This window comes from Rhinolophus hipposideros (assembly GCF_964194185.1).
Source record: "Rhinolophus hipposideros genome assembly, chromosome: 22".
Classification (NCBI taxonomy): domain Eukaryota; kingdom Metazoa; phylum Chordata; class Mammalia; order Chiroptera; family Rhinolophidae; genus Rhinolophus; species Rhinolophus hipposideros.
The window spans coordinates 28,764,245-28,836,333 of record NC_138068.1 but is presented as its reverse complement, the minus strand read 5'-3'; the positions used below and the strand labels follow the sequence as shown (position 1 = coordinate 28,836,333).

The 72,089-nt window shown below is 36.9% G+C and overlaps 1 protein-coding gene across 1 annotated transcript; it reads left to right on the top strand.

Moving 5' to 3' along the window:
• The first annotated feature begins 29,705 nt into the window (after positions 1-29,705).
• On the top strand, positions 29,706-71,506 carry TMX4 (thioredoxin related transmembrane protein 4). Its single transcript, XM_081034542.1, has 8 exons — positions 29,706-30,088; positions 42,387-42,502; positions 47,697-47,742; positions 49,382-49,510; positions 51,991-52,036; positions 59,839-59,940; positions 65,898-65,961; positions 67,396-71,506. The coding sequence occupies exons 1-8, from the start codon at positions 29,913-29,915 to the stop codon at positions 67,758-67,760; spliced, it is 1,044 nt and encodes a 347-aa protein (XP_080890668.1). The 5' UTR covers positions 29,706-29,912; the 3' UTR covers positions 67,761-71,506.
• Positions 71,507-72,089: the final 583 nt, after the last annotated feature.

The following is a 72,089-nucleotide window of genomic DNA, read 5'->3' as shown; positions in this document are numbered from 1 at the left end:
GATGAATGTTTACCATGAATTGGTTCAGTTCTTATTATCCTGGATGAATAATTTACCAAGATTTCAAAAGAGAAGATTCGAAAAGCACTTTAGGCAAATGGAAGGGTTTATCAGTCAGTGTCCCCTCAGAGGACAGAAACCACATCAGTTTTGTTAACAGTGGAAATTCAATATGAAGAATTGTTAACCCAGCAATGAAGAAATAAAATAAAATAAAATAAAGAGTATCACTAAATTAGCAACTGCAGGAAGCAACTAGCACCCCGAGGGCTAAGGGCACAAAGAGCAAGTACTGGACTAATTGAAATAAGAAATTTAGAGAAGGAACTCTGTGGAGCTGAACCTCAGACCTTTACAGAGAGAGTACTGGCCTGTTGGGATTAGATGAGGGCCACTAGAGGTCTGGCACCCAGACGTCTAAAGAGGAGCATGGTAGATGGTGCTGGCATGTCTGAACTAAGAGGAGGGGTACCATGGAGTAAGAAAAACTTGGGCACATATTAATGTTCACTCCAAAATTCAGCACTGGGTCAGAAATGGCCTGCGCTCTCTTCCTGCTCTCTAATCTTAGAATATAGGAAAATGTAGCCATTGACTAAATATATTCTACACATCCCTCACATAATTGAGTGGTCCTCTTCTGTTATATGGTTAAAAAGTGATGTGGAGTAACTTTTCCAAGTTACACAGGAAGTCACAAAAGCCAAGCAGTTGTGGAATTCACCCTACCTCTCATTTGTAACCACGTGACCCATTTCAGCTTTATCCAGTTGAAGACACTTGAAGAAGTCTAGTTCTTTTTCTTCCCCTTGTGTGTTTGATTACTATGACAGGGAAACTATTAAAACAAGTGTAGAAAAATATGATTCTTTTAGGAGATGTAACAAAGATTCAATTCAGGGTAATAGTTGAGTTTAATACCCTGTTAGAACTGTCAAAATCAATAGTCATTTAATCATATTTTTAAAGAAATAGCATATTGTTGAAGTGACAGTTACTAGTGTAAGTAGAATGGAGGAGAAGATAAAAGCCAAGTGTCTACATTCATTCATTTGACATACGTTTATTAAATTTTTGCTGTTTGTCAGACTACTAAATGGGTGAATGCAAAATTGCTTCTTCAAGGCCAGTGAATCCTGGGATTAAACTTTATTTATAAGACAATGAACAAAAGTGTATATGTTGCTACTTGACGCCTACCTTTATGTTGCATTTATATGTAATATATAACATATTAAATATATATTATTTAAAAATATATTTATATATATATATATATGATACTTATGTGGGGTATTAAAGATTATAAAAGAAATAGACACAAGTCTCTAAAAATTAATAGTGCCTTGAAGTTATCTGAGTAATAATTATATTCGTATAATAAAGAATAACTTAAAATAACTAAATCAAAAGCATGAATGGCAGAGCCCAGAAACGATCCCCCGTCTCCACGAATTAACTGCATAGTTATAAACTCTATCGCCATCTAGTGGCACGAATCTTAAAAACCAGCTAGAACCGTTCAGCAGAATAATTTTAGAACGGCACCTGCTAGGAAGCATTCAGCTTCACTCGTTCTCAGGAACCAAATGCCAAAGAATGCAATTTTCTTTCTTTTTTTCTTGATCAGTATACACTAGAGTGGTAGTGTGGGTGTTAATATATTAGTTATATATTAGTTATTGGGCTATCAAAGAAGGGAGTGGAAGGAAATCATGTCAATGGAATACAAATGTATTTGTGTCTTCACTTGGTAAAAAAACTAAGTTATAATTTTAGGATTTTTTTTGAATTTTTCTTCTCAGCACATGAAGGGTATTTGTTGCTTCAGAAATAATGTTTACAATATTTCTTTTAAAAAAATATGAAAATTACCAATGGTTTTATTTAAACTATTTGAAGATATAGGATTATATTTTCCTTTTAATTTAAACTAAAGTTTAGAGAACATTTTTCCAAGACTTTGTTTTCTTGATTTTGATAGGAATTAGAAGAATTATCATCAGATTCAGTGAATATCATCAACCTCAAAAATAAAGTAAAAATAAACGCTTGTTTTAAAGGTTAGTTTGGCATCATATGAAGAAGACACATCCATTAAGCTTTGGAAGACCCATAACTAACCTCGCGAGAAAGGCCATGTGCATGAGTTAACAAATATGTTTCTACTTGGGTTTCCTAATTTATGTTAAAATTGCAAGCACATGTGTTGATCGTCATAATAAAAAATGATTTTTAAAAATGTTGCTGAGTATAAAAACAGGAGCTGTATAGGATAGAAACTCGTTTTGGCATTGGCTTTAATGATCATCTATCATGTAGACGTCGGACTAAAGGATAGGTTAAATAAGACAGGTTGTATAACTGCAGTGGAGAAAAATGCCAAAGTGTTTGGTTTGCTGTCGCTGGGTACAGAGTTAAAAAAAGCATGCACCTGATTCTTAGGACACTATCATTATTTTATACAAAACCCTTCTCTTATTTTATCTTGCTTTATCATCCTCCTATCACCCATATTTTGCTCTAGATCTCAATCAGTTTCTCACTTATTGTCACCCCAACTCTTCTTAGGATCCTCCCTTTACTGATTCTACTTCTAGCTCTTGGTGTCTAACTACTACACAGTATCCATCATTTTTGTTTCCATCTTTTCCCAGTGGTAGACAACCAGATTTCTTCTTACCTTTGGTACTATAAGTATCCTTATAGTACCATCCTTATAGATAAGCATTCTTACATATGACCCTCATGCAGGAATTTCTCTGGTTTATATTCTCAGGGGTAATTTATAAGGATTTTACAGATACGATTTCATAAAATAAAGATTTATTTCTCTTCTAAGTGCTATACTGTCCAAATTTGTATGGAGTGCATGAGGGCTCCTTTTCCCCACAGCCTTACTAACATTTGATATAATATCACTGGATGTTTTGTTTTGTTTTTGTCTTTTGCCAAAAAGATAGGATCATTATTGCTGCATTCTATTAATCTGATTTCTAGCGTGGTAAGGTATCTCTTCATATCCTTGTTAGCTGTTTTTGTCTCTATTATGAATGCCTTGTTCATATATTTAGACTCTTTTTCTATTGGGTGTCCACTCTTTATGTCCTTGCATATTATTGATATTAATATTTTATAGGTTTTTGGCAGAGCATTTAAGTTCTGCCAAACTTTGTCTATAACTTCCTACATTGAACAGGAACTCTTAATTATGGTATGGTAAATCTACCCATATTTTTACCTAATGGTTTGTGCTTTTATGAGTATTTCTTAAGAAGTCCTTACTCACCCCCGACTCATTGAAGATACAATGTGAGGAAGGGATCCAACCTTATTTCCACATGTTTATCCAGCTTTCCTAACACACCTTCTAGTAAGCAAGTCATCATGTCCCTATTAATTTGAGGTACCCCTCTATCCAATACCAAGTTTCCATATACACAATAAACCATTTTTAAATTTTTTTTTATTAGCTTTCTGTATAGTTCCAGAACTTTGCTCTCATTACTATGTCTTTGAAGCATGTCTTTATTTCTGGTGATATGGGATTTCACTTAGAGTCTAGGTTTCTTTCTCTTGGGACAACTCTTGTCTAGAACAGAGACCCTTTTGAAGCAGCAGACACATGGCTAGTTGGGCATGTTTTCCCTCTTATCTCTTCTTTTTTCAAAATCAACAAAATCGTTTGTGTGTGTAAGTTCTTTCATCATAAATTTAAGAATAAGTTTTAAGTTTCTTAAAATATACTGTGGGGATTTTGATGGGAACTTTTGGAGTAAGTTGGGGGGGATGAACATTTTAAAAATATTAATAAGGCTTCCTTTTTAAAACAGAGATTATCTCTTCATTCAAAATGTACACAACTCACATGAAAGCCATGGAGCATTCTTAGTGCTTATTTTCCTAATAAGTTTTCTATTTATTTTTTGCTAATTTTGGCATCAAACATTTTTTTCAGACATTTATTTATCTAGAAGCCTGCTGCATAATGAGGAACATTGGGCCCACGCACCCCATTGTCTCCACTGATAGTCAACACCAGTGATCGTATACAGAGGGTGCCAAGAAAATGTATACACATTTTAAAAAAGGAAAAAAAAAACTATTAAAATTGTAATACTCAATATATACTAATAACAAAAGATACAAGCCACGTTTGACTTCTGCAATTACAAGAGGTGCTCAAAGTGGTTACTGTCAGCATCCAGACACTACTGCTTGAGCAACATTGACAAAACTGTCCACTTGTATACATTTGTTAGCATCCCCAGTATGTGATGAGGCAATGGTAGGCCAACCCCAGCTGACAAATGATTGCAGAACTTCTTAGTTGATCCACATATGCATGAAAAATAGCTAATACACTTTGTTTATTTCAGGGATTTCTGAGATTTGATGATTTGAAGTTAGCTTTCCAAATTGATTGGCCTTGCTTTGTGACATGTCCCAGATTGAGTTGGAGAATGGGGCCAGCAGGCCTTGATAGTTTGACATATATGTGTGTATATATGTGTATATATATATATATATATATATATATATATATATATATATATATATATATATAAATGAAACTGTTCTTTTATGTTCCAAGTGATGCAGAAGGAAGATAAATTGAATTTCACCTAGAACCCAGAGCTCCTACTCTAGCTGGAAGTCTAGATTAAAACAGAGGCAGCAGATGCAAAGCTTGGAAAGCAAAGCAACCCCTGTGCCATCAATTCCCAATGACCGGGGGACTGGCACTAGCTCTAGAGCCCAGAACTAGAACTTAAGATTACTACTTTCAGGGAGAGAACCAAAATCAGAATGGGTGGTGGCTAACTAATGCTTGGTATTGCAATTGATAATAAAGAAATGGCTTGTCAAATCCTGTGGTCATTTTGTTTCCTCCATATTTTTCAAAAAATTTAAAAAAGGTTCAAATTATATCCTATCTAAGAGAAGGGAACCATCCACAAATTTCACAAATTCTACAACTAAAAGAACCTGAGCAATAAAAGATTGGAATTTTTTATATTTTTCCTATTTTCATAAATGTTATCATTGTGCAAATGAAGTACTTAACTTTACTATTATAAAGTGCCCAGAGTTATATAAACTAAATGTGAATTACTCTTTGTTTAAATTTTCATTGCACTTATCTTTTTCAATTACTTTTCTTTTTTTCATTTACTATGCTTTAGGGTCATTTAAATTTTTTAGAAATATTTTTATTTCTCTCTGCTCCCACTTAATATGTTTCTCTTCTGAAGCTCAACTCTTTCCTTTAGGTGCCATTTGCATTGCTCATCTATATGTTCCTTTTATATTTTCTTTCAAAATTTACCATCTCCCCACTTTTTAGAGATGACATTTTTTTGTCTTTTTTTGAGGGCGATGCTTATTTAGCTTTCCTAAATTTTACTTCTTTTTTATTGACTGCATGAAAGATCCTCTTCATCCAACATTTTAAAATGAGAAGAAAAATTAGATTTAATTTAAAAATACAAAATGAGTTTAGAATCTCTTGCGTGCCAAAATGTAAGAAAATGCAGAGGAGAGATCCAAGATGGCAGAGTAGATATACACTGTGCCTGCTTCCTTCTGTGAACACATTAAAATTACAACTAAATTATAGAGTAATCAACCTGGAGAACCATCTGAAGCCTGGCTAAACCAAAGTTCTATAACTAAGGATATAAAGAAGAAGCCACATCAAGACTAGTAGGAGGGGTGGAGACATGAACTGGGCTAGTCCCAAACTTCACTGTAGCAGTTAAAAATAGGGAGGGATACCTCAGCTGCAGAGGTTCCCCCCCCCCCCAGGAGGAAAAGATCCCAGCCCCACTCCAGGCTCCCCAGCCCAGAGTACTGGTGCTGGGAAGAGGAGACCCCACAATATCTGACTGTGAAAAACAGTGGGGATTTCAACCATTCAGGTGGCATGGAAGGCTGCAGGAAACCCAAACATCCTCTTAAAGGGCCCACACACAGACTCACTTGGCTCCAGCAGAGGGAGAGTGACTCAGAGGGCATCAGAAGTGTATAGGGAATAAGACTGAGATGTGTGGCTTCAAGGCCAGGGCTGAAAGAGAGTTGCCATTTTTCCTGTGTGGGTGGGGTCCTTCTTCTATGCAGCAGAGAGGTGGGTGCCATCTTTAATGTGTTGAACTCACCCCCTACACTTATGGCCAAATCTGAATCTGATTGGTCTGATGAGTTCCAGGGATCCACCCTGCTGACTCACTGGGATCCTACTCCACCCAACTCTGCCAGAGCCAGAGGCACTTTCTCTTGAGCAGCTCTAGTGATTCCCTGAGACCCTGCCTCACCCAACTCACATACCACACAAGGGTTTGTCAATGGCTAAACTTTAAGGGAGCCAGCAAGTGGCAGCAGGCCTTGGGGTGTCCTGGCTTTTTGAGGAGCTACCCCAAGCCCGGTGTGGTGGCAGCCATCTGCAGTTCACAGTGTGGCTACACCCATGTAGCCACCCAGGTTTAGCACAGGCAGCGAAGAACTGCAGATCACTTTGCAGCTCCTACCAGGTAGTCCCTGGCCAGTAACATGCAGCCGGTGACTTGGACTGGCACCGGAGGCCCTCCCAAGAGGCCCCAGAACCAACATACTTTATAAGGGAGCTCCCATAAGATTGTCAGTTGATTTCTCAGCAGAAACTTTGCAGGTCCAAAGGGATTGGCAGGAAATATTCAAATTGATGAAAAACTAGGATCTACAATCAAGACTACTCTACCCAGCAAAGCTATCATTTAAAATTGAAGGACAGACAAAAAGCTTCCCAGTCAAGAAAAACCTAAAGGAGTTCATCACCACCAAATCAGTATTACAAGGAATGTTAGAGGGACTTCTTTAAGACAGAAGCGAAAAAATCAAAATTATGAATAAGAAAATGGCCATAGCTACACATCTATCAACAATTATTTTCAATGTAAACGGATTAAATGCTCCAATCTAAAGATAGAGGAGGACTGGATGGATAAGAAAACAAAACCCTTCTATGTGCTGCCTACAAGAGAGTCGCTTCAGATTGAAACACACACACAGATGAACAGTAAAGAGATGGAAAAATGTATTTCATGAAAATGGGAAAAAAAGAAAGAAAAGCTGTAGTATCCATACTTATACCAGATAAAATAGACTTTAAAACAAAGGCTGAAACAAGAGACGAAGAAGGACCCAGTCATCCCACTTCTGGGTGTTTATCTGAGGAAACCCAAACTGCTACTTTGAGGGGACCTGTGCATCCATATGTTCATTTCATCACTGTTTACAATGGCCAACATGTGGAGGCAGCCTGGGTGTCTACTGATGGATGAATGGATAAGGAGGAGTGGTACATACAATGGAATGCAATGAAATATTGCTCGGCCATGAAAAGGAAGGGGTTCTTGCCATCTGCAGTGGCATGGATGGACCTGGAGGGTATTGTGTTGAGTGCAGTATGTCAGACAAAGACAAATGCAATGTGATTTTGCTTATATGTGGAATCTAAATAACAAAATAAACAAATAAACAAATCAGAAACAAACTCATAGATACAGAAAACATTTTGATGGTTGCCAGATGGGAGGGAGGTTGAGTGGGTGGGTGACAAATGGGATGGGATTAAGAAGTACAAATTTGTTGTTACAAAGTAGTCATGGGGATGTAAAGTAAAGCATAGAGAATATAATCAATAATATGGTAATAACTGTGTACAATGCCAAGTGGGTTGTCAGGGGGATCACTTCCTAAATTATATAAATGTCTAACCACTACGCTATACTGCTGAAATTAATATAAAATAATATTGTATGTCAACTGTAATTGAAAAATTAAAAAAGGAGAAACAGTAAAAGGCAATAAGTGGTGAAAATTTCCAGGTATAAAACAAATAAGTCATGGGGATGTAATGTACAGCATAAGGAATACAGGCAATAAGTTTGTGATAGTGTGATATATTGTCAGATGGTTGCTGGGCTTATCATGGTGATCACTTCTTTAGGTTTACAAATGCTGAACAACTATGGTGTACCCATGAAAATTATATTATATTGTATGTTAGCTATATTTTTAATAAAAATCTTTTAAAAAGGAATAGAGGAAGGAATTATCACTACTCTCCTTTCTAATCTAAAAATAAAAAATAATAAAAAGTAAGAAAATGCTCACAAAAGATGTGGGCATGTCGAAAAGACACAGGCACCAACTTGAAAAGACCCCTAACAGCCAAACTACGAGTAGGTCAATTTCAGCAACCAGACAAATAACAGTATTGGATTATAACCCATAGAATAAAAGAAATATTCATGCATTCATGCTGACAGAACAAATATTTGAATAAATAAGTAAGTGGGAGAGAATGGAAAGCTCTACTTAGAGAAGAATTTGAATTAATAAAAGTAGAAGGAATGAGGGAACAGAAGATCAAGACAAGCCAATCACCAGAGAAATAATTGTTGCAGGCAAGACCCACTGACAAATGCTAAAATTAGTAGGCAAAAGTAAGAGAAGCAGGATTTTTGCATAGTCTCAAAGTGTCTTCCCCAAGATATTAATTAATTATAAAAGGAAAAACTATAACTTTACAGAGAATAACCGTGGCAGACACCACCTTGACAAAATAAACCAAAATAAAAGTCATTGATAATAAGATATATTTTCATCTTGAACGCCCCGATACGGTGCTCTGAGAAGGGCACAGCATCCCTTTGTGGTGTTTTCTTGCCAAAAATGTAGAACCTCAGTCTAATTAAAAGAAAAATATTACATCAACCCAAATCAAGGAATACTGTACCCACCAAAGTCATGAAGAGCAAGGAAAGACTGAGGAACTGCTACAGATTGGAGGAGACCAAGCAAACATGACAGCTAAATGCAGTGTAGAATTTTGAATTAGATCTTGAAACAGAAAAATGCACATTAGTCGAAAAACTAGTGAACTGCAAATAAGGCAGCGTGTTTAATAATGTACCAATGTTCATATACTGGTTTTGATCATTGTAAGATGTTAACATTAGGGGAACCTGGGTGAGGGGTAAATGGGAACTACCTGTATTATTTTTAAATTTTTTTTGTACATCTAAAATTATTTAAAAATAAAAAGTTATATATCTATGTATATGTATGTATTAATCATTAGTTTTCTTGGAGTTACACTCTATGCCAGTGTTAGTTCTTCTTATTTTTATTTACCAATAAAGAAAAGGCACCTTAGTTTTTCATGCACCTTAGGCTGACCTCCACATTATTATTTTAAAAACAACAACAGCAGAAAATACTGAGATTTTCTAAATCTATATTAACTATAAATATGTAGTATGTTTTCTTGACCACACCAGAGAACTAAGAGGGAGGTTATAGTTTAGAGTTTTTACAGCTGCCTTGATGTTCTATCAGTTATTCAGAACTGATTAAAACAATAATAATTAAAAATATTACCCATTTCTCCCTAAGGGGAGAAAATTCGATCCTTTGACCAGTGTGACTTACTCTGTGTTGTTGGTGCTGTTGTGTCAGTGGCAATGTTGGGAGAGGGATAGGACTAAGAAAGTAAAACTGAAGATGAAAAAAGACCTGGGGGGTTGGGGGAAGGGGGAGGATTGGAATTGGTTTTGGAAAATCTTCATCCTATTTGGTAGATCCCTTTAGTTGTGCAAATGTCCCGTGTTAGGTATTCTGGTATCTGCTACTGCACATTGAATATCTCCCTTGCTCTCCACTACTTAAGCACCTCTCACTTAGCATCCCTCTAGGGCAATAGTCCAATTAGGTGACAATTAGATCACTTTTATTGAATACTGTTGTTGTTATAAATGAATCAAGATTTAAGTACCTACATATACACCAGTGGTTCTCAGCCTGCCCAATTTTGCCCCCCCCCCCCCCCCCAGGGAACATTTGACAATGTTTGGAGATGTTTTTGATTGTCAGAACTGGGGAGATGGGACTAGCAGCATCTAGTGAGTAGGGTCCAAGGATACTGCTAAACTTCCTACAATGCATAGGACACCCACCCACAAAAAGAATTATCGGGTCCAAAAATGTCAATAAAATTGAATACAGTAATGACACAGTATTTTAGGAACTAGTTAAGGAAATGTATCAGAGTTTTCTAGTCCTAAAACCAGCTAGGCTTACACACACACACACACACACACACACACACACACACACACAAATCATCACACAGCTCACTTCCCTCTTAACGTGGGTGTGCTAAAGATACACGCTGATTCACTGACTCAGCCTTATTTTATCACAATGGTAATAACAATAAATAACATTTATATACAGCTTTAAACTTTATCAAGATTTTCTCATGTATTACCTACCCCACTTGAACCTTGATTCTGAATGCTATTACAGAGATGTCATTCAAGGGTACAGCCCATTAATCTTTTCTGGTAATGTCCTAATTCATGTATTGAGGGGTCTTAGCAACAATGCATGCTACCACAGAGGGAACAAGGGCACGTAAGTTAATTCTTAGAACCAGCTTTCAAAAACCCATTGTCCCTTGGAGTAAAGAGACATTTTATGACCCTAGATTATGTATCTAGTTAAATTTTTGTCAGTAACCAAGAGAAAATCAAATTGGGTGGTTGCTATAAAGCGACACAATAATGTTCACTCTTTGATTTTTCCATTTTGAGAAAAGTTAAGAAAATAATTAGAACTGCTGTTAAGTAGGAAGCTATTTTCTGTTTGGTTTTTTAAAAGTATGATGTAGCCGTATTTATGAGACTGGAAGAGAAGCTTAAAGGCTTTCCTGATGCCACACTTGCTCCCTATAGTCCAGTGTTTCTCAAATGCGGTACCCAAACCAGCAGCAAGAGTATCACCTGGGAACTTGTTGGAACAAGCAGATGTTCAGGCTCCATCTAAGTCCTACTGAATCAGAAACTGGAGATGAAAGCCAGCAATCTGTGTGTGTGTGTGTGTGTGTGTGTGTGTGTGTGTGTGTGTGTGTGTGTTTACAAGACTTTCAGATAAGTTTAAGGCACGCGAAACTTTGAGTGTCACTGCTGAAGTCTTTTATGAAATTACAGTCAGAGTGAGCCTGTTATAATGTAAGAAAATGATGACATTCCTTTGCTCAAAACCCTGCAATGGTTTTGAGTTAAAAGCTAACTCCTTACAATGGCCTGCAAAGGTACATTTTCAGGTTGTCATCAGCTCAGGTTTCTGACATTACCTTCTCTACTACCTCCCCCCTCACTTATCTATCTCCATGGCTCTGGGTTTTTTGTTTTCCCTTGAGTACACTATATGCTCAGCCATGGTAAATGCTGACTTGTTAAGCTGGAATGTGACACTCTGTGTGTTTTTTGAGGTTTTAACAAGGAAATCAACAATAACAATATAATTTGCTACACATGATGAGAGTAATAAAGTATCAATGAGAATTGGGTTAATGTTTAATAGAAAGTACTGCTTCAGTGGCTTGACAAAATAAGTGCTATTTTTTTCTCACAAAAATCAGAAGGGCTGGTGCTGTGTCTCCATGAAGTTAGCAATACACCAGGTTCCTATTGTCTTTTCATCCAGTCATACGTAGGATGCTGCTTTAATCTTTATAGGTACAGCGTAGTCCTGCATCCCTAGACATTATTCTCACTGCAAGCAAGGAGAAGGGTAGAGGTCAAGGTCTTTCAAGAGCATGAAGTATTGGGTAAAGGATAGATATAGATCAATGGAACAGAATAGAGAACCCAGAAATGGACCCAGACAAATATGGTCGATTGATTTTTGACAAGGGTGCAATGCCAATTTAATAAAGAAATAATTGTTTTGTCTCTTCAACAAACAATCCTGACATAATTTGCTATCCATATGGAATAAAATGGAACTTGACTTATACTTTACACCCTATACAAAAATTAACAATACAATTTTTAGAATAAAACAAGGCAAAAATGTTTCTGTCCTTGTGCTAGGTAAATAGTTCCCAGATCAATACCAAAAGCATAATCTAAGGAAGAAAAAAATTATAAATTTGACTTCATCAAAATTAAAAATTTTCTTTTGTGAAAGAAACTGTGAAGACAATGAAAAGAGAAGCCACAGACTGAGGGAAAAAAAATTTGCTAATTACAATCATCTAGTAAATGATAAATTACAAATCATCTAGTAAATGATTTATGTCCAAAATATGTAAAGAACTCAACAGTAAGGAAACAAAATAACTCAATAAAAAATTGGGCAAAAAGTTGAACAAACACTTCATCAAAGAAGATATATAGATGGCAAATAAGCAAATGAAAAGGCGCTGAACATCATAGGGAAATGTAAATTAGAATGACAATGAGATACCACTACATACCTTTTAGAATGACTAAAATACTAAACAACAGAACAAACAAAAAATCCTACAATTCCAAGTGCTGGTGAGGATTTGGAGCAACTCAAATTCTCGTACATTGATCTTGAGAATGCAAAATGGTACTGTTACTAAGGAAAAGTTTGACAGTTTCCTATAAAGTTAAACACACCTTTACTGTTTGACCCAGGGATCCCATTCAAGTCAAAAGAAAATATTCAAACCTGTATGCTAATGTGTATAGTAGTTTTATTCACTGCCCCAAACGGGAAATAACCCAAATGGTGTTTAATTAGGGAATAGATATAGGAACAGTGGAATATACTCAGTAATGCAAAGGAACAGACAATAATACAGTAACATGAATTAATCTCAAATGCATTTCATTGTGTGAAACAAGTCATACTTAGAAAGCTTCGTACTCTGACTCCATTTAACAGCATTCTGGAGAATACAAAACTATACGGACCAAGAACAAATGAGTAATTACCAGAGGTTAAGGATGGGGGTAGATATGACTACATCATCCTAATTATAAATGAGGAACTTCTATAGGAAAAATAACCAAGTTTCTTCAAAACATAAATAGTATAAAAGAATATTGGGATACAAGAAAGGGAACTGTTACTGATTAAAAGAAACTAGGAGACGTATTAATTAAATGCAATGTGTTGACCTTGTCTGTAATCTAATCATGTCAACAATGAAAAGACATAATCAAGAAATTGGGAAAATTTGAACAGACTATAGGAGATGATGTTAAGCAATTTTGTTCCTTTTTTTCTGTATGATAACAATGTAGGTTTTTTAAAACTGTCCTTATCTGTTAGTGATAAATTCTGAGCTTTTTTTTTAGGTAAAATGGTACTGTACTAAAGGATTTGCTTTACATTTTGTGGCCCCCCCAAAAAAACTATAAATAATGGGTAGGAAGATAGTAACAAAGCAATATTGGCAAAATATTGCTAATTGAAGTTAAAATGATTTTTTCAGTTTTATTGAGCTATAATTGACATACAGCACTGTATAAGTTTAAGGTGTACAGCATAATAATTTGACTTATATATATATTGTGAAACGATTACACCGTAAGTTTAATCAACAGCCATCATCTCATATAGATACCCAAAAGGGGAAAATGTGTTTTATCTTTGTGATAAGAACTTTTACTTTTAGTAACTTCCAGAAAAGATTTTTTTCAGTGTTCAAAGGATAAACATACCTACTATATTCTTAATTTTAATCATATTTCTAGGACATAAATAGGTGTATAGCCATTTGAGGGAACCAGAATTGTTGAATACCTCAATGCATCAGGCATGAAACACGGTTTATTTTATTTAACCATCACACACACATATACACACAGAGTGGGCATATTAGATGCAGCCTTGTTATGCATATCCTCAATTCTCTAGGCACCTCAGCCACTTTGCATGCCATGTCAGCTCTGCTCCAGCCCAGACACACTGCCTGTTGCTGGCAGTCACTTGTCCCATGAATGCTGGAACCTTCCTCACAGCCACCACAAAGCAGCCAGGCCGGTCCAACAAGGAGTCCTGACTCCTCCAAGCATGATGAAATATCACACCAGAGGGCTTGGGATACTGCATCCCAAGAGGCAGCTAAAACAGCCAAAGGAAGCCATTTGGCAGTGTGTGGGGCAGAGTGTATGTGTGGGAGAGTGATGGGGGTGTTAAATTCCATTGACACAAACTTTGACCAGTGCGAAAGAGGACATGTTTGAAGTGTTTGAAGCCCAGCCAGTATATTCCCTCGGTTTACTACCTCTGAAGGACTGGTCTATGCATGTGCCCTGTGAATACATCTGCTGATTACCAGGGCTCTGCATCTCCTTGTGCCTCTCTTAGTTCTTGCTGCTCCAGATTCTCTCTCTCTCTCTCTCTCTCTCTCTCTCTCTCTCTCTCTCTCTCACACACACACACACACACACACACACACACAATCAGTGCTTTCAACCTGGCCTCAGACTCTGTTTTCTCGGGAACTTGGGCTAAAACAGTTGCATTAATATCCTCATTTTATAGATGGGGATAATGTTAGCGAAACTCAGAGAAGCTGAGTAACTTTGAAGGCACATAAATAGCAAGGGGCAGGCCAAATCCTAGGCCTGTAACATACTATATCTGTAGCTGAGGCAAAACAGTTATGCCTTGCTAAAACAGCATAGTGACAATGACAGATTAGTAATGTCTCGAAGCCTAGCTATTACTTCAGAAAGCACAATGAAGTTCAATGGTCAAACTTAAAAATGGAAATGTCATTAATATATTCAGAAAGCACATAAAATCCACTAACATACTTCAAGAGAAAAAAAAAAAAAGCTGTTATTAGGCAGAGCTCCAAAACCAAACACAAGGATCTGTCTGTTCTTAGCCAAAGGATTTTAATCTTGCTACATTCCCTTCCTCACTCCCAATCTTCCCCGTGCCAAATATTCCATTACCAAAATTAAACTGGCAATGTTTAACTATAGCATAGAAGTATTTTCTATGAACGTGGACAAAATAGGAATCCAGAAATATCACATTCTATTGATTATAAAGTGCATGTTTCTAATTTATTATTTTTACTATTTGTATTTATGTGATTATTTTAAAAAAGTAATACATCCACATGGACTAAAAGGATATTCCATTTAAAATCTCCATGATACCCCATTCCCAAGCCATCCAACTTTTCTGAGACACTGCTGGGAGGAAACTGTTATATTAGATGCCTCAGATATACTCGCTTCCTTTACAGGGGTCATGCCCCCAAAGAAAAGGCAAGGGACTTGGCAAACTTTTTCATCTGGACCTCCAGGCAAATAGACTTACTGATATTGGTTTAAGGGGAAGAGGCATTGTCTCTGAGAGGCCCTTGCTAAGGGTAGCCTATAATAAATAGAACCAGAATCTTTGAGGTGGGCTTCCTGGGAGATGTCAAGCAGGCTCTACCATGTAAAACAGAGAAGCTTCATAATTGAATGTGGGAGGCTATTCTGTGACACTCACATAGAGAATGCATCTCTAGATGATGGTGGGGGAGGGAGCCCCATAATGTCACAGCACGATTAGAGCATTTTGATGGTATAAGCCCCATTCTTAATAAAGCTTGATACTGGGAAATATCTCTCTGATTCATGGGAGTCTGTGTTACCTCAAGTTCTAAAGAACTTCCATGCATATAAACAGCTGCATACTTCTATTCTCCTCCCATCGTTTTTCATACCAATGGTAATATATTATACACATTATTCTGGAAGTTGAATTTTTCCTGTTAATTTGAAAATCTTAAAAAGGCAGAGAGTAAAGAAAAAACCAAAAATGGGCAGGGGTTAATTTATAATACCACCAAAATATTTGTTCGTTGTGTCGTTTTTATATTTTCTGCATTAAGCAAGTTTTGGTGGAAAAAATGGGGTAAACACAAGCTGGGTTGAGGGTATGTGTGAAAACAGGTATTTTTGTATATTGCTCATGGGAGTATAAATTCACACAATCTCTGTGAAGGACCATTGGGCCCTAGCTGTCAAAGTTATAAATGCATATCTCCTTTAAGTTAGCAATTCTACTTCTAGGAAACTAGTCTACAGATGTACTTGCATATATGCAGTATACTGTGTACAAGATTATTAATTGCAACACTGTTTAGGAGAGTAAGTTTAAAAATAACCTAAATGCCATCAAGATGAAATTGGTTGTATTGCACATAAATATAGAAGCTGTAAAAAAATGAGGAAGCTTTTTATATACTGATATAACATTATCTACAAACTACGTTAGTTATACCTATACATTACAACATTGTTTTATTAACTGCTAAGAAATTGTTGGTGTACATTTTCAAATGTTTTGTGTGTGTGTGTACATGAACACATGTATTTTTCCAATATGCCATCATACTATTTGTGCTATTTCATAACCTACTTAACTTTTATGTTTTCCAATGTGATCAACATCATCATATTTAAATGAACTTTAAGAACATGAAATTTTTAAATGCTTTAAAATAACACACATACGTAGAAAAGCATACAATCTACAAGTGTACAACTAGATGAGTTGTCACAAAATGAACAAACTCACTTCAGATCCCTGGTTAATCCCCTAGTTAAACCTACATTCTTCTGACTTGTTTATTAATTCAGTCCTCTTTGGAATAAATCCTACTTTAACAAATAGAAGTCTTTTACATGTATTACAAATTTTATATTTTAAAGATTGAAAAATATGATGTCTGACACTTAAGTCTGTGAACTCATTCTAGAAAAACTGCTACATACTCCATTGCTGAATATCACTGTGGTTGCCTTCGAAGTCCTCCCCTTGGGAAGCTGTGCACTGACGCCAGCGCCTAGTCCACCCTTCAAAGCAATTTGGGAACTCTTTCTGAAATGGCCATCAGAGCTGTAATCGTATTACCCTTGATGTCCTGAATGTCATCAAAATGTCTCCCTTTCAATAATTCCTTTATCTTCGGGTAAAGACAGAAGTCACTGGGGGCCAGATCAGGTGAGTAGGGAGGGTGTTCCAATACAGTTATTTGTTTACTGGCTAAAATCTCCATCACAGACAGTGCCATGTAAGCTCGTGCATTGTTGTGATGGAAGAACCATAAATTGTTGGCGAAAAATTCAGGTCATCTAACTTTTTCACACAGCCTTTTCAGCACTTCCAAATAGTAAACTTGGTTAAGTGTCCTGTTAGTACAAATTCACAATGAATAACCCCTCTGATGTCAAAAAAAGGTTAGCCAGCATTGTTGCAACCCAAGTTGGCAAACTTAATTATCAGATCTCGTATTTTCCATTAGTAATATACAGTCAGTTATGACTTTAATTTCTGAAAACAAATCAACTGAAATTTATTTGACAGCACACTTCTTACTAAAACATCAGCTGATCATTCACAAATCGAGCTTATGAAATGTGTCTGATGTGATATATGTGAGGCTGAAACTATTCATATAAACTCACTTGGCTAAAACTGATACAGTCCTCTAATGAATTAAGGCCACAAACAATTTCTGAATATGTTTTATATGGTTGACATACATGCTAGATCCTGCAACTACCAATTTTATTATTTAGTGCACTTTCAACAAGGCATATGTAAAGCATCTTAGAGATGATACTTTGAAAGAAATGATTAAAAAATATATTTATAAAAAACACATTTAAATACTAAGTGATACTTTCAAAACCAGTAAATTTTTGTGAAAATTGTGTTTCTGGGAAACCTAGTATTCCACAGAAATTGATGGGTAACTTCTAGAAAAAAAGAAGTCAAATATAAGAAAAATTTTTCTTAGCAAATCTTTGCAAATGTAAAAGATTCATATGTACATATAATTGTTCTTGTTAGCATGTCATAATTGATCTTTATGAACACTGTGATCTATCAGTAACTATCAGTAAGTCCACAGAGCCCATGGTTTATCAATGACTTTCCAGTTTTCTCTTCATCTTTGAAGTAAAGTTGGCTTTGTGTCCTCCCGTCTTGTTTTTGCTCCCACCCTTGAGTGAGCCAGTAACATTAAGGGCTCTTGTTGAAGAAAGAGAACAGGAGGCCAAAGTATAATAAAGGGGGATATGTTTTTTAGGGGGAGTTGCGTGAGGCAGAGAGATTTGAGAGCAGGTCTGATGTGTGAGGGGTTGGGTGGGAGAAGACATCAAATTTAATTATTTATCTTATTTTATTTTTTAAAGAAGCACTGAGTGGCTTAAGAGCCTCTTTCATAAGACTTGAGAAATACAAGTAGAGTTATTTCAACATTACTTTCCGGTGTAGCCTTGTGTTCTTCCTCCATAACTGAACCATACAGTTTATTCCTCTATACGTATCATGAATTCAACATCTGAGCTTTTACTACATAAGTAGCATTAACTAAGTAATCTATGCCAATTCGATATTTAAATTCAGCACGTATTTGTCATATCATTCAGAATTTGGTGTACGTGAAACACTATACTAAATAAACTCCTTCTTTGGAGCCCGGCTGAAACAAGTATTAAATTAACAAAATATACTCTATTTCACAAATTAAGATGCAAGAAGAGTTCAGTGCTCAAATAAGTTCAAGGAGCACTGATTTAGAGTCCCATTCAATTTCGGCAGATATGTTTCTGAAACAGTAATCAACCAAGAAATCAAGTTTGCTATATTTGAGCATATCTAAGTTTTAGCATATTTAGCATATTTATCCTGACAACCTGAAGACACTATATCCAATTCTTCAGTAGTCTTTCAAATATACTTTACCACTCAATTCTAAAATACAATCCAGGGGAAAAAACTGGCAGTCTCACACAACTTTTTCAGAGAACTCATTGCATAAACTAGAATACTCTTTTTCTCCCTCCTTTACCCTTTTCAAGCATGTCCCCTCCCCACTAAACATTTGTCAGTCTCTATGAGTTTTTGTTTATTTTTTTTTTTGTCGTTTCTTCGTTGCTTTCAGTTTTATATCGCACATATCAGTGAAATCATATGGTTCTCGGCTTTTTCTGACTTCTTTCACTTAGCATAATAATTTCAAGATCCATCCATATTGTGGCAAATGGCACTATTTCATCTTTTCTTATGGCAGCATAGTATGTCATTGTGCATATATATATATATATATACCACATCTTCTTTATCCAATCATCTATTGAAGGGCACTATGGTTGTTTCCATATCCTAGCTACCGTAAATAATACTGCAATGAACATCAGAGTACATACTATATCTTTACGGGGAAATGTTTTCTGATAACTCGCATATTCTTGATATCAAAACACAAAGACAGAAAGAGAAAGAAAGAAAAACTCAGAATCATTCTCACTCGTGGTTATAAAATAGATGCAAAAATTCTAGGCTAAATATTGGTGAACTGAATCCGAAAATTTGTAAAAGGGTGATGAAATTGCTTCCCGCACCTCCCCTCCCCCAGAATGAAAGGTTGCTTTAACATTAGAATTATTAATTAAAGATGTAACTGGAAAATACTTAGAAGATAATTAGGAAAATTAGCTTTGTGGCCTTATACTGGGAAACAATTTCTTAAATAGGACATAAAAATCACTAACAAAAAGGAAAATGTAGGTAAATACATCTCCTTTAAACTTCCAAAAATTTGTTATCAAAATGACACGACAAAATTAGTGAAAAACAAACTACATGTAACTTCTTTAGACAAATGACTATTTCCCAGAATAAAGAACTACAAATCAATAAGAAAATATCAGACAACCTAGAAGAAAAAGAAATGAACAAAAGATCTGAATTGGCCTTTAATTAAAAAGGAACCATTGGCCAATAAACATTTGTGAATGTTCTCAGTTTCGTTAGTGATCAGCTAAATAGAAATTAAAATCTCAATGAGATATCATCACATACTCACCAGATTGATAGAATTAAAAGCTCTGACAATGGCAAATATTGGAGATGTCATTGAAAAGAGACTCTCATACCGCAGGTAGAAATAAAAATTCATACAACCATTTTGGAAAAGAATTTAATACTGTCTAGGAAAGCTGAAAATATGCATACTTTGGGATTTGGTATTCCAATCCTATGCTTAGAATTACTGGTACACATGAGTCCCGAGGTTCATATATAAGATTGGCCATAGCAGCATTGCCTGTGGTGGTCTCAAACTAGAAACAATGGAAACATTGTTTATATAATTATATTATATAATCAAATTACATTAAATAATATAATTAAATCATATTTTGTTCATAAAATGTAATGCAGCAATTTAAAGGAAGAGACCACAGCTACATTCAACAAAATGCATAAACTTCCCTAACATAATGTTGGATGAGAGAAGTAAGATGCAAAAGATTACCTAATGAAGGGAGAAAATTCATGTAAAAATTCTATTCATATGAAATTCAAAACTCATCTCTAGTTTTTGTGATACATGTGTAGATATGAAAACAATAAAAATAGGAAAAGAAAATAATTGCCACGTAAGTTGAGACAGAAGTCACCACCAGAGGGGATTGGGGGGTTGTGATTGGAGAGGGACATGTCAGAGCCTTCAGTGGTGATGCTGATATTCCATTTCTTCACCTGTGTACATTTACACGTATACGAATGTTTGGGCAGTGAAAGGTTTCTATTGACATTTTGGGTCTTTATTGTGGGAAGCTATCCTGTGCGTTGTAGGAGATTTAGTAGCATCTCTGGTCTCTACCCACTAGATGCAAGTAACATCCTCCCAAGTGGCGGCAATCAAAATGTCTCCAGACATTGTCAAATGTCAGCTGGAGGACAAAAATCACTCCCCAATGCTTCATTGAGATACACTTCTATAGTAATTTTCTAATGAAAATCTCTGCTATTAGAAGAATGATTGTTACTTTTTCACAGGAGCCAACATCAATTTCTACTTGAACCTACCACCTTTTAACATAAGTAAAAAATGGTGGGGTGTTTGTATCCTTTCCCCAGAAGGAACATTTTCTATTGCTCATCCTAATTCTGACTTTGAGGTTGCTTCTATTCTCTAGTTCCTTTGTCCTGTGAGAGATGTAGGGGACGGTATTCTTTAGAAGAGGACTTTTTAAACACTTTCAATGATGAAAATGCTTTCTTTTGCATGACATAGAATAGAATCAATGGAGAAAGTCCTTATTCTTTCAAATTAAACGTCAGAAAATACAACGAGCCTAATATTTCTGGCCCTTTAGTATGGGAAAGACAGGTATTTTTAAGTGTTACTTAGATTTATATTCATTTTTATTGGTTAAAAAATGTAGAAGGTGAAAACTTAAAACAGTGCCTGCTTTGTATAACAGATGTTTTAAAGTACATGTTGTCTTTTAAGGGCATTTTGAGAAAAAAACTAATATAATTCATTATGGTTTAGGCAGTGTCATAAATCTGTCATGGGATATAGGAAAAGCGTCATTTAGTTATGTTGGAAAGAGGATTATTGCTATAGCTCAACCACCTGTACTAAATTGAGTCACTTAAAAACTCAAGGGTGTATGTGTGTGTGTGTATGTGTGTGTGTGTGTGTGTGTGTGTGTGTGTACATGCAGCAATAGACGCAAGCAGTACTCAATACCAGTTACAATTACATGTGATATTTCACTTAAAAACATATATGTTCTGGTTATGTTTTAAAAAAAAACTTTAAAAGAAAGTTAATAAATGCCTAAAAGCACATGATCGAATAAAATATAGTATTTTAGCTTCATAAATATGTGAAATATATATGCACACATACCAATATTCATATATTTTCTAAGTATTTTAGAGTTTTTAAAATCCATTTCTTTAGTATTTGGAATAATAAGTAAACGGTAAACATTTTATTAAGTGGTAGTATAGTATTATCAGTGTTTGCAGTGGGGTGCTGCAATCGGCTTACACGAGCTTGTAAGAGTCAATTGATATATTTTCAGAAATTTTACTAGTTGGTGGACAAGTTGGTAGTTTGAAAGCAGCAATGGTGGGAGTACTTAGAGCACAGAAATTGACAAACTCAACAAATCAGGCTTTTGGGCCTCAGAGATGTGGATTGTTGAACACATACCATCATGCTGCTGGTGACTGGTCTAAATGGTGTTACCTAGAATCTACCTTACTATGTTTATAATTTTAAAGTATTATGTTTATATTTTAGTAGTAAATTTAGTACTGACTTATGTGAACTACGGACTTTGGTTTTAGTTATATTTGAGTTATGTTTTCTCTTACAGAATATACCTTAACTGTTTTCCCAGCTTCTACCAGGAACATAAAAATTCCTGACCAAAAAAAAAAAAAAAAATCCTGACAAGAAATTATCCCAAAGTATTTTGTTAGGTAAAATGAAAGATGTTGAATACTTGGACTGTATTATCTAATGTTTTAATGTTTGTATCTAATTTTCATTTCAAAATTTTATATGATGACAAAGGGAGAAGAGCTTGAAATAGGGACAAAGATCATACTTAGAAATATAAAATCAATTGTGTTAAATAAAGAACAGTTTTCTACTTTCCCTGAAATGTGAACAAAACAGAACAAAAGAAAATTTAAATGCATGATTTAAATAGCTTGGGAAATATTTGGTTAAATATCAAAAATATTTATTAAAATGGGATATGTAAAATAAATTCCTATGTAGACACCAAAAACTAATAATCTGGTTAATATGCTTTATTGCCTTGGAGCAGAACAAAAAACTCAGTGGACATCTTTGTTCATTTCCAGTTTCTTCTCTACGATAAAAATAAATCTTGACTGAATGTGTTAAGTAGACAATAGTTCCTGATTTTCCAACCTTTCAATGCCAAAAGACAATGGATATTTGTTCTTTTTTTTTTTAAAGTTGAGAGTTAAACTGAAAAGTTATTATATTTTCATGTTATCATGGCATTTTTTTCTGTCTGGAATTTTCTGTGCTCCTCTTCTTTATCTGTCCTTTTCCTACTTTCATATCAGGGTAGCTCTAAAGTTCAATGTCTTTCATGGTATATTCTCAGCCTTACGATTCTGAAATAATTTAGACCATTCAACACTTAGTATTTTCTTTACATCACTTAACTTTTATTATTTAACACATTATTAATTAGTGCCTTGCTCATTAAAAATAGAGGCTCATTCCTCTCTTGCTCCCACAGCATCCAGCACAAAACCTGTTCACAATATATGCTCCATACAATTTTTTAAATGAAATGAAGACACCAGCAGGTATGTTCCAATATCCAGGGCCTGGTAATTTTTAGAGATCACCAAACATTACTTACAGTTTTTATACTTGCATTCATTAAAGGTTATTTCCCCTTTGTGCACAATTTGCCAGATTGGAGGCAAACAATTGCTATAGAATAAAATTTATGCTTCCCTCTTGTCCAGTTTCCATTTAATCCTACTTTAAAATTGATATATACATTCCAGGTTCTCAAATATCATGTAATCAGAGAGTATAATCAAAATGTACTAGGGGCAAGTAGTTATAGAAGAGGATTTTATACTATTGGGTGACTTGTTCTAATAATGGTTGGTTGAACCTCAAGAAGAATCAGAGGAAATTATCAAATAAAGTGTACAGTATCCTCCCTTACCTGCGGGAGATACGTTCTAAGACCCCCAGTAGATGCCTGAAACTTCAGATGGAAACGAACCCTTTATAAACTATGTTTTTCCTATACATACATACCTGTAATAAAGTTTAATTCATAAATTAAACACAGTAAGAGATTAACAATAACCATAAAAATAGAACAATTATTATATAACAATATATTGTAATAAAAGTTGTATGAATGTAGTCTCTCTTTGTCTCTCTCTCTCTCTCTCTCTCTGTCTCTCTCTCTCTCTCTGTCTCAAAATATCTTATTGCCATTGCTCACCTTTTCACTTAAAGGAGGCACTTTACAGCTTCTCTTTGGCATATCTGGTTTGCCAGCATCATTAATCATGCACTTTGGGACCATTGTTAAGTGAAATAAGGTACTTGAACACAAGCACTTGCAAACCTAGACACTTGATCTGATAATCAAGATGGCTACTAAGTGACTAATGGGGTAGAGGGAGCATACCAAGTGTGAAGACGCTGGATAAAGGGATGATTCACATACCGGGCTGGAAGGGGTGGGACTCTCTAGATTTTATCACTCTACCCAGAACTGCATGCCATTAAAAACCTATAATTTTTTTTTCTGGAATTTTTCATTTTGTATTTTCAAATTGTAGTTGACCTCAGGTAACTGAAACCTCAGAAAGCATAACTGTGGATAAAGGGGAACTGATGTATTAGCAAGTATAAAATATACTTTCTTGATCTGCAGTATGAACAAGCAGCTTTTTATATTCAGCTGCCAGTTGTATTTCTTCTTTTATGGTTATTTAACAATTTTTTTTCTATTTTCCTTTTGGGTTGTATGTCTATTTCTTAGTTATTCGTAGAATAACTACGAATTTGAATTTGGGGTATGTTAAACTTTTGTGTGTTGTGTATATTTCAGGTCATTTTGCCTGGTTTGGCTTTACTTAAAAATTATTTTTATTGTGTGGCAAATTTACCAGAATCTTTTTAATGACCTCAGTGTTTCATTTGTTACTTAGGTAGGCTTTGCCTACCAGATCATTATAAAAGTATTTTTCCCAAAACTCTTCCAAGAACATTTGTTATTTTGTGCTTTTTCATTAGTAGATATGAAATTTATTTTGATGTATAGATTAAGGTGTGTGTGTATATATAATATACAGAAAATGCCAAAAAAATACATACACATTTTAAGAAAAGAAAAAAAACTGTATTAAAATTATGTTGATGGTACCCACATTGAGCACCTCCTGAAATTGCAGAAGTCAAACGTGACTCGTATTCATCTTTCGTTATTGGTATATATTGAGTAGTACAATTTTAAAACAGTTTTTTCCTTCTTAAAATGTGTATACATTTTTGGCACTCTCTCTATATTGTATGTATGTATATATTCTTGATGAAGAGGAAATTGTCCTAACTATTCTGCATTAATGCAATTTCTTTCACTGAGATGAAATGCCATTATGGACATTATTAGTGTACATCAATATTCAGTTCCCGTGGACAACCACCCTTCCTATAAGTTAGGCAGTCTTATGATTAGTTCTGGCCAACGCTGCTTCTAGACTAAGGAAGCCAAACACTCTTTGCAGCATTTTACTTTTCTCTTTCCCTGCTACTCTCATGGAGGTGGCTTCATGTGGAGTTGGCAGAGCTGTAACATTGAAGCAGATGTATTATGAAGATCCTCCCTGGTGTTCAGCTTCCCTACAGAGTCTCTGAGATCAAAGGTGGATTTTGCACTCAGAGAAATGAGCTTTATGAGTCAGACCTCTAATTTTGTGGATTAACAGCAGCATAAGTTTCCCTTATCTTAACTAATATACTCCTTTTAACATATGTAAATATACATATAATTTTGTTTCTTGTGTCTTTACTCTGATCCATTAATCTGTCCATTTCTTACACCAATACCTCTCCATTTTATTGTAACTCAGCAGATTTTACTATCTGCTATTTTAAATCATATTGTCGAATTTTAAATCATATTGTATTAGATTTATAGATTAACTTGGAAAAATTGATATCTCCACCACATAATGTTTTCTAGCTTTTTTTCACACTTGTATGTCTTACTTGTTTCTTTAGCTTTATTAATAGTTTTCGTTGCTCTTGAAAGACATATTTGCCTATATTACATTTTAAAATTAATTCTTACTGGTGTATAGGAAGATAATTGATTTGTGTATATTTCTCTTGTATGCAGCTTTTCCTGAGCTCACTTATTAGTTTGAGAAAAGATTAGTTGATTCTTTTTCACCAAGAGATGGTCCTCGGGTTGTTATTTCTTGCAGGCTTATCAAGGCTCCTTCTGGAGTTGTTTCTAGTCATTAGCCTGGGAAAATTCAGTGCATTTTCATCTTTTATGGTTTCTTCTACCATCTGTTCTAGGAAATGTCCTATTTAAATTCTAATTCTCCCTCCACCTCTTGTTCCTGTAAGGCATTTAGCAAATCTGTTTGTGTAATTAAGTTCCTGTACTATTATTACTCTTTGAACTAATTTTACAGCATTGTGTAGTTTATTTAATATTTCCTTACCAGTTTCACCATGCTCAGTAAGAAAACCATTATTTATTATTTCCATACCTATTACTATGGAATTTGTAATCTGAATAGACTCTCTTAATCTCTCATTGATTATCCTCTTAATATTAAGTCCCAAGTTGCCAATTTTATCAAGATCTTTTTTTGCTACCATGTGCTAAAAGTTTCTACCACTGAAATATATGTTCTATCTTGCTTGGTAAATTGTTTTCTCACATTCATTATTCAATGTGTAAAAAGGGTTCAGGGTACAAAAGAGAGATATCTGATCTTTATGAGTCTGTTTATATAAATCTCACCATATTCTTTTGAGTCTTTTGGGGACAAGTTTAACACAAATCCTGTGGAGTCCCATGACTGTTTAAATACCATGGTGTCAAAGCATGTGGCTACCCAAAGGCTTGAAAAACATTCTTTCCAATATCTTTTGCCCAAACAGGCACCTCACAGGGCAGGCCTACCCACAAAAGGTAAACGGGGAAAGGTAGTTTCCACTCTGCTCTCTGGAAATATCACCCCTTCTAAAACTCTCCACACTGCTCTTGGCTACATCATCAAAGGAAGATAGTGAATTAGTCAGAATAGGGTAAATTATGCTTCAGTGACAAACAATTCCAATTTTTCAGAGTGGCTTTTTGATAGATGAAAGATTTATTTTGCTGCTCTTTGTTAAGGGGCAAAATCTAATTCCTCTTCCCTTTAATAGGAACTGGGCCTTAGTGATTTGTTTGACCAATAGAATATGACAGAAGTGACATTTTCAGATTTCTGAAGTGAGATCTTAAGCACTGTAGCTTCCACCAGGGCCTCTGTGAACCCTCATTCTAGAAAAAAATAAGTATAGCCCCCAAGCTGCCATGCTAAAGAAAGCCCAAGTAGCCACATGGAGAGGCTGCTTGGATAAGAGAGATGTCATATCAGTCTCCAGCTGTTCCAGCCATCCTCTACTAGTTCCAGTCATCCTCTACCAGGTGTTAGACATCTAGTGCAAAGGACGTCAAAGTCTTAGCCCTAGTCTCTAAGTGCCTGCCACCCTATGAAGAAACCCAGGGAAAAACAGCCCAGCTGAGCCCATCAACCCCCAGAACCATGAGACATGATATTGGAGAAATCAGTTATATAACAATAGATAACCTGAATAGGCTTATCACAATAAAAACGTGTTTCTTGTCTATGCAGAGTCCTTTACGAATACGGGGGACCAACCATTCAGGGCAACTATTCTTCATGACCTATCTCAGCAATTTAGCCTTCTCTGATCCTGTAGACTCTTAGATCACGATCCTTTACTAAAAGTTCCACAGCAGGAGAAAGGAACACGGGAGCATCTTGCACCAGTGATTAAATGCTTCCACCTGCAAGTGATACAGAAACATCCCTGGTGCTTGCAGCCCGTTGGACAGAACTTTTACAATGTAGGCTTCACTTCAGAGAGAGTATGGAAGCATACCCATCTGTAGGCTGGGAAATAGAATTGGATATGTACTTACCACATTCATCCTCTCTCTCCTGCTATTGTGTCACCTCATCGGAATGCAAGGAATTCCTTTTCCTAGTAGCAGCCATGTATTTTTGTGTAACCATAACTGCCCCTCAGGGCCACCATTAGAAACTACTTTAGGGACAAAAGTTCTTTCTTTCATTACCAGGTACCAATCATCTTAAAACTGTAATTCTAGTTTTTAAAAATGAAAAGGATTGAGCACTGACCTGGTTACCTATTGCTTCGTAACCCATTACCCCAAATCTGAATGGCTTAAAACAACATTTATTATTTCATAGTTTCTGTTGGTTAGAGGATCCAGTTAAGCTGTTCCCTCGGGCTCTGGGTTACTCTTAAGGCTCAGTCATCTCAACAGCAGGGGAAAAGATCTGCTTCTAGGTCACTGTTGTGGTTGTTCACAAGATTCAGTTCTTCAGAGCTGTAGACTAAGGCCTCAGTTCCTCACATGTTTGGGGAATGGTGGACAGTGAAGTGGGCAAGACTGACGCTGGATTGTGAAGGACTTTGTGTGCCAGGGTCAGTGAATTTGACTTTAATTTAGGAAAAATAGAGAGGCTTAGAAGCATTGTAGTATGTTGTTGCCCCCAAGTAACAATATATAACCTTTATTGAATCACACCATGTGCTAGACATTCTATTTATCTCTTTGAATCTTCATAGCCATCCTATGCAGTGTGTTCTATTATTACGTTCATTTAAACAGAAGCTTGGTGTTAACTAGTTTTAGCCCTAAGTCACACAGGTAGGAAGTGTCAGGCTGAGATGTTAAACATGGTTTGAGAGCAATCACTCTCTGTCCCTCATCTATGCCACCCCATTGCAATTTTTGAACACATATTTTGTGTTTTATATATAGGAAAGGCTTCTGAAATCAGTTTAGTTTGTGCTTCAGATATACTTTTTAATTTTTAGTTTTACAACTTTCCCAACATACAGAAAAGTAGATACAATAGCAAAAATGAATTTATTAATAGCTTCAACACTAATTGTCATTGTGCCATTTTTGTTTTGTCCATCCTCCTTTCACTCCTCCAATGTTATTTCTGGAGTATTTTAAAATTTTTAAAAATTCTAGACATCATATTATTTCAATCATAAATATTTAACTATCTGTAACCAATAAAATTTTAAAAATATATAGTCATAACACAATTATCACACGCAACAAAACTAACAGTAAATCCTTAATATCAGATCCAATTTTTAAGAAGTTTTTTAACCAATCACATTATCATATATAAAAGCTGCACTGAATGATAGAATACCAATTATGAGTCCTTTCTCTTTATAAGCACAATAAAATTTTTTTCCATTGAGTTTATAGGATTACTCTGGATACAATAACAGTATCTCTTAGTAAACTTTATTGCAAGAACATTTTCCAAATTTACAATAGCTTGTAAATTTGAGTTATATTTTGATAAGGGCAGGTTCCACATAGAATTTAGCTACTACTAATTAACACCTAATTCAAGTAAAACCTTGTCTAAAGACAAAATTGAGCTTTCTTTCCTATAAGTGCCCATTGGAGATTAATCTCCTTTCCTGCAATACTCTTAGTTGTATAACTTTGTTTTAAGCCTAGCACAGAAATCACATTTTTTCCCATAATATATTGATCACATTACTCCGTTTTATGCTTTGAACACCAAATACATTCTTATAAAGTACACTTTGAAAAGCTTACCAACCCTCTATTTGTATTTCAGTCATACTCACTAAGGGTGCGGTGGCCTAGAGGTACAGATGCAGCTAATACGTATCTGGAAAGAACTGTGGAATTCATTCAAGGATACTTTCATTTTAGATCAGACAAAACTGTAGCCGAGAGAAGTGAGAGGTGCATTTAACTCCAACCGGCAATATAGTACCCACGTTTATAAAGGTTTTATAAAATTGAAATTATTTTTGTAAAAAAATACAACTGCACAGTCTAGTTTCGCTATCACCTCCAATTTTAGACAGTGATATTTCAATAAACACAGGCAGACGGTACTTGAACTTTCCTCTCCCTTTCAGCAAGAGATGCCCACTACATTCCTCCATTTTTCGTTCAGCAGTGTTTTGCGGTTCACTGTTGTTGATGCTACTATTAAAGAGGGGGTGAGTTTTTAAAACACTCGTGGTTTCTTTATAGAAAACCCACGCGCGTCAACCCTCCTTAGTGGGTACCTAAGCACAGGCGGTCTACGTTCCAACTAAGGCAACAGTAGATCTTCTGTTTATTTTCAGCGTAGGGGTCTGGACGCAAGGGCGCCGTTGCCTAGGCAACCGACACCCCGGGCAACAATCAGTGGAGGCGGAAAGGGGCGTGGCCTTGGCGGGCCGAGGCTCAGAAGAGGCGGTGCCCGCCCGCCGCCGAAAGAAACCAACCTATCTGCGCGGCCTGGGTCGGCGAGGTTAGCCGCCATCCCCTTCCACGACTGGGAAAGGCCCGGGTGGGCCGGCGAGCGAGGCTGCGAGCCCGCTGCTCGCGTCCCCGTGCGCCCTGCGGAGGAGGCTGGCTCCGCGCACCAACATGGCGGGCGGGCTCCGCGGCCCGCTGCTCGCGGCGCTCCTGGCCGCCTGGGTCGCCGCGGCGGCGTCAGAGGCCGCTCCCAAGCAGGCCGTGGTGCCGGAGGAGCAGAGCTTGGTGCTGCCCATGACCGCCTCCAACTGGACGCTGGTGATGGAGGGAGAGTGGATGCTGAAATTGTGAGTGTGACTGCCCGTCCCGCACGCCACGCTGCCCTCGCAGGCGCCGGCCTCCCACGGCCAAGGGGGCCGCTCACGAAGCCGCACTACCGGCTGGGCTCGGTCTCAGGCCCCGGGCCGGTCCTGCCAGCGACCGGCCGCCCCGGGGTCCGGCCCTGTGGGTTGCGCATGCGCGCCGGGCCCCCCGCGGTGACAGCTGAGCCTGTCGTGTCCCCTCCGCTCCCCCGCATTGCTCGCCCTCTGCTTTCGGGAAAAGTTTTACGGCCGACGTGGGTGAGCAGTTGACCAGAGGGAGGAGGCGGAACGGAGAACATCTGCAGGGAAATTGCGTGCTTTTGATGTAGGTGCATAGCTAGAGGAGAAAGGGCCGTCATTCAGTGACGTTTGGGTGCCACACAAACCCTTAGCGTGGGGCAGGGATGCATTTGTTGAATGAATGATTGCAGCACGGCCGTCGGCAGAAGGGCGCGTAGACAGTATGCTCGTCATCGTTTTGAAGACCCTGAAACGTCACTGTGAAAAATACAACACATATGGGCGACTCACGTGTTCAAACGCGGTGTCAAATAAATGGTGATGGCGTTTTTAGAAGTAGGACTTTCTGGGTGGATGTCCAACCTTAATTGTGCTGAGGCGGTAAGGAAAAGAAGGTTAGGAAATTGCCCCCTTGAACAAGAAAGGGGTACATCGTGGACCGTGCCTTTCCTTGAAGGAGATGGGAAAGGACGGTTTTGAGTTAGGGGCAGGCAAGAGATTGGATATCCTAGATTCAAATTAACTTCTGGTGTAAGAGACTGTTAGCCTGAGAACTGCTATCTTAAGGTCAGGGTTAACGGCCCCTGGCTTGAAACACAACCTGACTGTAAATTCCAAGATGTGGGCAGTGACAGCGAGGAGACAAGCGGCCCTGTAGCTTATCTTATACTCTTTGAAGCTGTGTAAATCCTGTAGTTTATCATATACTCCTTAAAGCTGTGTAAGTCCTGTAGTTAATTGCTGTGTGCCTTTACGTCCTGCAGTATATCACATACTCCTTAAAGCTGTGTAAGTCCTGTAGTTTAATTACTCTGTGCCTTGAAGATGCTATATAAACCCTGGGTTTTTAGTGTTTGGGGTCCTTGTTGAAACCCGCTGTGTCGGGCAGATACTCGGACCCCAGCTAGCTGGAAATAAACCTCGCTGTGTGACTTGCATTATCGTGTGACTTCTGTTCACTTGAGGAGGGGTTGACTCCGGACCCTAACATTGGGAAGACGTGACCATTTGAAAGATTTGAAGTATCAGCGGGCGGATGTCTGGATAGGCTTGAGAGATCGTCATGGTGGGCTTGCAGCGGAAAGGAAGAATGGAGAGGTGGTCGCTGACACCAAATCTCCTTCGCCTGTGGTTTCAGCAATATACATACTTGATCAGTACTATTTGATAATTAATTTTTCGTCGATGATACAGACACTCACAGAATGGGATCGTTCCTTTCTATGTCCAAGACCACATTTTGGACGTTTCAGTTTAGATTGTAAGCAGGTCCTTGTGGAGCACCCCATGCGAGATCAGGGGCAAAAGTCGTGTCACTTAGCAGATTACATTGTTGGAAGAACGTAATGCACATTACCTGTTGAAACATGCATTTGCCTTTTGGTCACAAAGAAGGAAATACGTTAAACCTTGAAGTAAATGCCTTTGGTATTACAATAAATCAATGAAATTATTAAAGAGGTCTGTAGACATGAAGCACTTATTAAAATAGACTACTTTGGATGGAGGTGAGGAGATCATTTTTCACTTAAGAGAGAAACTTTTAAAGTAAATGGAGCTTTATTCTGCACTGCCATGTTTATAATACTTAGAGTTTTAGAGAGGCTGCATTTTGTCAGCACTACAGAAAGTTTTTTATTTAGTAAGTGCTTACAAAATGGAGTTTTTCTAGTTGTCACTTTTTAAATTAAAACTGAGTTTGTGTATGTACATGATGAAAGTCAAAGCAGAAAGGCCTCAACTCCTTTATAGTTCCTTTTGGAATAACTATATATAGATGTATTTTTTAAGTTAAAGAACTAAGAACACTAAAGATGAGTTAAGTGTAAGCCAAGTTAAGCTTATAAATGAGCAACAATCAACAACTCCTATATTTGGCCGTGTTGAGTGTTGACATTTCACATTTTACTTCATTTTACCTGTACAAGCCTAGGTATAGTAATCAGTTGCTGTAAGCTTGTCATATGTCCTTTGTATAGAGGAATATGTTTGGGCTGTGATGCATGATGAGACTTGAAACCCAGAAGTAAGCTGTGTAGATAGTGTGATCATTTTAGTGTAAGTTCTGTTTTGATCCAGTACACTTCAGAATATGATGCAAGGCTTGAAAGGAAAGAGGATTTACATCGCTGCATCCAACTTTCTGCATATACCAGAACTTAGGTGCTCGTGCTGAAGAAGTATTGTGGCTCTCCTCTATTTGTGATACTCCCTCTCTTCCCTTTGACAAAATCTAACACATTAAAAAATATAAAATTCATTATATTCTCACACCACGATAGGCCTACTATAAATTTCTAAGAAGTCAAACAAGCAGCCAATAAGTTATCAGATTTTTTTCCCTGATGTATATAACAGAAAAAAACAAAATGTGTTAATACTAGCTCCCAGGTTAACACTTTGTTCAGGCTAACTGTTCATAATAAATGGAGATTGTTAGGGATCCAGATTGTTAGATGATGTATTTAACTTTTTAAAGAAGTAAGTAAAGGCTTTCTGGTAGTATCAAAAATTTGACATTACTTTGAATGACAGTTATTTATTCATTTGCTTATATGCTGCCTCTTTTCTGGGAATTTTTTATATCCTGCGTTATACAAAGCTCCTATAATGTAATTCCTGGTTATACTGGTATCACTAATTTATTTTTAAGGACCTAGCAATGTTTGTCTGCTCTGAGACATGAAAACTACTATTGTAAAATTGAATTACTTTATTTTTTTGTCTTTCAGTCAATTTTGCAGGGGATCCTTGCAAATTTCAGTTTTTAGAAAAGCACTTCTTTGCTAAGGATAAATAACAGTTAAAAATATATTCTGAAACCTTTTTTAAGATCTTAAAAATTATTCCATTACTACATATTTACATTTTCTTTAATTCAACGGAGTTATTGTATATTCTGTTTTTTATCTTCCTGTTTGCCTTCATATATTGTTTTATAATTTTTACCCCTATTTCTGCCATTTCGCTATAATTGGCTTGCTGTGCTTTTTTCATCTTTAACCTCTGATGAAAAGTTTGCTCTTTTTCAGGGTTAGGAAAGATTATTTAATCTTTAAAATGCCTTCTAATGTTTTCTTTTCTCTATTTCCATTGTTCCATAGTATACTTCATTTAGTTGCTTTGTAACTTTTTGCTATTTTAAACTCTTGCTTGGTTTCCATTCTATCAGTTTTTGAGAATACTACTTTTGTTCTTTTGAAACACAAAAGTATGGAATATAATACATTCAGTATACTGTTCTGGTACCTTTTTCCCCCTAAAAGAAATATGAAGATATCCAAATAGCTTAATTTGGACCTCCTACCTTTAAATTGATATCCAGAGGAAAAGAATGTCTTTGGGTTAAATTACTTCTGTAAAGTATATAGATTTTTATAAAGTACTATTCTTTGTGACTTTGTTCTTGGGATAATCATGTTTCAAAATTGAAATTAGTCGCCTGGTGATGGAGGAAAACCTCATTTATTTCCCTGAGATCTCTAGGTTTTCATATTGTTTTCTGGTATCCCAATATCTAGAGAGAACATGTTCAACATCATTGCCTTAATTTACCAGTGTCAAATAGTTAGAATTTCTTGCATTTTAACAGATTATCTTGATTTGTTGATTGAATGTTTGAGAAAGCCATTAACTGCTTGTTGAGTGTCAGGTTCAGGTTTGGGGACCCAGGAAGATGAAGATGAATGAGCTATATTCCTTGATTTCAGGGGATTCACTGTCTACTGTGCTCTGAAGAATTAAATATTATATGTAGCGTTCATTTATTCAGCAGCTAGTTACTGAATGCTTCTTGTCTGTCAGGCAATGAGCTGTGGTTCTCACCAGGTCACTATGGGCATTTTGGGTTGGACGGTTTTTTGATATGTGGAGATGACACACACATTACAATACAGAACCTTTGGAGTACCTGGCTGTTAATTACATTTTAGTAATCATGTGACATCAAAAAAATTTAACAACCTCCATCCCTTATGCACATTTCCAGATGCTTCTGGTTGAAAACCACTGCCGTAGATACTGTCATGGGTATTCAAAACCTGCAAAAGAGGAGCTCATAAGCCAACTAAAAGTATTTGATTTCAGGTTGTTCCTACAAAGGGTATTCATCCATATCACCTCCATCAGCATCAATATCAATGGTCGTCGTCATCATCATTTCAGTCACAGTAAACAGTTACATTGCTTCCATCACATATTCTGAATGCCGTGTTATTTGATCATCCCAGCAGTCTAGGAATAGGGAGATGACCTTTGGACAGGCGCAGAATTCTCATTCTCATTCATTAGGAGAGATGAAAACTTGAAAAGATTAAAGCTTTCACTAAGGCTGGATACTTCCTAAATTGTAGGCAAAGCAGAACTAGAATGTAGGCCTGAGGTTTGCATTTCCTGATTCAAGCCAGAGAGAGTAGCTGAATTGTGGGGAGGCCTGAAGGAAGGTACAGAATCTGGTTGATTCAGGCTTAGGCTGTCAGCTAGCCAGCACCCTGGCCCAATAAGGAGAGGTCTTTACCCTGTGGGATTCAGAGGCCTATCCTTGGTTTTAGCATTTCTCTAGTTTCTGCAAGTGGAGAACATTATTGCAATATGCTCACTCCTAACACTCCTTAGCACTCAAACAGGTGCTCTGCCTTCCCAACTCCCCCAAGGTATTGCCTTCTTTGTATCTAGCATGGTCCATATCACTGTGCCTTCTTTGTATCTAGCCTAGTCCATATTACAACTTCTAATTATAAATTAATTTATGTGTTTTTTTTACTAGGCTTTTGTCTGACTCCTCCTCTAGACGATAAGCTTTTAAGGAAAGGAACTAAGGTTTTCTTCTTTCTGTTTCTTCCGAGTCTTAATAACTATCAAGTACTAGATATTCAATAAATACTTTTTGACTAGGTGAATGGGTGAATAACTGCTAAGGTCTGGCTGCCTGCTGCTTGAAAAAGTTAAAAATCGAGAGACATGGTTGGTGGAAAGAAAGGCAGGTTTATTCCGAATGCTGGCATTCTGGGAGGGTGGCGGACCCCTGTCCAAAGACCACCTCCCCTTCCTAGACGGCTCAGAAGGTTTTATAGGTAAACAAGAAGAACAAAGGAAAGGGGGAGTAGGTCAGGCAGATCCCAGGGCTGACATCCTTCCTGGGATCTGGTCTGTTTTAAGATATCTCCGGACTATGGACTGGGACTCAGCCATGTGGCCTGGGGCTTTACGTGTATTATGATGTCTGGGTACCTGGGGATTAAGACATTGCCCTTTCCAGGTTAGGATTTTGTTAATTAAGTGGATTAATGAGCTATGTATAGCCTTGAGAAAGGGAACAAAACAATTCTTTAGTTAATCAGTTAGGGGAGAAACAGAAATAGCTGAATATCAGGGCAGCTCTAACTGCAAACTAGCTAGGTTTAATTACAGGTGGACTACATAGGGGGCTGTGCTGTGAGTCAAACTGCAAACTAGCTAAGTCTAATTATGATTTACTGAATTTCACCCTTACAATAATATACTTTCATTGTTACTTGTAATTAAGAGCTTTCTCAAGTATGTCGCTGAAGGAAACATCTGTATATATTTTCTTAGGAATTAAGGATAATCACTCTCTAGATCATCTACCATTGTTCATTGATGTAATAAACATTTACTGCGAGGCTCTGACCTAGATACAAGCAATGCACCAGTCAGCACCTTCATGGAGTGTTCATTCTAGTAAAAGTAGTGAATTCCATTTTCTTTAGCAAGTGTTATGGTTTTAGTAGAGCCGTCAATTTTTATTTTTCCTTTACATCTTATGATAATTTTCCTAGGAATGATATTCTAAAGAAATATATCTGAGCGTAAGACTTTCAACTCTTGGATCATTCAAAAGCTCTCCAAAAAAAAGAATAGCACTTGATGTAGTAAAGGTTTAATTGTTGCCATTTTGATTTAGTTTCATTTATTAAGTCATAAAAAGATGAACCTAGTACAGGTATATCTCTTTCATCTTCATTCTCAAGATTCTTCTGAGCATTTTGGTCAAACTAAGTTCTGAGTGAAAATTGACTGTCTTTGTCATTGCTCTCTCATCTCTGCAAGGATAGGAAAAGAAAATGTGCTGGGAAACACTGGTAAAATTCAAGCCGCGGCAGAAGAAAAATTGTCTATTACTGGGGAATAAAAATGTATTTTTAGTCAAATTTTATTTATAGGAAATATATTTAAGTAACTCCTTCCCTGAAGTGTTTAGTACACTTAATGAAATCTCTTGCCAAATAGAGAAAATACAATTAAAGAATCAAGGACCTTTAACCATCTTTCATACAGCAGAATTTAAGTGTAATTTGTGTGAAGACAAACAGAAGCATGTTGTTGAATTTTGTTTCCCAGAAATAGTGAAAAACAGTGGACTAATATCCACGTTAGTGTGACTTAACAGTGTTTTTGCTATCTGGAATGTTTCAAATGTTTTTTATGAAGTTTACTAATTTTATGTACCACTGACATCTGCAAAAAGTTTGAATAGGAAAGATACTGTCTTACAGTTTCCATGACTATGAAGGTACTAATTCTTCTTGGAGGCTTTTAAATTGAATAATTTATATGTAAAAGACGAAGTCAGACAAGTCAGTTCTTTATAGTTTTTAGAAGACTGCCACTGTGAACTAGTTTTAACTAATATAAATGAAGCTTGTACTCAGTCCTTTCTGGTGAGTTTTATTCATGCATATGTACATAAATAAATTACATTTATATATACATATGTATACATACACAGAAAGAGACAGACAAAGAAGAGCATAGAAGTCACATGACTTTCCTTCTTTGTATTCATTTGGTCCCCGGAGGTATTTTATAATAGGTTCTAAATTACTGCCTAAATGACTGTCCTTTAAATACAAAAGAATACTAATAATGTAAAAAAAGCTGCAACAACAAAAGGGCACCAGTTTCCACACCTGAGACTTGGAGCTGGCTTATCTCTACCACTAAAAGAATACACTAAGTGAATGAACGATCCAACACAATAAGCTCTGATGAACCCTCAGAAAGAATGGCATTAACTGTACTACAGACCAGTGGGTAGCAGCTAGAAAATAGAATATCTAAAATTACCTCAATGGCCTTTGTATATCTAAGGGTCAATGTCACAAAAAACCCAATTTATATAATAGCCTGTCTGGAGATTAGCGACTGTTTTTTTTTTTTTTTTTTTTAATGATGAAATTTGTAAGATTTAATAATTACTGAGGTAGCAAATGTGCCCATGAATTACATGTAAAAACAGGCCTAGGGAAACAAAGCAAAGAGGATCTAGAGTTCATTACATTATACTTCAAGATTTCTTCTTTATTTCTGTCAATTTCTTTTTTATTCCTTCTCTTTGTCTTCTTCTCACTCTTCTTCCTCTCGCTCTCTGTCCCCCTTACCTCTCCCCATCCCCTTTTTCTCTCTCTCCCACTCTCCCCTCCCCCTCCCTTTCCCTCTCTGTTGATCTTAGTTCTTACTTTCCTTGGAGATTTTTAATCACATAAATACCTCCATCTGGGTTTTTGTTATGTGTGGTTTTAGGTGACCTTTAGCAAGTCTTTCTAAATCTGCCTTGTCTGACAGCGACTTTGTAAGGTTCAGATGAGCTAATGTGTCATAAGTGTCTTGGAAATGTTAAAGGGAAAAACCACAGGCCCAAAATGGTGTTACTACTGCTAAAAGCCCTGATACCAAACTTGAATTCAATACTAGCTCTAATTGCAGTTTCATACTCTCCCAGAAACATTATCTTAACCAGTCTGGAATTTTCTGGTCAAGCACCAGAAGGTAATTTTTTCATGCACCTACTCCTTACCCCCAGAGAAGATGTAATCTGTATGATACAAAGCCTTCCAATTCTCTTCCCTCAAAGAAAAGATGTCCTGGTTTAAAAACAATCCTTTCTTTTCTTAATAGCTCCTTTGCCCCACCTTTCTTTCTATGAAAACTTTTCCATTTCATACAACCCCTTAAAGCTCTGGTCTAGTTGGTAGGTGGAATGCTCCCCAATTCATGAATCACTTAATAAACCAAATTAGACCTTCAGATTTACTCGGTTGATTTTTTTTTTTTTAACATAAACCAAGTAGTACATTACAAATATAATTTGTTTTAATGATTGTTCTTGATATGTGTCTCCTTTACATGTATCATCTGATCACCCGGTAACCTTCTAAGGTAGCTTCTGTTTACTCCATTTTACAATTGAGGAAGCTGAGGCATGGAGCAATTATTAACCTGCCCAAAGTCACATGGTTAATTTGGGGTTGGTTTTACTGAATCTTCCTGTAGAACTCTTGTCCAGTATACTGAAATGCCTTTGTAGAGTACTGAATGATAAAGTGTTGCTTTTTCTCCCCTAAAGTTTGCCAACTGCTTTCCCCAGTCTTCATACTATTTGGAAATACAGAAAATAACTTTTCTCAAATGAAAAAAATAATTGTCTTTATACTTCGTTCATTTATTTAGCGAACATTTATTGCTTACTATATACCAGGAATATACTTTGCCCTGGAAATGTAGAGATAGAATGTTTAAAAAAATCCAAAGATTTAGGACCATGATATTGGACCATGATCTCTGGTCCATGTCTCTGGGATCTCAGGGATTGGACAATGATCTGTAATGGGAAGATTACTGACCTTGTGCGATGATCTTGGAATTGACTATACTAGGCTTTTCTAGACATGGAGTTAGAGAGGATGAACAACTGTGCTTACCAAGTCTGGCTGTTTCTGGGGCCTAGCAGGAGAGAGAAATGCACACCTTGCTTTGGGCAGCCCTTTCTCTTCTGAGCTCGGCCCAGTCTCAGCACTTTTCCTGAAATAAAGGTATCTTTCCCCCTAGCCTTGACTTTTTAACACTTTAACCCCTTTTTAGAATGTCAAAGATCAAAATCTTGCCCAATTATCCTTTTGTTGTTGTTCTGCAACAAAGCTGGTTTGTGTACATCATTACATTGAGTTTTGAATGGCTCTTACACAGTACATGCTTCTTCTACTCAATTCAGGATAAAAGCTTTGTCAGTGATGATCTGACAGCACCTTGGAGCCTAACTCTTACTACAGAGTTTGATCTATTGTTTAGCACTTTCCCCTTTGTTTCTATTCCTAAGGCGTTTTTTCTACTGTGTGTGTGTGTGTGTGTGTGTGTGTGTGTGAGATTTCTTTTCCAGGCATTCTTTCCTACTTCCATTTCTCTCCAGCCCCTTTCCTCTTGTAATGTAGAAATAATAGATGCTGAATTTTGTAAAAATAATTCTGGAGTGGAAAAAATAGAGAATAAATTGGGGAAATTGACAGTTTACAGTCCTGAGTCTGCCCAGTTAGAACTTGGTTGTATTTTTCCTTTTAAGCAAGTCTTTGAAAAAAACTATTTATTACGAAATTTTTCAAACATCCACAAAACATATAAGGAGTAGTATAGTGAACCCCCCATCATCCATCATCCAGGTTCAATGCTTACCAATATATTGCCAGTCTTGGTTCGCCTACAGAGGGTGCCAAAAACATGTATACACATTTTAAGAAAGGAAAACATAAAATTGTGATACTCAATGTATACCGATAACAAAAGATGAATAATACAAGTCACATTTGACTTCTGCAATTGCAGGAGGTGCTCAAAGTGGTTACCATCAACGTTCAGACACTTCCGGTTACAGTGAACTACTGCTTAAGCAATGCTGACCAAAGTGTCCACTTGTATACATTTTTGTGGTACCCTCTGCTCTCTACTCCATGGTGGCATAATTTACTTATGAAAACATTTTCACCCATTGTGCATAAACAATTCAGTGATACCAAATCTTTTTTTTAAATATCTATTGCATTTATTTTCTCCATATTTTGACTTGAGTTAAAGATTTTTTAAGTATAATTTAAGAAGATTTAAAATATATAAAGTCTAGTTAGTGATATCATGAAATATTATTCAAACTGCCTAAGGATTTTTTTCTCCCCTGGAGTATCCTGTTCTATGATGTGAGCATTGATTAATTTCTTTTATTTACTGCTTTTTTGTTCTGAGTATCATTAAGAAAAACAAAATATCTCTCCAGTTGTACTACTATGTTTTTGTGACATTATTCTGTAAATGTTAATTTTCCTTTTAATTGTGTCCTATGTTAGTATTTTAATATGGATTTCCAACAAATGTTTTATTTCTTCCATAATAATTTGTATGAAGCATAGCCCTACTAGCTCGTTAAGTCTTCATAAGGAATATCTGATCTCAATTTCTTCTAATTTCAAGTGATATCTTCCTTTCCATATTAGTTTCTTCGAGCTACTGCAAATTACCACAAACTTTGTAGCTTAAAACAACAGAAATTTATTCTGTCATAATTCTGGCAACCAAAAATCCAAAGTCAGCATGTTGGCATCAATGGTTCCCTCTGGAGTCTCTATGAGAGTATCCATTCCCTGCCTCTTCTGGCTTCTCATGGGTCTTGGCAATCCTTCGCATTCCTTGGTTTGTAACTGCCTAACACCAATCTCTGTTTCCATCTTTATATGGCCTCTCCCTGTGCCTCTGTGTCAAATCTCCGTCTTTTTTTTCTTATAAGAATACCAGTCACTGGATTTAGGGCGTAACCTAAATTCAGGGTGATCTCATCCCAAGATCCGTAATTTAATGACTATATGTGTAAGGACCCTTATTCCAAACACGGTCACATTCACAGGTACTGAGATTTGGGACTTGGATGTATCTTTTAAGAGAATGCTGTGCGATCCACTATACTTTCTAAACAGCAAACTTCTCTGGATTTCTATTTTACCATTTACAGATGAAATCCTGGACCACTTCAGAGCTTTAAGTCTGAATATTTATGTTATTTTCCAGGACTATGGGAGGGCAGAATGAGGCCACTAGCATATTGCCAGGAGGCCGGCCCAGCCATCCAGTTCTTTTTCTCTTCCATCTTATCCTTCCCTGATCCATTATTTACAGAGCTGCCAGGTGATTTCTCAAACATGTAAATCTGATCATAATGCTCTTACCTCTTTAGGGTTTACCATGGAACTTCAAATAAAATCGTTATTCCTTATACAATTTTAAAGGGCTGTAGATGTCGTCACTCTCGTCTCTCAGTACCCTGAGGCTTCACATACACTGATCTCTCTGCTTAGACTAGAACATTCTTCGACCCCTCTCTGGTTATCACTTGTACTTTAGCGCTTAGCATAGATGCCTTTTTCTCTGTGGGCCCTTCTGAGCTCATCCAACTCCTGACCGTCTGCAGAGCACTCCACACTCTCAGTCACGGGCATTTGCCACCTGGAGTGTAGTCATTCCTGTACTTACCAATGTTCATGTCTGGATTGTATCCATAAGGAGAAGGAGGTGCCATGTCTGCCTCGTTCACAGTAATAACCTCAGCTTCTAGCATGGTGCTCCATTCATGTTTATTTAATGAAAAAATAAATGTAAAAACCAGGGTTCTGGTTGAAGACTTGTTCTTTCTAACTCCTGTTGAAAAAAGTGTTTGGTAGAGCTGGTTGAGTCCATAGCTTCTACTTTCTTCCTTGGACTAGTTCAGAACTGCCAGAAATGACTCACATTGTCATGGACTCACTAGCAACAGATCTTCTGTCTGCTCATCAGAGCTCTAACTTTGATGGATCTGAAACTGGTTTGGCTTGTTTGAGGGACACCCTTGTGAAAATTGCTGTCTTTCAGTGGGACAGTCAAAATAGTGTTCTCCCTCAAAAATCAAAAAGCAACCTAGAAAATGACAAAATTTGGGTTGATGGTAAGAATGACTCTGAAATAAAATATTTTGTATATTACAAGAGTTTATGAAAATCTTAAACTTTGGCTAATTTTTTTCCCCCAGGGAATTAATATTCATGTATTACATTCTAGTATGGCGGGGGGGGGGGGATGCTTCTGTTTTTCCTATATCAAGTGACTGTGTTAAAGCTTGCTTTTGTGATTCCCTTTAGTTAAGGATTTACTTTTTTAGTTTAAATATTCTATTTATTTTGTTTCACCGGCATTTTTCATTTGTCTATATTGATTAGCTATTCTTCTTTTATAGTTATGCCCCTTGGTGTCCATCCTGCCAGCAGACTGATTCAGAATGGGAGACATTTGCAAAGAATGGTGAAATACTTCATGTCAGTGTGGGGAAGGTAGATGTCATTCAAGAACCAGGTACTGTAAATGTTGAACATTAAATACAAAAGTTTGTTCCTTTTTATTTTGAATTTTTTCAAGCATATAAAAAAGTTGAAGATTAGGATATTGATACCCATGAATTGACCACGTAGAATCAACAGATAACATTTTGGCCTATCTGGGTCTCATATGTGTATATGTATTTATATTTTTATTACTTTTTTTGCTCAGTCATTTGAAAATAAGTTGCAGACATGATACTTTACGCTTTAATACTTCAGCATATTAAAATCTCCCTAATTATTTCCCACGTCTTTTTATAGTTTTTTGAACCAGGATCTAATCAAGGTTCACCATTTGCATTTGGTTGTTATGTGTCTTAATCACCCTCAATTTAGAATAGTCCTCCGTTTTTTTCACGACACTGATATTCTGAAGAGAGCAGGCCAGAGATTTGGCTAGGTGTTTCCTTATTGTGACATTTAATTTATTTTTTCTTCATTGTCTATAAACTTGAAGCTCAGCCTAGAGGCATGATTCGGGTTAGACGTTTATGGCAAGACTAATAGGTGATGCTGTGACTTTACATTTTCTCCCATCAGAAGACACATACTGTCACTATGAGTGATGTTGAGCTTGAGCACTTGATTAACGTGATGACACTAAACATCAGTTATGAAGAAAAGATCCCACTTTGTGATTAGCAAGTAATCTGTGGGGCTTTAAGATATATGATATTACCTGAATCGAATATTTCATTGTGGTTTCCAGAATGATGAATTTCTAATTCTGTTGCTCCATCTACATATAATAGCTGTTGCTAATGTGATTTTTTAAGAGAAAGAGGGGGATAGAGGAATCTTTTAAATTCTGAAAAGATATATACAATTTGTATTTGTAGTTGAAAAATAATTGTAATACATAAATTGAGAAGAAAAATTGAGCTTTTATGACTCAAATCTCAAATTTGACTATTTTCAAACTTTATTTTTCCTATCTATATTCTATTTGTGTCCATTTTATTCCTTTACAAGGAAAAAAAGAAGGTAGATATGGCAATGTAGCTATTACCTTTCTGTAATAAATGAATTAAAAAAAGACAAAGTACTGAATTACCAATTATTTGGGCAACAAAATTGATGGTGTCTATTAAGATCAATGTGTTGCCAAACCCATGGAGAGGGATTTCTATTAAAAGCAATTAGTCTTCATGCCTCTACCTTTTTTAAGCATTTGAATCAAAGCCACTTCTTCCCATTAGCTGTTTAGAGATGGAAAATTCTAGTTACTAATTCATTGGTTTGGCTTTTATAGTGAGTTATTCTTTTTAGAGGTCAAGTGATTGCAATTACATTTTTGCTGCAAACTTGTTTTCATCTTTTAGTGGCTTGAGTCCAATGAAATCAGGTGTAAGTAAGCCTTGTTAATTAGCGGGCACCAGACATATTTTATGAGTTTCTTGGAAATGCAGATGACCTATTCACATTTTGGCCATTTCGGCCATGAATTCACAACATAATTTGGATTAACAGAATTAAACAGCTTTGTGATGGATTCACAAACCTAAAGTCTAATTGGATATAGTCTTCCCATCTAAAATGTAAATTTATGGTTATTTTTCCATTGTGAATGGATTAGCTTTTTTGATAATGAAGTAAGAGAGAAGTTGATTATGATAAAATATTTTTAAAAAAATTCATGATTGACTTATACCATTTACTTAAAAATAAACTATACAGTGTATATTTGAAATATTTATCAAAGAAGGAAAAAAGGTCTCTGGTCTAGTATTCTATAAGAATAGTCAAGAAACAAAGTCCAAAAAGGAAAAGTGATTAATTATTTTATGTATTAGACCAATTTTTTTAAAGTAGAGGCTCTAGAATACTTTTAAATGATAAAAACTGTATAACTCACAGATAAAAATTAGGAAACAAAATTCTACAGCCAGTTTGAGTGGCCTAGAGAATATTTGCCTTCAAATTATACTATTTTATGTATATGTCTAAATTACAATCCTAATGCTTTCAATTAATGTGTTTATTCAACAATATTTGAGTTTCTAGCATGCACCAGTCCCTGTTCTGGATATCAGTGATACAGGTGACTGATACAGGTGAACAATGAATGGTACAGGTGAATAAGGAAGACAAAGACCTGGCTTCTCGTTGAGCTTACATTCTAGTGAAGGAAATAGACAGTAACAAAAGTAAAATGGGACATAATGTCAAATAGTAACGAGGGCTATGAAGAAAGAGAAAGCGGGGTGAAAATGTAGAAAATATTGTGAGCCACTATTTTAAGTACGATGGTCGGGAAGGAATGTTTGACTGTTTGATAAGTTTATGAAATATTTTTATATATATTGTTTACTTTTTAATTTATTGCTGTGGCCAATGATGCCAAGAACATATGAAGAATTTCAAAGAACAAGTTAAAATAGTGTGTTCAATGATAACTAACATTAGAAATTCTATCTGTGTATTCTGATAAAAATATAACCTAAATAGAAATTTGAAGAGGTGATGGATGCTATTTGTTCATTGCATTTTAAAATACCATATAAATAAAGCATGATTCCATAACATTGTCACTTTCCTGAGATGAAATTTTTGGATGGTCATGAGAATCTGTAGCTAGAAAAGAAGTAAGATATGAAATTGTTTATAATAATTATTTCAAGCAAAAGCTTATAGTAATTTTTTTGTCAACTTTTTTTATTAGTTTCAGGTGTACAAAGCAATGTAATAGTTAAACATTTATCATTCATATCCCTCCCACAGTGACAATCCCCCACTCCTCATTTGCTACCCCTCTGATATCACATACAGCCATTACATTTCCACTGTCTCTTTTCCTAATGCTGTACTCCACTTGTGTGTGCATATATATATGTGTGTGTATATATATGTATATATATATATATATGTATATATGTACATACATATATATATGTAAAATTGTAGTTGACATTCATTATTGCTCAGCTTCGGGTGTACAGTGCAGTGATCAGGCATCTACACCATCCCTGAGGTGGTCTCCCTAATGGGACAAGTGTCCATCGGATACCCTACAAAATCTTTACAACATTATTGATTACATTCCCCAAATTGACTTTTGTATCCCCCTGTCAATCTTGTGGTTACTGACTGTGCTTTCTAATCCCCTCACCTTCTCCCTTATCCCCACCCGCCTGCCCATCTAGCAACCCTAGTTTTTCTTCTATGTCTCAGAGACTGTTTCTGATTATTTCATTCATTTGTTCTTTTTTTAGATTCCACATAGAAGTGAGATCATATGGTATTTGTCTTTCTCTGTCTAACTCATTTCACTTAACATAATCTTCTCTAGGTCCATCCATATTGTTGCAAATGGTAAGATTTCTTTCTTCTTTATGGCTGCATAATACTCCATTATATAAATGTACCACAGTTTCTTAATCCAGTCGTCTACCGATGGCCATTTCGGTTGTTTCCATGTCTTGGCTATTGTGTATAGTGCTGCAATTAACATAGGTGTACATAAATTTTTTTGAATTAGAGTTTTGGATTTCTCTGGATAGATACCTAGGAGTGAAATTGCTGGGTCATACCTTATGATAATTTTTAAGCCTTTAGGATTACTAATACTTTTTCCATGACAATATAGAGTTGGAAATATACTGAAAGATACCTTTGTTCCCTGCTGAGTGGAATTCCAAGCAGTGTTAGAGGTGAGAATGCCGTATAGACAGAGATGCATGTTAATCCTCAGTTGACTTCTCAGGTCACTTGTGCTATTTTGTTTTGTTTTGTTTTTAAGGTACAATGATAGATGTATGTAGTAAATGTTTCTTTTTATAACATTGATTTTTACTGCCTTCAGAGTACTGTTTTCTTTTAAGTGCCATAGGACTATTTTAGTTTACTTGGTTTGATAGGGAAAAAAATAGAGAATTCTTCTTTGGGAAGACTTTTCATTAGTCAATAAATTATTATGCTGAATACAGGTTTAATTTCTAAAATGAGTATAAGCAAATTTTGTATCTTATTAAAAGTAAACCTTCAGTATTTCAAATTGCAAGTGACCACAGAGATGTAAAATCTGAGCTACTTTATTTGAGTAGATCTTTGATTTTGTCCAGATCGTTCTTCAGTGGGAAAGGCAGAAGTGGTAAGAAACATGAAAATGATGTGTCTGTCATTTTTCCATGCTGGCCAGGAGGATCCTTTAACTTTCCTACTCTTTGCCAAAACCAGGCTTGCTCACTCTTGGTGCACATATAAATATTATTTATTGTAAACATTTAATGAGCGGGGCTCTGTTTTTTACTCCTAGTCTCATTCAGGTTTTTGTTGCATGCCCCTTTCTTGATATCATCTATCTCTGTTTATAGTCATGATTGTGAGTATTGAGTTCTTTCCGGTCTGCCAGTAGACTGTAAGCTCTGTAAGAACAAAGAAAATACATGTTTTTGCTTATCTCTGTGTCTTGAACAGTCCCTGGAACAAAAAAGACACTTTGTAAATATTTGCTGAGTGACTAAGGGTTTTATTTGTCTTTGTCATCACATGTACCTACCATAACATTTGATATGTAGTTAGTATTCAGTAAAGGTTTGCTAAGTCAAATTGAAAAAAATCTGTTTAATGTAGATAAAAGTTCCTTGATAGTACTTGCAGATTTTATAAATGTTCAAAGATTACAAATGATCTTATTATTTCATATTCTTTATTGTTATTTTTAAACCTATAACTGATATAATAATACTAAAATTTATTTAGTCCTTTACTAATATGTGCTAAGCATGTAACATACTGATCTAACTTCAGAACAATTCGAGTAGGCTCTAATATACCCATTTTACAGATGAGGTAACTGAGGCTCAGAAAAGTTAAGAAATTTATCTTAAGTCATAAAGCTGGTAATTGGAGAATTTAGCATTTAACCTAGGTCGCATGACTTTAAAACCTATCCTTTCAGCCACCATATAATTCCAAGTCATGCACAAGACAGAGAACATCAGTGTAACACATCAGAAATAAGCAAGTTGTATGTCAGTGACCAGAAAGTGTTAGGTAAATAAAAATGGGTAAAAATAAAATTTCTTAAGTCAAAAAACTAGATAAATGTGATTTAATAATGTGGTTATAAAAGCAATCTCCAGGCTTCCTGTTCTCTTATAACTTGAGTTAGGTGCTTGGGTTAGTCTGAGTTTGACTTGTAACTTTTTTTGTTTCTCTTCTTGTAGGTTTGAGTGGCCGCTTCTTTGTTACTACTCTCCCAGCATTTTTTCAGTAAGTTGAAATAATTTTTGTGGTCTTGCAAATATTAAAAATCAGTAGATGTGTACCAGGACTTCTAAGTTGTTTTCCTTAACCATCATTCATTCAGCTTGACATTTGAAGGGAGAAAGATTGGTCTGCACTGAATGATAGTTAGAACAGAGGGACGGACACCCAGAGTGCTGCAGGGACGAAATCCAATTTCAGCCATGAGGAGGGGGAATCAAAGATTTTTCTGATGACATAAAGGTGGGGTGATTCATAATAGATAAGTAGGAATTGGTTAAGTAGACAAGGTGAAGTTCTTTCCAGGTAGAGGATATGGAAAAGCACAAGAGAAAATGAAATGCCATCTGAGGACTACAACTAGTTCTGTATGGCTGGCCCATCCTGGGTGATGAGGCTAGAGAGGTCAGGTAGTGAGCGGGCAAAGAAAAAGGACAGGATAGGTTCTGGACATAGTTAGGAGGTGGGATCATTGGGACTTAGTGACCTATTGGCCAAAAGGAAGGGAGAGCCTGTGATGACTACCAGCAAGACATGTATAACTAGTACAAACTATTGAGGAGCCATTAAAATAAGAAGTTTGGAAGATAGAGGCCAAAATGGAGAAGACAGTGTGAAGTGACTACGCTAATTCCAAGTAGAGAAGTTTAGGTGATAGCTTGATTTCAGGATCTAAATCTCAGAAGAAAGAACTAGACTGGAGATACATACTGGGAATTTCTCAGCATCAATGTAGATAACAGTTGGAATATATCTAGAACGAACACATACAATGGGAGGAGAAGTAGGTCTAGGATAGAACTTGGGACAGACAGTACAAACTTCAGACAGACAGTAAGGAACTAAGATGGGGTGGTCAGAGTAAGGTCACAGTAAGGAACTAAGATGGGTTGGTCAGAGTAGCAGAAAGAAGTCCAGCGAGCTCATGTTGTAAAAGCCAAGGGAAAGGAGGGAAGAACGGGTGTATTTAGTAGCAAGCAGTGCCAATGACAGACAAGCAAAAATGGCAGAAATATGCCCTCTGGATATGGCACTTAGGAGTCATTGGAGACCCCCTAATATGAGCAGTTTCCATGGAGTCCTGGAAGCAGAAACCAAGTTGCATGAGCAGTGACTGAGTAAAATGAGAGGAGAAAATGGCAAGTATAGACTCTTCCCTTAGGAAGCTTGACAGTGGGGAGAAAAAGCAAGAGCAAGGGAAGACTGAAGAGTCATGTGAGAATAGGAGGTGTTTTGTTAATTTTGAGGGAAGGAACTTGAATGACATAGATTTGGAAATGTGGATATAATTTTTTAAAACTTACTAACAACTGGTGTTTTGCTATTCTAAGAGAAAAATGAAATAATTGGTAGCAAAAATAATAAAAAGTAATTTGGCAGATTAGACACAGCCAAACTGCTTATAGTCGCAAACTGTGCAGTGAATGTTTAATACTTTCTGTTTTGGAATTTCTCATTTGTAATGGATTAATATTTATACATGCTTTCTGATTTATGCCTAAGTATATTTTCTTTTCTTCATTTGAGCCAAGTTAAAATTCAGAGTGGAGTTCACGTGTAAAACCATTAGTTATTTTGATTTTTATTATTTGTCACATTTATTATTTTAATGGGTTTATTTTTTATTTGTTTTTATAATTTATAGTGCAAAGGATGGGATATTCCGCCGTTACCGCGGCCCAGGAATCTACGAAGACCTGCAAAATTATATCTTAGAGAAGAAATGGCAATCAGTTGAGCCTCTGACTGGCTGGAAATCCCCAGCTTCTCTAACGTAAGGTGTTATTTTTTAATGAGAAGATGTTATTATAGAATGGGAGGTATCAAGTGAGCAGTCCATGGACCTTGAAAGTCTACATTTTTCTTCCTATTCTCTCTTAATTACCCAGAATACATATGACCATGCTTAGACTGTGTTGTGTTTCTGTTGACCCACATATGTGTCAGCTAGTTGTTAGTACACTGGGAATTAAGTATCCAGATTCAGGTAAGTTACTAATAAATAAAGCTTCTCCCCTCGCTTTTGCACTAAGCTATGCCAGCTGTTTTCTTTACAAAATATGGTATTGAACACCATTTTCCATTCTTTCTTCCTTTTGCATTATTGATAAGATATGGATGTAACTCTTTCTTAAATTATATTTCATGAAGGAATTGTTACCATATGTGTGGTGTTTTTGTCGGCCTAGCAGAATGTGGCTGGGAAATCATGGCCATGATGGCATGACGAGTGAGGTAGATTGGGCCAAACCTTAATAACTTTTTCCACTGTTGGTTTTAATTTTGAATGAATTATCATATTTATAATTAATTTTACTTAATTGTATTACACTTGTAATTTAATTAAGTATACTTGTTTGTATATACAGGTATAAAGAATATCCTTGTTCAGAAAGGATCAATTATATAATATTCAGGAATAAATTATCTAGTAGCATTTATATAATACTCAGGAAACACATCGCTTCCTCTAAAAGCAGCTTTTCGTTCTACAAGTATTTGAGTACTGATTTTATGCCAGATACTATTCTAGGTACTAGGTATTCAAAATTGAACAAGACAGACAAGGTTCCTCTGCTCTCCTCAAGTAACTTAAAGTAAGGCAGTTTAAGAAAAAAACTAGGGCTGCAAAGAGTCATAGTTTGGATAAGGGCTGTTTCAGAAACAAACAAGCAAACAAAAACCTTTACTAAGACAGGGACTAACTGGAGGCATGGGCCTCCATTAGATGAGGGGCTAGGAAAGGCTCTGAGGGGAGGACTGTGCCACCTGAAGGATAGAACCACCTCGCCAGGTGAAGCGCAGCAGGAGGAATATTTCCAGGAATGGGTGAACATGCACATACGGCCCAACTTGGAAGGACCTCGGTGTGCTGAGGACCAGAACGGTGGTGGGGTCAAGACAGTGAAAGGCAGGGAGAGTAACACGTGAGTGGGGAAGGGGAGGAGCAGACCATGAAGGCCTTTGACCGCAGTGAGGTCTTGGATGTTACCAGTGCATGCCACGCCAGGGGGCTGAGGAGAAGAGACTGAGGAGGGCACGCATGCACGAGCTCTTAGAATGCTGTTCTGGGTGAGATATTGTGGGAATCTTCCCTCTCCTTCACTGAAGGTAGCCAGGTCTACCTTCAGAACACATTTTACATGCCCCCATTCTTTCCACCACCATTCCCCTCTCCCCGGTACCACCCTGATATGCACTAGCCCCGTTCTTAGGCCAGACACCACAACAGCCTTCTCTCTGACCTCATCCATTCTTGCCCTCCTCAGTCTCTTCTGCTAAAAGCCACCTTGTCACTTGTGTCTCATATTAATTACCAAGGGGTGAAAGATCAAGTCGGAGACATGGATGTTGAATGAAGCAAGGCAAGATTTTTGTGGCTTTGACAAGTAGTAGTGCAGTGGTGAGTTCAGAAGCAGGTTTGAATGGTTAAAGATGCCTTAAGGAAGAAGACACAGCAAACATGGACTACTCTTTGGAGAAGTTTGTCTGTGAAGCCCGAGAGCCAGGTGAGGTCCAAGGATGCTCTTTCTAAAAGATGAGAGAAGGTAGACCATGTTTTCACGCCGGTGAAAATGATCCAGCAGAAAGGGAGAAATTGCTAATGCAGGAAGAGGGCATGGCAGAAAGAAGCAAGTCATTCACAAGCCAAAGGGATGGGATCCGAGGCACAAGTGGAGGAAGGAGACTGGTAGGGCAGATAGACTTTCTCTGTCGTAACAAGAGATGGGGGATGCAAGTATACACCAGGCTCAGATTTGCTGCTGAGGAGATAAGAGCGATCACACAACGGCTTCTGATTTCGCAGTGACAAGCGAGGAGTGTTTGTTAGCTGAGAGTGCATGACGGAGGGAGGTGTGAAGAGAGGGAAAAGGACACGACACGAGCTGTCCTCTCAGGTAGAGCCTAGAAAATGCAGCATTGAGTGCTCACTGAGGTTTGTGACTGAAGGGAGGACAGTCAGCTGGTCATCTGATTTTTCCCCAGAGACATGCAGCTGCCCAAGGTTGAGGTTTTCGCCAGGTATGTACAATGGAGGGAGAAACGGGTCAGGGGCTTTGAATGTATTACAGCAATGACTGAAATGATGACTGTGGACTCTAAGCTCTATATGAATGCTTGTGAATCCTGCAGAGAGACATGCATTACAAAAGGTGAGAGGGCAGATCCTGGTGACCTCAGTTTTGTTTTGTTTTTTCATAGTATGCATCGATGACCAGTGTTTCTCCTTGTCTTCATTTTTTTTTTTTTTAGGATGTCTGGTATGGCTGGTCTTTTCAGCATTTCTGGCAAGATATGGGTAAGGAATCTTAAATACACCCTTTGTGATTATCTTTGCAGAGGGTATTTTGTTGTTGTTTTTTAAGAGTAAGAATGTAGCTTCTAAACAGTAGAAAAATAAACACTTATAAATATTTTTATAATTTCGCTATTCTTCTTAAGCCACACTACTACTCTCAGATGGGGTCCCCAGTGGAAATGTGTCCTTGTGTAGAAGGGAATAAATTGAATAAGGACCTGTATTATATCAAAGTCCTGTTTTCTTAGATTAGTGTTGAATCTCTTTATCAAAGCTGAAAGGACTTATGTTTTTAATTTGCCTTATTTTTCTATTGTCATAATCTCCCTACAGATCAAAGATTATCTAAGCCTGAAAGTGATTCTGTATGTCAGGGACCAGCAAACTTCCAATTGGTGGCTGGCCACCTAATTTTATAAATAAAGTTTTATTGGAACACAACCGTGTTCATCCATTACCTATGGATGAGCAGTCTATGACTGCTTTGATTCTACATTGGTAGAGTTGAGTAATTGTAACAGAGACCATGTGGCCCACAAGCCTAAAATATTTACACTCTGGCCCTTTAAGGAAAAGTTTGGACACCCCTGCTACATGTGATTGTGTCATTTCAGTGAATTAGAACTGTTATTTAGGTTAAAAGACTGAACAATTATATAATCTTGACTGTCTCAAAAATCCTCTTGCTCCCTTCTGCTCTTGTGTAGAGCGGACTAAATCCTGCCAGATTTAACACAATTGCTGTGGAATTAAATGTATATCCTTAAAGTATTTCAAATCTTTAGAAATGAGTCCCTATATTTATCTTTTCTAAGCTATGATTATAGGTCATGGTGTCATATTAGGAACTTGACATTCAAGGGGCCCATGAAGATTCTTACTGTTTGTTATGCGTACTGATATATATTGAAGGAAATTTAAGAACAACCTTTTATGTCCCAGCTTTTCCATTTTATTTTATTTTATTTTCTGCTTTGTGAGATAGAATATCAACTTTAGTTTTTTTGTTTTTTTGTGTTTTTTTGTTTTGTATTTTATTAGTTTCAGGTGCACAAGACAAAGTAATACTTAGACGTTTATCATTTATATAACTTTAGGTTTTTTTAACAACAGAAACTAAATTGGCCACTTGGATTCAGTGTTTTTTGGTTAAAATTTGTTAATTGGTTTTTATTTATTTATTTTTATTTTATTTTTTTTGGCAATTTTGTGTAATATTAAACAATAACTCATATTTTTCCTCTCTCCAGATAGTATGAGTTTCATATGCTTTCCTTCTACCATTTTCTTAACATTGATGACAAGTTTATTCAAGGGCTGAGAATTATGAATTGCCAACTGGGAATTGAGAGTAAGGGATTTTGCCTTTTGCAGTATGTTGACACTAAAGGTTGACAGTCATATGTTCTGGTAGCCATGTGAGGGCCTTGTAGCCTTAATAATGTCTGACATAACGGGGTGATTATTCCGTGTTTCCCTGAAAATAAGACCTACCCCAAAAATAAATCCCAGTTAAGATCGTCAGCCAGACGGGCGCATTTAGTACATTGTGACGATGTTCCAGAAGAAGATGACATGACTGTAATTGAATAAATGTAGATTGTTGTACATGAAAAAATAAGACATCCTCTGAAAATACACCCTAATTTATCTTTTGGAGCAAAAATTAATATAAGACCGGTCTTATTTTCGGGGAAACATGGTAATGCATGAATATCAGGAATCATTGAGAGCAAGATCTTAACACAGAACCTACAATAATTGTAGGTCCAGAAGTGCATTTGTTCTGTGGGTTAAGGAGAGTTGAGATGGAAGTCGGTCATGGTTTTCACACACTGCTAAAGAGTTTTACTTTCAAACATAGTATCAGGGAACAAAACTAATTACTTTGACGTCATATAACTTGGCTTTTATTACTCAGATAAACAAGAGTTTTAAACAAGGAGTTAACAGTTTTTCATTATATCATGCAAATGATTACAATGTGTGGCATTGTCACATCAAGGCCAGGAGTGGGTGTTTATCATTGCACGTATTTAGAATGTCTTTCCAGATATTTAAAAAGGAAACAAAAAAAGATAGTTTTATAAGATAAACTATACAATTTGACAAAAAATTACATTTTACATTCTATAAAGTTGACTTTAATATTAATACCATATGCATTTTTTCCCTCACTGTCAATCTTTTTGTTATGTTTTAGTGAGTCTTGTAAAAAGTATATAGCAAGAAGTACTTATTTTAACGCATGAACCTAGTCCATTTATGTTTATTGGGATCACTGACACATTTGCCCTGATTGTAGATTGTGTGGGGATGTGTGGAGGGGTGGAGAGTACCTGACTAAAAGAACATAAATAGTAGGTTTGCAGATGATTTGGATCTTCTCATGTGTATGTATACATTCCCTTCAAAACCTGTGGTAGAAATCTGGTGTTATGTTCTGTATCAGCATCTAGCTTCCTCAAGCCTCTTGACAGCCTTTGTGGTTTCTTTATTTCTTAGAAAAAAGTTCCTAGCCTTTCGTGAAATCTCTGGGAAGGGCTCTCACCACCTGTGTTTCTAGACTTCAGCCCTCGTCCTCTGTTCATGGAGGGTATGATCTCTGGCCTGGTGGGACACAATCCTTGGCTACCTGTCAGGTCTCTGGTTTCGACTCTAATGTCTAAGACAGTCTTGCCTTGTTGCTCTGACAGAACCACTGATGATACTGTCCTCTTTTCTGATTACCCAACTCTCTCAGTTAGCTTATTTAACTGCTCTTCTTCCTTGCCGAAGATCCTTTCATCCATGTTGAATGTATAATGTATAATTGTGGGGAACATAATTTGTTTTTAACATGTCTAGACAGTGTAAAGCTGTAGTACAACTGTATTAACAATAAACAGAAGAAACACAGCACATGGCGGGGGAAAGAGACTGAGAGAGAAAGCTTGGCTAGCACTAAAAGAGTGTAAAGTCTCCAAGAAAGAAGATAAAAACAATGAAGAAGGAAAGACAGAGTGGCTAATGCCAGTGAGACAAGATTTCCAATACCCATCCACAGTCTCTTTTATCCTACTGAGATTCTGTGGCTACACATAGGAGTCAGTCTTTCCTCAGCAACAGTCTCCCCTGGATGAGTAGCTGGTTAGATGTAAATACATCCATAGGGAAAATTTTATGTTATTAAATGGGGGAAAAGATAAAAAAAAAACAACAAAAAAACAGCGTGTGTAGTGATATGTTTATATGGAAGTTTTATGTGTATATAGGAAAATGCCTAGAAAGAGATTAATCAGATATCAACAATAACTATCTGATATTGAACTTAAGCCTGATTTAAAAAAACAACAACAAAAAACTCTTATGTTTCTCTCTTTCCAATTTTTCTGTAATGAAAAAGATAAAACAAAAACAAGCGCACTATCTAAAGATCAGAGCCTACTGATCTAGTGATCTCTTAAAGTCCTTGGGTTTCTGCCTTCGGAGTGAAGCCAACTTGCTGGGTCTGGCATTCTGGAAATAAAAGCTGGTTCTCAGGATGTCAGGATCACTTGGTGAGGAGAACCATAAGGCTGAATCCCTATGAACTCAGGGGTTGCCTTGGGTTCTGCATTTGGCTTTCTTAACTCTACGTCAATCTCCCATATCCTCTTGCTTGAATCAACCCTTCAGGTGAGGAAGTCTCTTGAATGTTTTGTAAGCCGGCTTCTGTGAGCTTCCTGCTGTCACCTGGAATCCTAGGGATCCCTGATAGGTAATTTGTATTGCAATGTGGGGGAAGGGTAAACAATCTCAAGTGTCTATTCCATCACCAAAATTCAAATTGTTTTTCCAATCTAGTCATGAAGGGATCACCAATGTATTTTATTTTTTATATAAACTCATAGAAGTCATTGCCACTTCAGCTGTCATACCTGTCCTCATGTAGTCTTGACATTGCCCACCTCACAGAAGTCACTGAAGCCTGGAAGATACACAACTGGAGGAGTTTCTCAGGGCAGACATCTACAGAATTGATACTGATTTTCTATTTATATAGCTACATACAAATTTTGTAACAATTTTATTCAACTTTAAAAACAAGTGACACAGCTTAATGAGAAATGTTAATAAGCTAAAGGATAGTACCAGGCGAGGGTAATGCTTTGAACGCCATGTGCAGAAGACCTAACTTGGAAAGCACCTTTGTCAGGGGTGGTGCTACAGGTCGGGGTTAGGAAGTCTGGGGTTGAGATTTTGTCCGTGGCACATGTATGGAGAGACGTTCCAGCCTGTCTGTCTTCTGTCCCTCTTCACAGTGGGCCTCAATGATGCAGGGAGGTGTTATCTTTCTCCCAGAGAGACAAGTCATTGTTCTCCACCTTGTGTGTATATCTCTGAACCCATCTGTTTTTCCTGCTATAAACTGTTGTTACTAGAACATTTTGAATACTTAGCATAGAACCTGGCACCTTATATGTACTTGATAACTGTTCTTTGTTAATTATATCCATTAATTATTGTTGTCATTAGTTTCCTTTTCTCCTGTAACTGAGCAGCAAGGAATATTTTCATGGTTTTATTCATTTATCTTTTTAACAAAGTCTGATGGCAGGATTAAAATAGGATTCCATGGCGGTTGTATATAATGTGCACTTTTGCTAACTAGGTTTAGCATTTCAGCATACTTATATATTATTGGCTGAATTTGTACTGCTCACTGAGGTAACATAGTATGTAACTTACCTCTTCTCAATATTACTGTTAGGAAAGATGCAGGCATATGGCACATTTTAGCTACAGTAAGGTGCACTGCCTTCTTGGGAGGATAACCTGTGTGAGGAGAAGATCTAAAGCTTTATAAATACCACATGATGAGAATTAAAGGCCAGGAGAATTTAGACTGGAGAATAATAAGAGTGTATTTTAAAACTTCAAACATCCTCCTGTGTTTTACATAGTGGCACCTCTTCTCTTACTTTTTTTTTTCTTCTTCTTAGTATCTAGAACAATATTACGGTGAGATGGTGTACACCCCCAAGATATATCTCTTAATGCCAACAAGAGGCTGCATGGTTGTGTCTTGTTGCACGAGTTGAGAGGGTGAAACATGGCAGGGGAAGTGAACCCTTGGCCATCACTGGAGAAGTCTTTCTGTGCTGCTCTCACACAGGGGATATATTTTGAGGATTCTGACCTGTGTATGAAAGGGATATAGGCTTGTCCCCAAACCTCTCAGAGTATATATATCCTGTAACATAGGTTTTCACCTATGTTATGTAAGTCCAAATAATAAATACAAAAGGCTTCCTGTCCTCCTTGGCCAGTCCAGCTCTGAGTGAGACCATGCCACATTGGGCTGGGTAGGTGGGTGTCCGGGGCAGCAGCCAGCCTACCCTGTCCTGTTGTTGTTTAGGTCTCAGAGGGGGTCCGGCCTCCCTGAGGACGGAAGGCTCTACCTCTGATCCTTGGCTTCTGATCCTTGGATGCCTTGGCCTGGCTTCAGTCCTTATATCCGTCTCACCACTGGTTGGAATATTCTTATATATTCTATCATAATGGTATCTTTATTTATTCTTCTTAATCAAATCTTGGCTCTCAGTCATCTATTACAATAGTATAAGGCCCATCAGGCAACGTTTTTGTGTATTTTAAGGAAACAGAGTAAGATGCTTCATTGTAAGGAGCACATATAATATTGAACAGGGATCAATGTTTTCCACAAGTGAAAAGTGTCATTGCCTGGCAACTAAAGAAATAGAAACAGAAATCTAAAACTAAATCAACTTTAATCAATGTTTACGCAGAAACATATATACAGCAAAACTTAGTACCAGGAATCCTAACACTCTTAAGGTACTCTAAAACCATTGTGGAGGCAGATAAAGTAAAGATAAAGTCAAATAAACAGATGAAGATTTATGTCTGCATTTGTAAAACCACAACTCGATTAATGAGACTTTAGTAATAATCACCTAAAAGACCACAAGATGGCAGGGTTTCTCATCCTTTGACGTGTAAGTTGATGTAAGGAAAATTGGAGTTTATTAAAACAAATGTTTTGAATTTGCTAAGAAGTGGATTTACAGCATTCTAGAAAATAGAAAGTTTCTTAAGGGTTACTTTAATCATTTATTTTTCAGAAAGGGCATAAGATGCCGACTAGAAGGACTTATAATTGCCTGTTACTCATTCTAACCATGAGAGTAGGCAAATGGGCAGGTCTTATTTATAAAGCAAGTCCCGGCATACATACCTGTACATTCGTGAGTCAGCATTAAGGCAGACTGGCTTTTCATATCTTCTAATTCTTTGGCACATTCAAAGTTTAATCCTGATGATGGTATTGCGTTATCAAGAAAAGCATCAACTGTATTCAACACATAGAATTTTCTAAAGTAGGGACTTGTGCAGTACATTTTAGAACTTCCATTGAAAAGAGTTTGAATGAAACAACATTTAGATACCCCAATACCTCTTTTGCCTGCTGGGTTTCAGAGTACTGGATTTTTCTTAGTAAGCAGTTGCCCTGGCTAAAGACAGAATGGTTAACAGTGCAGCCACCAAAAGGACAGATGACAGTTTTACAAATCAAGAATTGTTTGTATTTCCTGTGCATAGTTTAAGTATTTGCTAGTGTCTTTTCCTCACTCAACAAATATTAATGTTTGTTAAACACTTTGTCAGTGTTTAAAATACTTGCTGAGTCTTTAGAACCATCTCTTCTGCTGAAGAAGTTGGCGAGAGGAGATCTCAGATTATTCTAAATCAGTTAAACATTTTTGTTTATCATTCAGACTTAAGCCAGAATTAAATATATCATTTAATTGTATTGACATTTGTAAACTGAGAAACCAATGGGAGACACTTTGAGTAGTTTAGCTTTTGAAAAATACTAAATTAAAGTAGAAACTTGGACTCATTTCCGGTTATCTCACTTGTTCTAGGCAAGTCCTTCGGTCCTGATCTCTGCCTGCTAATGGCATTTAGCTTGGGGCCATTTCACCCTGTGCCCAGTTATTGCTCAGATGATGGTGAATGACTGTGAAGCTGTAATGGCCCCAAACCAGTGTTCACTAAACAATCATGAGGAAGCATCGCTCCTGCAGGTCCACATCTAACTGGAATTTGACTCTAAAATACCAGTACATAGTCTGTATTTCCTGTGTGATTTAGTATGGAAATAATTTCAACTTCACATTGTATCTCTTCAGTCATTTTTTCAGTCTCTGATATTAAATAGAGTTCCAGGGAACAGTAAGCATAAAGGAATGTGCACTCAACTCAAAGCCTGATGAAATCTCATTTCCTCATAATGAGTTAACTGTACTAACTTTCTTCTGTCTGCTATTACATTTTAGATTTTACAGTGATTTAGGAAAGACAGCAAGGATGGGTAGCGGTAGAACAATGACAGTCTGACTAGATAAAGGAAATATGGAGACATTTTAAATGGTTGGTGTTCTGTAAGTAGTATTCAGTTGTACTTCAGAATTGGTCAAGGCCCAAGTTTACTTTTTTATGGATGTCATATAATGAGTAAAAATTGAGGAATATATAGTTATTAGGGGAGAGTGACCAAAAAAACAACAACACAAAAACCCACAAATCTATCATCATGGAAGAAGGGACAGAGTTCTATCAGATCACGTACTCCAAAGAAGTATAATTTTTACTAGATAGAACCTTCAGTATTACTCTCAGATTCTTGATATTGTAAAATTTGTGGGGGCTCCTATATGTGGAAACAATTTGTAGACTTGTGTGATAGCTAGAGAGAGAGTGTCAAACATTTTTGGTCCTCATTATAAGTAGTTTTTTTTTTCTTTTGATTACAGCATCTTCACAACTATTTCACAGTGACCCTTGGAATTCCTGCTTGGTGTTCTTATGTCTTTTTTGTCGTAGCCACCTTGATTTTTGGGCTTCTCATGGGTCTGGTAAGAGATAATGCCAATCTTTTTTTCATATTGTTAAAGCTAAATAGGTTTCATGCAAAAATTAGAAAGCGGCCAAGAAAGAAAAAGCACGTAAACAAATACCATTTTGTGTGTCATCTAAGCAGTTAAGGAGCATTTCGTTGTTTGATACTGCTTTCAGTGGTAATTTGAGATGGAAAATTCATTAAATTATTATCTCCTAATCCTGTCCCTAAAATATTTTGAAGATGTGTGCTGCCCAAAATATAGGCAGTGATGAAAGAAGAAATAGACCTTGCTTAAATTGATAGTTTCCGGTGCAACTGAGTCCTCTATGATTTCATACGTTACCTACTCAGTTAGAACATTGTGGCAACAAGGCCAAAGCTGTGAATTTGTCCCTTGAGTGAGCAAGATGATTTTTTCTTATTCATATCCTTCAATTCAACCTCTAATCCTGGCCAGCTGCTTATATATACCCTCTGGTGTGTGATGGATTTTACAAGTTAATGTGCATAAAAAAAAAGTATCGTGGGAAAAAAAATAAGATACAAAGCACATCGCTGTGTCTTCTTTGATATGATGATCACTATCTAGTAGGTATCTGTGCGTTTTCTCCCTTGGTATTTTAGGTAAGAGTTGAAATAATGAATTTATTTACTTAACTATATAGGCAATTATGAGTATTTTGGCATGTTTTACTCTTTGACATAATTTTTTAAATATTTCTCTTTACTTACACTTGATCAATTTAATTGAGCTTTAAACTAATTAAGATAAATTCTTAAAAGCCGTTATACTACATCTTAATCATATAGCTTCCAAATGCTATATGATAGGACTAATTGATGATTACCAAAAAATTATATTAAAAGGACAAAATTTTAGTTAAGATTATCTTTAAAAACTGTCCTTACATTTTATAATGAATTTTGTTTTATTGTTTTTTTTAATTAAAGTTTATTGGGGTGACAGTTGTTAGAAAGTTACATAGATTTCAGGTGTACAATTCTGTATTATATCATCTATATATCACATTGTGTGTTCACACCCAGAGTCAGTTCTCCTTCCATCACCATATATTTGATCCCTTTTACCCTCATCTACCAACCTCTTCTCCCCTTACGTTCTTTAGCAATGTCATTTTAAAAACAAGCTTAAAATATTAGCAATTGCCTTCATAACAAGTCATAATTTAGTACAACGAAGTCATATTCCATAGAGCCAAGGAAGCTTGATTTTATTTTGCCATGAACATGCTTTCTTCATATTATGATTTATATTTGAGATTTTCCTGTTGATGTTAACTTCGTGGGACATTGGATGTGTCTGTCTTACATTAGGTCCTGGGTATGTTCCATTCTGATACATAAATCTTACTGTTAATTAATATGTCCCTAATGTTCTGGCCTGAAAGGATTTGACTTTGAATATAAATGTACTACTCCCTAGTGCTAGATTTTTCTAGCAATGCATTTTGGAGCCACATGACTGAGGCTCTTATAGGGGAAGAGTATGAGATCCTGGGAGACTCGGAGGTGGAGTTATGGAGAATATAGGTTGAGTATGAGCCTATTGGAAGACCATTTGAAAACTGTATTTCTCAACATAAAAAGTTTCAGAAGTTTATCTTTGAGGATGACTTTAAGTTTAAGAAATGAAATCAGTCCTGCCTATGCTCTAAGTTCATTTGGAAACTTAGATTCAAATAATCAGTGTACGAAGGTTGTTAGAGGCTTAACTAAACAAGAGAGTTGATTCTAGACTGTTCAAGTGTTGAAGTGGTATAGAATATTATTCCTTTATACGAAGTTGGGAAGAGAACTTTATTTAGCAAAATAATAATAATTTTAAGACAGTAATAGACTCATACATTTTTAATACATTTCCATAAAATAGCATACAAATATATCTGCTAACTACCTTTTCTACAGCTGCAATATATGTTAAAAGAAACACACAACAGCTGGAATTTTTGCCTTCAGTGGGGCCTCCAGGTGTGTAGTTCAGTGTTCGGTGTCCCCTTTGCCCTTACCTGGGGGCTGAAAGTAGAGCCCAGGCAGGCAGTCATGTGAAGCTTGGTCCTGGCCACTCTGGAGGTTCTCCTTCCGTCTGTGAGTCTTTACGGAGTTGAATTTATGCAGTGGCCTGAAGGGGCAGGATGATTTCCATAGAGAAGTGATTTCCTGATGAAGTCATGGTTTCCCATAAGTCTGATTATTTATTATGTTTCCTAATTTTTCCTAATTTTGAAAGATGGGAAATCAAAACAAGGCTGCTAGTTTGATTTCTGTTTACTTTTTTAGTTGACATAGTGATAGTTGAAATAATCTTACTCAATTGTTTTTCACCTGTAGACAAAGGGCTCAGTTTTAGAAATCAAGTATATATTTTGTATTTTAAATCAATGGAAAAGATCCTTAACTGCATAGTCTATATATCAGGTCACTCTGGCAGCAGCATTTTCTGCCATCAGCGACTCTGCTCTGAAGGACGGAAGACAGCACAGCTCTAGACAAGCAGAAACGCAAGGGAAACACAGGCGGCAATGTTTTACCTCTGGGATCTCGTCCCCATTTCAGCTGGCGTAGACGCTGTCTACAGTTAGTTGCTTAGGTAGATTATTTCTCTACATGCTGTTGACCAGTGCCTAGCACAGAGCGTCCCACAGTGGAGGGGCCCCAGTATTAGGAGGAACATTACTCTCCACGAAAGGTAGTAAATCTCTCTACTCTCCTCATTTAGCGGAGTGGCTGTCTGCACCTACTTGGGTAAAAACTGAAACCTGAAAATGTAATCCCTGAAGGGAAGATGAAGAGGAAGGGAACATTCTCCTATAGGCCCTTGTTATTAAATAATGCCATTCTTAGTGGCTCAGAAAGTGGCCCATTCCAAGGGAATTGTTCTCTAGACCAGAAAGTAGATCTGGAACTGAGAGAATGAGAGAGTTTTACTCCTAGTTTCTGAAAAGACAGATTATATAATGAAATTATGTACTTTTAGACATAAAAGAGACCTCGGTGATAGGCCCGCCCAAAACCATCCTTTCAAGTGATAGAGCAGTTAAGTGACTTGTCCAGCGTCACACAGCTACTGAGAGACAAAGTTGAGACTAGTGTCCCATAAGTCTTTTCTAGGCCCCTTTACCCAGCCTCTAGATGGCCAAGGTATATCTCAAGTAGAACTTCCTCCCCCACCCCCATTTATTTTGAATGCCAGTGTTTCTTGGCACTGGCAGATGTTTGTTTTCTTTCTTTTGCAATATGTCAGGACAAAAATTTCCCCTCCAGGTTAAATTAAGAAATGAAAAAGAAAAGAGTTACAAAAATATTATGTCCCAGGAATAGCTAGCTAGTAAGCACTAGACTGTGACATTAAAAATGTAAGTTTTCAACCTCAGTCTTTTCAGATGGAAATGTTTTCCTCTTTGGTGTTCAAATCAATTTAATGGCTTGGAGCTTGTTCCTCCCCAACCCACAGAACTTTGTACAGCTTGTTGTCCCACCACATGGGTCTCTGCAGCCTGGTATTCATAGCTTTCTCTAAATCCAAGAGCTTCCATGATCAAGTTTGGTGTAGCTTAGAGGAAGCAGACATCTGGTACTACTCAGCTTCTCATGACTCTGCCCGGGGCCTTAAATGTGCCTTCTTCACGGCATCATTCTTGATCCTTCCCAGTGTCATCACTGGTTGTCATCTCTGTATCTCTTATCTCCTTAAGTGCTTTCTTCACTTTCCTTATGAAGCACAGGTTCCATCTTGCTTTATAATTAAACTGCCATTTCTTTTCTCTCATGGAACCTTGCTCCCCCCCGCCCCCGTAGATGTTAACATGATGCCTTGAACCTGATGAACCAAATACCGAGTAATCAGTGAAAATACAGATAGTAATCCTAAACACAAAGTCGGATACACATTTGATGTTTATAAAATTGTATCAAAAGGACTATGACTGAGTTCTTTAAAATGGTAGAGTACCTTTAAGACACTAATGTCTGAAGTACTACTCCTATTTGTTGTTGAGAGGCGGCCCATGTACAGATGAATTTTATTTGTCCAGAGGATTGTTTTCTAAAAGGACATTTTACTATTGGTCTTGTTGATGGCTATCATCAACAAGACAAATAATAACTAGTGTTGGAGAGGCTGTGGAGAAAAAGGAACACTCAGACACTGTTGGTGGGAATGCAGACTGATGCAGCTGCTATGAAAGCAGTATGGACATTCCTTGAAAAATTAGGAATAGAATTATCATATGACCCAGTAATCCCTCTCCTGGGTATCTACCCCCCAAAATTTGAAAACATTTATCCATAAAGATATATGTACCCGATGTTCATTACAGCATTATTCATGGTGGACAAGACATGGAAACAACCAAAGTGTCCTTTGATAGATGAATGGGTAAAGAAGGTGTAGATACGAGGTCTGACAATCAAGTTCGTGAACTTGATGCAACGCTGTTGCTAACCTTTTTCGCTATCAGAGGGGTTATTCATTATGAATTCGTACCAACTGGACAAACAGTTAACCAAGTTTACTATTTGGAAGTGCTGAAAAGGCTGCGTGGAAAAGTTAGCCGACCTGAACTTTTCGCCAACAATTCATGGCTCTTGCATCACGACAATGCACCAGCTCACACGGCTCTGTCTGTGAGGGAGTTTTTAGCAAATAAACAAATAACTGTATTGGAACACCCTCCCTACTCACCTGATCTGGCTCCCAATGACTTCTTTCTTTACCCGAAAATAAAGGAAATATTGAAAGGAAGACATTTTGATGACATTCAGGACATCAAGGGTAACATGACGACAGTTCATATGGCCATTCCAGAAAAAAAGAGTTCCAAAATTGCTTTGAAGGATGGACTAGGCACTGATGTCCATGCATAGCTTCCCAAGAAGAGTACTTCGAATGTGACCATAGTGATATTCAGCAATGAGGTATGTACCATGTTTCCCCCAAAATGAGACCTAGTTGGACAATCATCTCTAATGCATCTTTTGGAGCAAAAATTAATGATTCCCAGTCTTATTTTACTATAATATAAGACTGGGTCTTATCATAATATAATATAAAACGGGGTCTTATATTAACTTTTGCTCCAAAAGACGCATTAGAGATGATAAGACAGGTTAGGTCTTATTTTCTGGGAAACACGGCAGCACTTTTTCTAGGATGAGTTCACAAATTTAATTGTTCAACCTCGTATATACAAAGGAATATTTTTTGGCCATATGAAAAGATGAAATACTCCATATGTGACAACATGGATGGATCTTGAGATTATCATGCTAAGTGAAGTAAGTCAGGCAGAAAAAGTCAAGAACCATATGACTTCACTCACATGTGGGATATAAAACTGAAAGCAGCAAACAAACAAGACAAACGAACAAACAAACAAAATTTCATAGAAAACACAGGCAACAGTTTAGTGGTTACCAGAGGGTAAGGAGGGAGGGTAGCTAGTAAAAGAGGGAGAAAAGGGTGAAATATATAGTGATGGAAGGAGAACTGACTTTGGGTGGTGAACACATAATGCAATATATAGATGATGTTTTATATAAATGTACACTTGACACATATAATTTTACTAAACAATGTCACCAATAAATTTAATAAAAACAAAAAATAAAATAAAATAAAAATAAATAGATAAATACTAAAAGGCCATTTTAGACTTGGCCAATAGTGTCTATTTTCTTATACCTCCTTGATTCATCTATTTTTAGTGGGCTTTCTGTAGACATTTGATTTTGTAACCCCTGTTTTCAATTAATAGTATTTTTCTATATTGTGTCATGTTTTAAAAATAGGAAATTCTTAGTTATACCCTTTTCTTTTTTGAGGATTTTTCAACCAACTGCTAATTATTTGCATATGAATACTTGGTTACAGAAACAAAGCCTAATTTTGACATTCTTTGGTAATAAATATCCTACCTACTCACTATAAAATCACTGTTTTTTTCCCTCCAGATCTTGGTGGTAATATCAGAATGTTTCTATGTGCCACTTCCAAGGCATTTATCTGAACGTTCTGGTAAGTATGATAAACTCACGCAATAGAGTATTTTTGGAATTCTGTGGTATGCCCTTTATAGGCAGTGGATTTTCCCCCTGTTTTTCTTGGTTACCATACCATCACCACTACCAAATTCCTCGAAATATGTTCTCTAGATAGACTTGAATAAAAATTCTCTTTTTCCCGCTCTTAAATTAGTTAATATTTCATTTTGGCAATTTTCTTTTTTCCTTTAACTGTATGCCCTTCAGTTGACACCTTTTTCTTTATTTAAACTGGCATGAGAAGAGAGGGAGGGGACCTCACATTTATTGAGAAAGTCTCTACTGTGTACCAATAACTATTTTAAACCCTTTAAAAGCAGTCTCACCCAATCTTTGCACTGTTGTACACTGTTTCCGAGACCAAATAACTCTGGATTTGCATGTTTTTATTCCTATTTTAGAAACTATACTTGTTGAATTCTATGTGGGAGTTTAAATATGCTTATATTTCTTTTTAGTTCTTGAAATTTTCAAGACTTTGAGACTTCCATAGATATAGCCATCCACCACTTAATGACAGGGTTGTGTTCTGAGCAATGTGTTGTTAGGCAACTTTATTGTTAGGTCTTTGTGTGAACATCATAGAGTGCACTTACACAAACATAGATGGTACAGACTACTACTATAATTGTATGTGCTATACTTTTATACAGCTGGCAGCACAGAAGGTTTTTTACATCATCACCACAAACACGTGAGTAGTACATTGCGCTGCTACATTATGACAGCTATAATAGGAATTTTTCACCTCCATTATAATCTTGTGGGACCACTGTGGTATATGCAGAACGCTGTTTATCAAAACGTCGTTATGTGGCACATGAGTGTAATTAGAATTCTTAAAAGTGACAGAAACCCAATTTAAAACAACTTGGAGTGGGGAAGGAAAATTTATTAGCTCACGTAACTCAAAAGTCCAGGGATGTTCTGACTTTAAACACTGCCCAAAGGATGTTAGATTTCTGTTTCCATATCATTGATTCAGTGGCTATCAGCAGCAATGGCTATCCCTGTAGAAAGAGAGAAGCTTTTCCTCCTGACTGGTCAAATCTGCTGGGCAGTGCTCTGATTGGCTCAGCTTAAGTCACATCGTGAACCGATTACCATGATAGACAGTTGGGTCACTGAGTCTTCTACAAGGTACAAAACACAAAGCATGAGGGAACCTTTGCCCTCCCTGCCCACATGCTCTTCCAAAGTCAACATGGTCAGTGAAATCTGCAGAGAGGGACGGAGAAGCCCTGGATGGAGCTGGGACGCCAACCAGAGATCTGTCCTGTGTAATAATGTAGTTTCAAGATGGAGAAAACTATCAGGTGCCCTCTTTTCATTTCACAGCTGAATGCAATCCATTGATTACTGAATGACCGTTGTTTATTCAGAGGATATCCCCCTCTTCCCTCCACAGAGCAGAGTCAGAGGTCCGAGGAGGCTCATCGGGCTGAACAGTTGCAGGGTGCAGAGGAGGAAAAGGATGATTCAAATGAAGAAGAAATCAAGGACAGCCTCGTAGATGATGAGGAAGAGAAAGAAGACTTTGGTGATGAGGAGGAAGCAGAGGAAGCAGAGGAAGAGGACAGCCCGGCTGTTGGCCTGGATGGGGAGCAGAGTGACCCCCAGGACCAGGCGTCCCTGAGGGAGACCCAGAAGGAGCTGGAACCTGATGAGACGGAAGAAGCCGCCCCTGAGCAGCCCCGGCGTTCAGCTGACACAGACATGGCAGAAGACACATTGAGGCAGCGCAAAAGTCAGCACGCCGACAAGGGACCATAGGTTTAAGGACAGTGTTCCCAAGAATATAGGCCCGAGGAACATGCTTCCCTCTGGTCTGCAGTTTAAACCAAATCCTTATTTTTGTCCTGAGTCGGCAAGTCTAAAAAATGATCTCTAGTCATGTAGCTTCGTGGCATTAAGCCTAATGTACATTAATGAGACTCTTTCAGGCATGACAATCAGAATACAGAAAAACAAACATGGTGTTAGGATGTGTTTGGGGACTTGGGATGGGCACAAGTTCATGTGCTGGGGGCTGGAGAGTTCTGGGCAGAGGAAGCCAGCTCAGGCCTCCTGAGTCCTGTTCGCTGACGGGGCTGCGGGCAAAGCACAGCTGCTTGAGCTTCCTCAGCTGTAGCAGAAGCTCGCTTCCTCCACTCCGGTGACATGTTTTTACCAAATTCAGAAACATCAGGCACCATAGGATAGGGACACTTTTTCAGAGGTACAAATTGAGAGGGCCCTGGATATTGCTGTAGAAAAGAGCTTGGAAGTCATCGTGACTCTAAATCTCCTTTGTTTTATTTCTTACCTTTAACATTTCCAACTTTCCCACTGTGGGCCTCAGCCTCTCCACGCTCTTCACAGTGCTTCTTAGTGAGCAGACAGCACCTCGGTTCACATCAGCTAAGTTTATTCGACATAAGGTTCAGATAATCGAGAACCACAGCCCATGAAGCTATGACAGCCAAACATCTCAAATGCAATGTTGTCACCATTGGTGATTCAAAAGGAAGTAGGGATTTTACAGGAGAGGGTTTTGTTGTTTTTTGTCAAAATGTAATAACTTTTTTTTTTTCCCCCGAAAAGTTCCTTTAGCAATATTCCTCTTAAACCCAGAAGTCCCCTAAGTCTTGCCGGTACAAGGTAGTCTTGTGAAGAAAACTTGAATACTGTGTTGTTTCATTTCCATCTCAAGGGGTTCCCTGGTCTTGAACCACTTTAATAACTGAAAAACCATTTCTGGTTTTCCTTTAGAGATGTGCTTTTGGTGAAAGAATTAATGAAAGTGAGTATCTGGAAATGAAAGATTTGGTTTCATTTCCTTCTTCCTTAACCTTGTAAAGAATTTCATCCTTGTAAATCTCTCAATACTCAATCTACTAAATGTACCCAGGGGGCCCAATTTCTTTTTAAAAATCCATCCATCTACTTCTGCCTTACCTGATTTATGTCGTAGAATAAATTCATAAAATTAGATTCCAAGCTTATGAAAGATGACTAAGTTGATTCTACACCCTTTGGTTCCAGACAGAATAATAAGTAGTACAGGTTTATGAAATTCAGAAAGTTTCTTTTTAAAATGAAATATGCAGTACACTCCTATCTGGCTGTTTAGATAACCCTTTCCTTATATTAACTTTGAACACGGGATCCCGGGAGGACGGGGAGGTTCTGAAACTTGCTATCCTCCTGTGCTTGAATGAGCCTGTTGCCAGCCTCGCACACAGAGAGTTTTTATTCTGCAAGAATCTAATTTTTAGAAGTGGCTATTTTTCATCTTTCCAACTCAGTTACCTGACAGTCTCATCCCCCAGTACGGTGAGGGTCATTAAGAGTCACCAGTAGTGTTTAAACGACATGGCCTCAAATTTGAGGCCATCACAGAACTGAGAGGCTGGGAAAATCTTGACATTGAGTCATTTCCTTTCCCTCCCATTTAGGTCTCTGACATTCTCACGCAGACCACCATCATTCTGATGTGGCAGCTCTGTCTCCCTGATACCAGGAAGGTTTCTAGTTCATTGCTGAGCTCCCCTCCTGTCACTGCATTGCTTTCTCTTAATCAGATGAAGCAGGTTTTCAAAGGTCATTAAGTTCAAGGTCAGAGGTATGGAATAAGAAATGTTTCATAGTTTGTTTTTTTTGGTATAATTCCTCCTCCCTCATATTAAAATATTCTTCTAAGTGGGTGTTTGACTAGAAGAGAGGGAATGAAGATATAAAATCTATGCTGACTGTTCATAAATATAAGGCCAATTTCCAATAGGACCCCAAATAGTACCTAATTATAAAATTTTTTAAAATCTATTTTCTTTCTGAGCAATACTAAAAAAACAATTGATGTGAGGGGAGAAAAAAAATCTTGGAAAAGAGGATTCATTAAACGTTTAAGTGTCTGGCTATGAAAGCCATTTTTCCTCTTTTTGTTTTTTTTTAACGTCCTGGCAAAAGATGGGGTTTTTACTAAATAGTCTGATAAGTACACATCTAATTTAATTCCTTTTTATTTTCGGCCTTTAGGTTTGTTTTCAACACTCACTGAATATACAACTAAAGGAAAAAGTCAAACTAAAATAATTTGAAATTAGATTAACATTTCAGTAGGATTCTATGGACATTTCCTGTAGATAATATATTTATTCTAGCAGTCAAGTGCATGGAAACATGATTTTGATTAAAAAATAAAATAATCATGCTTCCCTGTATTGCAGTATCGGTTATTTAATTGCACAATCGTATTTCGTATAAATTAAAGGTAGGTAAAAGAAATGAAAGTGACTGGGTTTTAGAATGGAGGTACAATGCCTTAGTTGGCGCAGGGTGTCTTTTCATTGAGTAGAGGAAAGGTTGAAACTCATAGCTACCTTTCTCTTAGTTTCTTTTATTATTCATATCTTGCTAGATCTGCTACCCTATCCCACCTTGCTTAGAGATCTCATATTGAGGCAACATCTAGACAATCCCACGTCTTTCTTTTTTTTTGAAGTGTAAGCATTGAATGGGCTGAAGCAGGGCTCCTTCAGCTCACTGCATGGGCATGTGCTTAATACCTGATCTCACGTATGTGATCCCTGTTAGCCACAGACCTCTTTACATAAAGCAATTCAAGATAACTGCCGTAGTAAAAAGTAAACAAGCTTTGGCCGGGTTGGCTTTCGACACTGGAGAAAGCCAAATTTTGACTTTTGTTATGGCCCCAAACCCTTGTTGATAGCTATGGTGTTGCCATGATTTGGGTATATATAAGCCTGCAGAGCCTGCATCCTTTGGAGTAGATGATAACAATGTACTGTAAGGCAAGTACTTACCATGTGACTTTTTATTACCGAGTCTTTCAAGAGTGGAGCTTGTTCTGTTGATTTACAGGATGGAGAACATTAGAGTCAAAAAAAAAAAAAAAAGGGAAGAAAAGATAGGGTACACCTGCCGTTTCAACATACAGCCTTAAATTGATATGAAGTGAGAGAAATAAAGGAGAAATTAATGTTTTTACTAATGTGTATCAATATTTATCTGTCCTTTATCTCAGTGTTGAGGTTATTTCTACCAGTATTATAAAAATGTATGGTTGACCCATCCTGTCAATAATAACATTTTGGAAAATATTCATGTAAATCCTTTATGCCAACAGAAAAGTTCCTTCTTGTTTATACTCGTTACCTCAGTCCTACATTTTCATCCTTTCGAGAATTATAGCTTGTCTTGAAAAACCAAACGTGGAGTCATCAAATCTGATGAACCCTAATGGGGCATCTGTTTGAACAGCTTTCCTGAACCCGGAGGTTCATTTGAAAGGCCCTTTTTTGATAGCTTCAAACCAGGAGATGGCCTTCAAATGGCTTATTCTCAGTGAAATTTCATGTGAACTGTGATATTGGATATGTGTGACTCATACAACTTTGATGTGTTTCCAATTTAGGTTAATCGTATTTGTTACTAAATAGCTTCTTTGTGCAAATGCAATTTTTATACTAAAAATACTGCTTATTTATATTGCAATACATTATAAATTTATTATTTATATTCTTTGTAATGGTCTTCATTATGTAACCACGTGATACTTATTTTTCTCTTCATACATGTATTCCTTGCTTCCTCAAATAGTATCTGCAGCAACTGGATTGAGAATTCAAGATATGAGTTTCTGGCAGTACATTACATTGCCTGAATTACAAAGAGCCTGAACCACAAAATTGTACAGAATCCTTGATCCTGTGTGTTTCCATTTGATTGTAAATTTCCATTTGCCAAATGGAAACCTAATGACAGTGGTAACTAAGTAAAAACAAAACAGTGTATTTCTTTTCCTATCAACATTTTCACAGAAGTCATTTGCCTAGGCAGTGAAAAAGGTTACTTTGTTAAAAACATAATTGTCCTCTGTGTTCATCCCTCCATCCAGTCTGTTCCTTTTCCCTCTTTATCTTGCCTTCTCCTTGACTTGATGAAACTGAAACCTTTAGCTGCTCTGGAAAGTGCAGGAAGCCAAGGAGGAACCAAAGATCAAATGGTTCCTCCTTGTTGCAGCCCATTGTGTTGTCTAGAAACTCGTTGCAGTCACCTCCCAGGTCACCCTCTGTCCTGAGGTCTGCAGGTGGCCAAGGC

Excerpts from the sequence above, each read along its gene's own strand:
- TMX4 (XM_081034542.1), top strand. The coding sequence starts at position 29,913 with ATGGCGGGCGGGCTCCGCGGCCCGCTGCTCGCGGCGCTCCTGGCCGCC. Across the intron at positions 59,941-65,897 it reads TTGGGCTTCTCATGGGTCTG|ATCTTGGTGGTAATATCAGA; the intron begins GTAAGAGATAAT and ends TTTTCCCTCCAG. Across the intron at positions 65,962-67,395 it reads GCATTTATCTGAACGTTCTG|AGCAGAGTCAGAGGTCCGAG; the intron begins GTAAGTATGATA and ends TTCCCTCCACAG.